Genomic DNA, 72,089 nt, shown 5'->3' with positions numbered 1-72,089 from the left:
CACAGCCAAGTGCAGGAGCCTCGATGAGTTGTTACGCTGTGGTACACGATCAAACAGGCGTCGCCAACGGTCACCTACTGACAACTGTTGTGTGGCGGAACGGTTCCCACCTTTTCCCGGACAGAGCATAGCGATTCTGGTGAAGGCGGAAGAAGAGCACATCATGAATACTTTAGCAGCTGGTGTTTGCAACCAGTTGTGTCAGTGCTTGATGCAGTTCACAGTATTGCCTATGAGGGATGAATTAGTTATATGAGTTAGCAAACTCCTCAGGGAAGTCGGTGATTGTCGTATGACAAATTGTGTCTCTTGATTACTGGCATGAAAGGTGTACGAGTGTTGTGAGCTACAGCAAATTACTTTATTAAATCACATATTTTGAGCGTAAGTGTTTGTTATATATGATTGACATTGCGTCAGTCGTTGGGGGCGATCTAAAGCTTATCGCTAGTAATTCTTTTTATTACTACTACCGATTTGGACAGATCTACGTTGTCATCAGATCTCAGAGCTACATAAACACACATTTCAAGTCAAAATGGCTTACACTCACATGATTTCATGTAACCACAGTGTACACAAGTGCAACATTAGAACATATCTTGTATTTGATGTACAGACTTCCTGCGACAGTGAAAGTCACAAAGTCATGTTGCGTCAAATTGTAACAAAAAGGTGGCGTTGAACCCCAATATTTCACAAATAAAGTTCCACACTGTTAAAAGATACATGTTGTGCTGGTGTCCCAGCATGCACTAATCACTTGGCAGGACAAGGGAGACTTAGCTTGTGAAATATTTACACAGAGCACCGCGTCGCTTTCGCATATGACTTAATTCAGTTCATTCTATGCGTTGCGAAGAATACAATTATGTAAACTTAATTGCATTTCAGGGAGAGATTCTGTATGGTCCACGCGTATGGCCTTCATTTGATTTGCATAAACGCTGACGGATAAAATAGCAACACCTAGAAATAGTTTATACATAAACGAAAGTTGGTAAGCGTGTTTTTACATTGGAAGGTGACGTCTGTTAAAATTTCACGCCAGCTGAATAAGAATGGCACTAGTAGCGCCACTATGAGAATCAAAATCAGATTTGCACTAAATATACGCTGTAACGGTCGTGAACGTTAGTTACCTTTGAGATTGGACGTAGTGAGCTGATGTTAGTCAAGAATGCCTTTAAGGAAACAAACACACCATCATCAATACCTCATCCATCGAGTTTGGAAAAGGTCGTGCAGTAGGACTACTGGAATGTGGATGATCCTTCTGCGATATTGCAAAAAAACTTGGCAAGAATGCAGCAACTACACATAATAATTGGGCAAAGTAGGGTTTCACGGCACGAATCAGAGCAGGAGAAACTCTTGCCATGTGAAGGTGGGCATTATGTAATCTGAGGATTCCTTAGGATGAAGGGCACCTTAACTGGACGTAGACTATTGTTGATATAACGCTGTGGTGCAAGGTGCCGCGCATGACAACCAAAGGCATCCTGCCATGAAATGAAATGGCACCCCAGACCATCACTCCTCGTTATTGGGCCGAATGGCGGGAATCTGTCAGGTTGGTATCCCATCGCTCTCTGGGGCGTCTCAAGGTACTTCGCTGGTCATCTGCGAATGCTTAATAATCTCTTTTGGACGATACGTGCTGTTCGCGCGTGTGGAAAACACAAAGATACTGTTGAAGCTAGATTGTAATTGTCGGCGAATTTTTAACAAGATACACAGACTGAAAATAGAACTTACTATAACCAGACTGATTTATTTTTCTTATCACTATGCGCCTCAAAGGATTGAGCCTGCACAAGCAGGTAGTTTTAAATGAACTGAAGAGATATGGGCCGTTTATAAGTGGGACGTTGGGTAGGTAACCCATGACACTGCCATTCGTTGGTCACAGGCTGCTCTTCTGGTCACGACCTTACAGATGTAGCTCATGATCGCACTGGACAAAGATTGAGAATGAAATCAGTTCTGTCTCCCTTTAAACCAACTGATACGTGATTCCTTAATCGTACCGTACTTACACTCCGTACCTTAAGTCCTATAAAAGCGGAAACGGAATGGAATCATGGTTGGTAGTCACACTTTATTATTAAGACAGTTTATTGACATTACGCCTTTAAAAAATTTGAGAATTACAAACTGTGGACGAGCTACTAGATAAAGCTTTGCAAATACACTTAGAAGCCCAACGTACTCAATATTCAAACAGTGCCTTACTAAGAAAACAGAATTACTGAGAAACTTCAGCAATTCAAACATCCATACAGGATTTCCCTGAAAATCCATATAATAAAACAATTACAAGTAAAGGGTGACTCAATGATACTTGAACACTACTGCCAAGCTAAGATACAATTACATAACATGATAGAACCACCAAAATATAAAAAAAACTACAGCAGAAACACTGATCTTTAGAAATAAAGTTCACATGCTCAGACTTGTTGATAAAAAAATTACTAGAAAAGGATGCACAAGGAACTCAGCAGATGCGATGCAGTTTAATGTTTAGCCAGTCGCCAGTCCCTAATGTTTGAGCAATCAAGTTCATTTACAAACAGGTTACATACAATATGTATTTATATATCCACCAGCTTCAATCGCCTTTAAGGAAGGATGATAAATACTAAACTTTGGAAGGTGATATGTGAACAACTCCCGGTAGTGGCCAGGTTCTTGAACAATGCCAGGTCTAGAACTCGGATGACATTTCACTCCCCGCCATGGAGCTGACACAATCAGAAGTGTCTGCCTGAATCACAAAGACATTCCAATAACTCTGAAACATAGAAACACTCGGCAGAACCTTTGACTCACTCACACATGGACAACTTCATTAATAGAGTGCACGCTTTAAAAACGGCAACATAAAATCGTTTGATTGCAAGAAACACAAATCACTAGTAAAACTTCTGAGATAACTTTGAAATAACGGCCAACATTTAACTAGGCCAACTGAATTCTTTCACACCGTCTTAAGGTTCGACTATGAAAGTCTCACCCTAATAATAAAGTTTAAATGGCTCTGAGTGTGTCGGTGAACAAACACGACTTACTTCATATCAGGTACACAGTACGAGGGAGCGTGTTCCACAGCTTCATCGCTTCCATTCAAATTTCGTTCCCAGCGAAGTCACAGACCTTGTATCTCCAAGCTACCCATATCGGCAGAACGCCCAACCAATTTCACACCATGGTCATCACGCTCGTTCGGCAACCGTTGACACTCGTCTCTCTGTGAATGTCACGAGATCTCGAGGGTTACCGGTCGAAGGCCCACCACCAACTCGCTTCACCGAGCGAGGTGGCGCAGTGGTTAGACACTGGAATCGCATTCGGGAGGATGACGGTTCAATCCCGCGTCTGGCCATCCTGATTTAGGTTTTCCGCGATTTCCCTAAATCACTCCAGGCAAATGCCAGGATGGTTCCTTCCACTTCCTTGCCTAATCCAATGAGACCGATGGCCTCGCTGTCTGGTCTCCTTCCCCAAACAACCCAACCAACTCGCTTCAGTCGCCAACCCGGAAAGCAAAGATAACTTAACTCAGCCACAATCGATCTCAACGATACGTGAACAAAATAACACTGTCGCCAGCTCGCCACGGCTCACCAACCACTGTCGCAAATTATCTCAACCATTTAGTGAAACGTCAGGAATTCTTGTGTTGTTTGGACGAAATGGACTTTCAATCCTTCCGTTCCAGTGCCACCTCGCTCATTATGAGTTAACCGCTTGGAAGAAAAAGAAATTGGCTATTGAACTCGGGAGAAACAATATCTGCACTGCCTGAACTGATTTGCAAAAAGCGACTGAAATAAAATCGGAATTAAAGAGACAGAATTAAAATCTGTTGCCACAATAATATCATTGTGCCACATGTATGACTTGCTTATCATTTTATTACAGACGCGGCATATGTTTCATTACTGTTACAGCATAGTTTGAAGAAATGGTGAAACTTCTAGTGCGTTAATGTCGAATGAGTGAAGTTCACATTCGATATTAGTACATAGCATACTATGAGAGTGCTTCTTGTGAAGTCCATTAAACACGGTACCAGCATAACAAAAATAGGGTAGAAAACACTTTTATTATTGATTAAGAAAGAAGGATTATTTACCTCTTGATCCAAAGTCAGTTTTCAGGAACGCCGCAGAAGTTATTTTACTGAAAGTTGTTCTTGAAATATTACTGTTTGAACCCTTCGCATATTTTTTTCTGAGGCTTCTTCTGCTTGCCGAGTACTGGGTCTCTGTGTTCCCTGAAGCGAAAGCACGGCAGGGCAGAAATTTAGCATATTCATAAGCGTCTTGCGGGAGGAGGTCATAAAAAGTGAAGAGTGCTAAGATTTACGGATTATTATAACAGCTCAGGGGAATATACCTCAAACTTCAGTCTAGCAGCTCCTTCAACATATATAAAAGAAAGCGGCTCCAGGATCTAGAAAGTAAAAGAAGAAAGAAGCAAACTGGGAGTTATTTAACGCAGTGCTGCGTTAGGAGAAACAAAGAAACCAGACAGATAACACCACTGACTTGAGCCCTGGGAAACTTCTGCGCCTTCTCCGGCGACGTCCATAACTCTGGCCGAGGGTCTGCGTCCATCCGTCTCTCCTGCGGCTGCTACTGCGGCTGAAACTGAAGCGCGACTTTGCAGAACGTCCAGGGCTTACAAATGGCTGACCTGTGACGTTACAAGGAAGGTTGGTATTCAGATGACCACATACTTTTTATACCGATATCCAGTTTTGTCCAATTACTGAGCATGTTCTGTTGTGTTGAAAAAATGACGTACGAAGTGTAATCATACACAGCTAATCATATTTAAACATAATATACAATATGAGGCAGGGTGTTTTGACAAGAGTATGTCTTATACATATCCTGTATTCCCCAAATGTTCTACGTGGCAAACAGATAGCGTGTCTCAAACTTTTTAGGTCAAATAGAAACAGGTGACAGTCGGTCTACAACCGTTTGTAATGAGACAGACTCAAGTGCACATTTATTGCGTTGTGGACACACACACAACATGCATCGCATACCAACAACGTAGCTCATAGTAATTGTTCAAAGCGACCACCTAGAGTCTCAATGCATGTATTGCATGTCTAGAGTGAGGACAAGTCCATCGCCGCCCGTGTCGGTAGCAACTAGGCACATCTCCCTGTCTACGTATGATTGGGCATTGTCTGAGATCACCTGATAGGACATTCTTTGTTGCATGATCCATGTTACCTGTTGTTCCTACGACATGTGTTGATACAGTTCTTGGGACTGTACCCTTTGTTGTCCACTAAACGAGGTGCTTTCAACACGACGTCGCACCAGCCGACTTCGACGTTCATATCCACTAGCTCCTGAACAACATGAGCCGCCGTCGTTGGATTGGAAGGGGACGTCCAGTCTCACGGCCAGCACGATCGTCAGACCCCTCACCTTTGGACTCTTTTCTCTGGGTTTGCGTCAAAATGTCGTGCATGAAACCCCAGGAGACATTATTGAAGATTTGTTTGTCAGGGTCCTAGCTGCCTGTCTCCTGGTACAACAGACACAATGGATCTCTCTGGGAGTACGGCAGAACTACATGTGCCGTTTCCTTGCACGCATTGAGACTGGCTCTTCTCACTTTGAATAATTACAGTGAGCCACGTTGTTGTTATGCGGTGTTCGCTGTGTAAGCCGATAACACAAATATGATTTTCCAACTATTGGTTCCCTGTCTCAATATAATCAATTCGGAATCCACTATCACCTGTAACAATTTGACCCGTAAGATATGAAGCATGCATTTCTAAAGATGGCGGGAAGAAAACCCCATGGCTGCGAATGTAGTTGCTGTTACCAAATGGCTTACTCGCACGTAGCAACTATTCAACTTCGTCACCGGACCCTAAATAACAACTGTGGCAAAATGGTGACACCACAGATCAAGAATTTACTGTGATTGACAGTAACTTTACATACTTATATATTTAGTAGGTGGTGACCCTCACTCTGTAGGTATATATAAAAATGTAATATTACTACACTGAACTACTGATAAAGTACTTCACTTATACATCCAGTGTCAGCTGTCTGACCATTATCAGGATCATGAGTATTCACAGCATCGTGTTAGGCGAAATATTAAATAGTTATCGTCAGGTGATGAAACCGTGAGTAATACGCTGTTATCATATCCTAATATAAATTACATCTTCAATACATAAAAAGGCAATGTACTCATTGATGTTCAGACTGTAATCGGTGTTAACTCTGAGAACAGATGATCGCAATTTCAACTGTACACCCCATAGCAACATAGCTTTTATAGACTGATGACGTAATTTACACTACCATTTAATAACAGTGTATTAGTCACGGCTTTACGACCTGACGATAACTATTTTATATTTCGCCTAACTAGGTGCTGTGAATATTTCCATGAACATCATGATAGTCAGGTGACTCAAACTAGTCGTATAAATACAATGAGGTCATGGGATACGTCTTTGCGCCTGGCGTAGTGCAGCTACTCGACGTGGTATGGACTCCAAAACTGTAATTCGCCGAGAGTTACACACCTAAAGCACTTTCTGCAGGCGATAAACAACAATGTGGGAGAATTTAGGAAGTCCTTTCAGAGTCTGGTTCAACTGGTTCAAATGAGCACTACGGGACTTAACTTCTGAGGTCATCAGTCCCTTGAACTTAGAACTAGTTAAACCTAGCTAACCTAAGGACATCACACACATCCATGCCCGAGGCAGGATTCGAACCTACGACCGTAGCGGTCGCGCGGTTCCAGACTGCAGCGCCTAGAACCGCTCGGCCACTCCGGCCAGCTCAGAGTCTGGAGATGGGAGATGACTATTTCCTTTCGGTATAAGAGTTCATGGACGAGAACACGTTCCATTGTTAATGAAAAGAAAACCATGACAACGTAAAATTAGTCAAATTAAAAGGAACACTGCAAACACATACCGTACAAATTCGCGAGAAAGACCCTTCAAAGATTTAAGTGTTTTACCTCATTTACGGAGAAAAAGTTACTGTTTTTTTGCGTGATGACAAGGCATCATGTAACTGGATGTATTGGAGAGAATGTCTAAAAATTTTACTTTTCAACAGCACTAAGTACCGTCGCACCGGAATATGCAAGTAAGAGAATTTCTTAACAAACTGCTGCCTGAAGGATGGATCAGCTGCAAGGGGCGTATGGATCTGCCACAGTGCCACTTAACTCCTAGCTCGCATCATCTCAAGGTACGTCTTATTTTTCCTTTTCTGCGATGTTTATGCAACACTCCGTCCACATGCCTCCCTTTCTAACAACTTTGCCGCGTAGCAACAGCAGTGGATGCTGTAACTCAGAAATGGTCGCTAAAGTACACTACCGGCGAAAAAGAACGCAGCATGTTCAACGACCGTATTCAGTGGCACCATGTAATAATAAGTGCTTACTGAGAGGTTGTAGTATCAGTTATTCATTTGTCACGGTCGTCGGCAGTGAGATGGCGCTCAAGAGGCTTGACGGTGTGCCCTCTGTTTCTTCACTGCAGACAGTTCCGTGCTAGGTTTAGAGACGAATAGTGAGTCCTGAATTCATTCCAGGGTACAACAATGACCCACCGACGAATACCTAATCCTGTTAAACAAGTGATGTTTCAACGGGGTCGTAGTGCATACTTGCAGGAAGGTAGATGGACGTGTCGACGGAATTCTGCACTTTTTGGACACAGTGTATCGGTGCTGTGTTGATGCTTTCGGGAGTGGTCTATGAAATGTTGCCACATCTATAGACCAGATTATAGACGTCCTCGTAGAGATAAAAGTCAAGATCGCCGCACTGTTCGAGTAGCTCAGGCCTACCAAAGATCATCCAGTCAACGTCTGTCACTAAGGATGACCAAGGACAATTGGGAGCCATACACTAACAGCAGGACTGTGTGACCTGAGTTTCTCCTGGCGTATACAACTTTGAAATAACTTCCGGTAGCACTTTCAGCGACCACCGATATTTCGACGGGAGAACACCCCGATATTTTCCAGGCAAACTGCAACGGACAGGAGATGTACATGCAAATTTAAAACCTCGGTTCTCGGACCTGCGAGTTTGTAGTCTCACTACCGATAGCTCTGACTTTGGTCATCTTTGGTGGCACTAGTATTCATTGTGTGTGTTATCTTTCCTGATTCAGTCCGAGTACCGAGGTTTTGAATTTGCATGTACGTCGCCTGCCCGTTGCAGTTTGCCTTGAAAATGGCCAGGTGTTCTCCGGCCGAAATATCGGCGTAGCTGAAAGTGTTACCTGGCTGAATTCCCGGAAGTTATTTGAAAACTGCAGGACTAGCATCAAAAGTTTCGGTGACCACCGATACCGTAACATCGCCAAGCACGGCAACCCCGACGTGAAAGTTGACTGAAGGGTGGAATAGCACTTTGTCGTCGTGAGTGATGCGAGCAGATTCTGACTGTATGTGAGTTATGGACGTACACTTGCACGGCGTAGACCTAGTAAGCGTTCTATTTCGAAGTAAATTTGCCCACGTGACACAGGTTCCACCCCATCCCCATGGTGTGGGGACTATCAATTTCAACTCATGGTACATTTGGTGTTCCTCCTCGGTAAATCAATCGGTGTCCGCTACACAGCACAGGTCGTTAGTTATTCCTGTGCTAATGGCATTTCCTAAACCTGAAGATGACGTGTTGTTTCAGCTGGACAATGCCGGTACACATATGTCTGACGCTACACAACGAGCTCTCCGTATGTACAAGTGCCCTGGCCAGAAACACATCAGATCTCTCGCCAATTTAATAAGTTTGCATGGTGAAGAGGAAACGTACTCGTCCTTCGCAGCCTGCAAGAGCTATTGCCAGATTGCAAGAAAGGTACTAGATGCTTGGGACAGTCTATGGCAGGATGTCATTCACCGCCTTTATGACCGTTTGCATGCAGGAAAACAGTCCTGTGTTGCCGCCACAGAGAGTTACACTGGGTATTGATGTAGCCGTTTTGGCGCCATTTACTGTGACTTGTGTGCTTCATTTAGTCTGAATCCGTTGTCATGTACACATATAATGATTAACTACCTTTCACATCACTTATTAGTAAAATGACATGGCCTTGTGAGTGCTGCTTTTTTTGTTTGTTTTTTCCGTCAATATATGTGACAAACATGAAGCACACATGCTCCTGAAGTTCGGATATCTACGGAACCACATTGGTACCTTTTTCCATACGTGCACGAGTGGTACTTGGTGCCATTCATGTGACTGGCCTGAAGATCATGTGACTGTAATGCAGGAACTGTTCTCGTAATAAAACAATATAATGGTTATAGGTATAGCATTATTATATTTCACATAACAGCAGCTGTCCCCGTCAGCTGAATCCAAGATGGACTGACGTTTGCGAAGCATATAAGGTGAGTGTCGCTGAAACAATAGGACGCAATTTGTAGGTTTGCGGGAAACAGCAGTGCTAGACAGAACGCAAAAGATGCCCTCCGTTAATTATGCTGCAGACAGGCAAGGTCAGAGCACAGTCTCGGTATTAAAACGGCACACACAACTCGTACCACAAGTCGGGGACCACAGCAACCCCGGCCGCTATCACTCTCCTGCTCCCCAGCGTATACTACAGTCACCCGCGGCTCCAACCACACCACTGCCCAGTCGAGCCGTAGCGGAAAACGGCAAGTCACTGCAGCATCACAACGCCATCTCTTGGCCATCACGCCAGCCGGACACGAAACTCAAGTCGCTACCGTACTACTTAAGTGGTGCTGAACAAGCCATTTTTGTCCGCGCCGCACGTCCTCTACGCCAGAGTCACAACCAGTGTCTCTGCGCCAGATTGCGATCACGGAGCAAAATTGATACGTACGCATCACCAGGCATTTGGCAAGTACTAATTCTTCCAGCAGTTTACCATGGAGTAAATCGCGATTTATCGCTCCCGATCCCTCGTTCCCAGTTATCCACATTCCAGTTCGATCACTCTTTACTCGATCTCCAGCGTCTCTTAGCATAGACTACCAAAAAGCTGTAGGTTATGAGTTGCTGCTTGACCATGTAACCCAGTTATTTTCAACTCCCTATGCATACTCATTGTGCTAGCTGGGCCACAGGTAACACTTTGAATTCACGGCTGATTGCTTCCGCTAATTTCATACTTTTTATAATTACTTCCATAATGCTCTAAGATCTCTGTCCGTCAGTATATGAGTTCTGCCTGGTCTTAGTTTAACTGCGATTATTCCTTCGCGTTTCCACCTCATAATCACTCGAGTTGGACGGCTTTAGAGGGACTAAAATGTCCCCGATAGATATGTTATCCAGCTTATGTCCAATGACTAGCCCACGTTCGTAGTCTATGTGCTCTCCTGGCCGAACTATTCTGTTGTTAATGCTGTTCTACCGACGACACAATACCCCCCGTCTCCTATTACAGTGGCAGGTCCAACTCTCGTGACATCGTGTCGTCAAGTGCACATACACAGTTACCGGCATACGTTTCGTCACGCAGTACATTCTCATTGATCTAGAGGTGTCTAGGTTGGAAAATGAAATATTTCCGCCTTCGGCCTAACTCTCATTTATCACGTTATGTTAGCATATTGAGCTGTTGTAATGTTTTTCCCAGTTTCCGGAAGTTACCAGAAGGATTAACACGCGTATACAAGATAATAACAAAATGTAAATGGGCAAGGCTGTCATAATATTTGACATAGACGTAGGTAAACTAGACGAATGAATTGGCGCAAGTAGTCAGTGTGAGTGATTAAATGTCAAGTTTGACGAAGGGTAAGATTAAACTGAATCGTCAAAGTACAGGGACCGGGCGATAAAACCTCCCTCATCATGGTAGGTTGTCACAGAAAAACTAAATATGATTGACAGAAAAATTATTTTTATTTACGGAAAATACATACTTTGCCATTTTCGATTATTTAGATTTAAAAATTATGTCTGTTAAATGACTTCCTCCATTGTTGAGCAGGCCGGTGTGGCCAAGCGGTTAAAGGCGCTACAGTCTGGAACCGCGTGACGTCTACGGTCGCAGGTTCGAATCCTGCCTCGGGCATGGGTGTGTGTGATGTCCTTAGGTTAGTTAGGTTTAAGTAGCTCTAAGTTCTAGGGGACTGATGACCATGGATGTTAAGTCCCATAGTGCTCAGAGCCATTTGAACCATTTTTTTCCATTGTTGACACACTGACAAAGTCTATCCCGATAGCTCTCAATACATCTTGGAATGACTGCCGCTCCTTTTGTAATGGCCTCTTGAAGTGCTTGCAGTGTTGTGGGATGATGTTTGTACACTAGTGACTTTGTCCCCAAAGGAAAAAATCAGAAGCCGGTAAATCAGGCGACTTTGAGGGCCACGCGATATCTCCTCGCAAAGACACAAGATAGCTAAGCATCAACTCGCACATTTCCATAAAACGCCGAGAGGTGTGGGCTGTTGCGCCGTCTTGCTGGAACCACACTTCATAATCTGCCGGCCGCGGTGGCCGTGCGGTTCTGGCGCTGCAGTCCGGAACCGCGGGACTGCTACGGTCGCAGGTTCGAATCCTGCCTCGGGCATGGGTGTGTGTGATGTCCTTAGGTTAGTTAGGTTTAAGTAGTTCTAAGTTCTAGGGGACTGATGACCATAGATGTTGAGTCCCATAGTGCTCCGAGCCATTCACATCTTAATCTTCATGATCTGCAATAAACTGATTTAACCTAGGTTCTCTAGCACATGGTTATAACGGTCTGTATTGACCGTTACCATGTGGTCATCGTCTTCGAAAAAGTACAATCCCCACACAAAAAAGTCAGCAACGGCGCACCAAATTGTCATATGAGGGCTGTGCAGAGCTGACGAATATCAAGAGTGTCTTTTGCAGCCCCGTAGCTGCAATTCTGTTTGTTTCGGGTTCCTCAAAAGTGGAAATGGGCCTCCTGCGAAGAAATAAACAAAGCTCCAGGTGGAGTGTTTTGAAGAATTTCCTCACACGCAGCTCAGTGAGTTTCAAAACCTCTTTCTGTTAATTCCTGGGTATCCATAATTCTGAAGGGGGCATACGAAGTTCTCTAGGAAGAATTCTTCTTACACTCCTACCAGATAATCCCAGAGACACTGCATGTTTAATTGTTGAACGCACTAGTGATTGTTGAACAGGCACTCTCACACGCGCCACGCTTTGCGGCGTTATTGTAGTCCGAGGCCGGCCGGTAGGTTTTCTTTTCAGTGCTGGATCAGTTTTCCTAAAGTTTGACACCCACTGTCGAATAGTTTTTCTATCCTGGACACGATCATGTCGGCCAAGTTCTAACCGTCTCCGAAACTCTAGTTGAGTACGAATCACAGGACCACTGTTAAGAATAACACAACAAACGCATGATGCTCACCAAGCCACGCCATGGCTCACACTGAAAATGGCACGTACACCGCTTTCAAACAAAACTCACTCCATATCAGTATCCTCACTACAACTCGCACGCAGGCTACGTCAAATGCGGGAGATTTGATTGCCAGACCCTGTACTTTTCGTAAAATTTTACTTATTAAAGGGTTCAGAATCTGGATTAATTTCGAAAGAGTAAGGTCTTGTAGACTGATTTCTGATCTAATAATCTGTAAACGGATACTGAGGAACCAAAGAACAGGAAACTACGCTTTCAACCAGAAGCAGAACAGTCAAACGAGTGCTGTGGACTGGCGTAATAAGAGAATGATAGTCGTTTGGAAGCTAAATCTGAGATATACAGCCATTTGAAATGTTGACACAGTTGTTTATTTCTCACCCAGAACATGTGAACGAGTGACAACGCATTAACACTTGGCTGTTAACTGCTGTAATTATTTTATTTTATTGGTGTCCAAGAGCCTATAAGCTCTATTTACCCGTATTAGCCGTTGCCGTTATTTACGCCTCTACCAAGGGATAAAATGTGTGACCCGAATAGCGGCTTAACGTCCACTAAATATTTTGATTTAGAGGCCTCTGCTAGTTATGATGGACGCCCTGCTGCCGCAGTCTGTTTTTATTCTTTTCGGTTGTCTAATCAGATTGACACGTCCCCAAATGCTGTACATCGCTTGAATGGATTTAGTTCATACAAACTCGATTACGTCAATAGGTTAGTTCGGTGTAAAGCCTGGGAGTTCAGCATTTGTGTATTTCAACAGCCGTGCATTGAATCCAGCGTTACCTTTTTACTAACTTACGGAAATTACAAGAAAGTATGAGAAATTAACACGGGTATTAAGAAACTTCGCTGATGAAATTGAAACATGATTCCACAGCAAATGCCGGCCACTGTGGCCGAGCGGTTCTAGGGGCTTCAGTAAGGAACCAGTCGGCTGCTACGGTCGCAGGTTCGAATCCTGGCTCGGGCATGGATGTGTGTGATGTCCTTAGGTTAGTTAGGTTTAAGTAGTTCTGAGTTCTAGGAGACTGATGACCTCAGATGTTAAGTCCCATAGTGCTTAGAGCCGTTTGAACCATCCACAGCAAAGGTATTCATTTACAAACTTCAAAATCGTAAGTTCTTATTCATTACGACTGATGCTGAAATTCGACGTGCCTACCCTTGACATTCGCCTAAAGTGATGTCGACGAGAAAAGTGAATGGGTTTAATCGGATGGGGGTTCGAAGCCCCCTCGTTCTGTAAACGACTCCGATGTATTGACTAGTGCATTATACTCTTCTTTCACGCATTTAGAATACCATGGTACTTTCAGCTATTCTTATACGTTACGAGCCAGCACAGTGTGCAAACTAGTGCATGGATTGCAGATTACTGTTATTGGGTATTGGTTAAGAACGTAATAATTGGTTGATTTGAGGGAGAAGACCAAACAGTGACGTCGTCGATCCCACCGGATTTTCGAAGGATGGGGAAGGAAGTCTGTAGTAACCTTCTAAAGGAACCATCCCGACAGTTGCCTCAAGCGATTTAGGGAAATCACGGAAGACCGAAATGCGGATGGACGGACGCGGGTTTGAACCGTCGTCCATACGAATGCGAGTCCAGTGTGCTAACCCCTGCGCCACCTCGCTCGGCCGTAATAATTGGATTAAAGTACCACAATAAAACAACGTTCACGGTACGACACGATTTTATTAGTTAGTTTGCGGTCCTTTGTGGTCGCCTAGTATCAAAACCCTTTGATGCAGTCTTTCACAACTATTTATTTATTAACATCACAGAGTGACGCAAGGCCTTGGTAACTATGGTGGCCCGTTTGCTACTAAACGCTAACACAAAGCTGAAAACCTGGCATCTTTGTCTTTTTCTACAGCTTCTCTCACAAGGGGAGGCCACGACGTTTGGAACGCGGATTTATTTCAAACTTCGTACACTCGTAGTGCTCCATTAGGTCAACACAATGTGTATGCAGTAGCGCGTACTTCTCAAGCGTTATTGAGAAAATCGCAAGATAATCTCGGTCGTCAAATATATACCTGTACGCGGCCGTTTTTGCCATGAAACGGCGGCGAACGAGTGAGTATCATTCAAGCCCCGTAATAGCTGGATCGAGTCCCGTTCGTCAGTTTTTTTTTCTAACACAGTCATTTTATTTACTATTTATATTACAGTTGATATAATGGGAAAAATACGTGTAATCGGATGAACTTTTATTAAATTTACAATGTTATTTGACAGTCTACAAATTTTTATTATCACAAATAATACAATTTCATAACTATCGACTAGTAAACGACTAAACGCATAAAGTGATACTGAAAATGTCTGCTTGTCCGTGTCTTCAAAATTGTTAGTATTTAATCGAAGAAACCGAGAAATTGCTCCTCATGAAGACGCTATTAAAATACAATCGATACTGCATGATCAATTATCCGCACTGATATTTGAGGAAATGCTACGCTATGCATGGTTTGCTTCCAAATTATCGGCTGAAAGAGAGGATTTTGAAAGTGTTAAGAAGGTTTGTTTTTCAACAGAAAACCTCAAGAGACCTTGCGTATGCGGCAACGGCATTTATTCAATGCAGCTGGTGCCGTTTAACTTTATGTTTTCCATGTTTTGACGAAAAATACCATCCTGCCATTGTAATAGTAATGTCGAAGCGACGAATAATTGTACATCTTTCGAAAGCCAGCTGTGCCGGTTAAAACTTGGATGTAACAAGTGGTTTCGGGCTCCATCCAGATATAAGGGATTTCTCAAATCACGGACAAGCATACATTTTCAGTATCACTTTAGGCGTTTGGTCGTTTGCTAGTCGATAGTTATGAATATTGTATTATTTGTGATAGTAAAAATTTGTAGACTGTCAAATAACATTGTAAATTTAATAAAAGTTCATCATATTACACGTATTTGTCCCATTATATCAATTGTAATATAAATAGTAAAGAAAATGACTGTGTTAGAAGTTTAAAAAAAAAAAACCAAAAAAAAAAACCTGACGAACGGGACTCGATCCAGCGATTACGGGGCTTGAACGCTACCTACTAGGCTGCCGCCGCTTCCTGGTAAAAACGCCCACGCACATGTATATATTTGACAACCCAAATTATCTTGCGATTTTCTCAATAACGCTTGAGAAGTACGTGCTACTGCTTACACATTTTGTTGTCCTAATGGAGTACTACGAGTGTACGTATTTTAAAGTAAATCCGCGTTCCAAACGTCGTGGTCTCCCCTTGTCAGTGCTGTATTTGTTTGACATCTCTTTATTTTCATAAATGATCAGACCGTAATAATAAGATGCGTAAAATAAAGAAATACGACGTATAACAAATTTTTGGAATAGGAAAACAAATTTTATTGTGTTATTAAGGAGAAAATAATACATGATATAAAGGATAAATAGAAAAGAGGTCCCTTTACCTGTTTCTTTCTATCGGGAGGGTCATGATATACTCTTAGGGCCTTCCTCACGTCCTTAAATCTTCTGCTCTACTGTGATAACTGCTATATTTATGTGTATTTTTAGACTACAAAAGTGTTCAAATGTGTGTGAAATCTTATGGGACTTAACTGCTAAGGTCATCAGTCCCTAAGCTTACACACTACTTAACCTAAATTATCCTAAGGACAAACACACACACCCACGCATGAGGGAGGACTCGAACCTCCACCGGGACAAGCCGCACAGTCCATGACTGCAGCGCCTCAGACCGCTCGGCTAATCCCGCGCGGCTTTAGACTACATCTACGTGGTTTGTTTGTGAGGTATGGCCCTGTTATTTGTTACGGCTGTTACTTCCTCCATTTGCCCGCGCCATAAGCGGGAAATGAACCTCAGAAGAGTGACCTCGAGTCTCACCTCTCTGAGGAGCACTTGTTATCTGTGTTCTGATTTAGTGTTTGTGTACCTAAGTATTATTACATTTTCACGACTGCACGTTACCTACTAGGAGTGCTTATCGCAGCCGTGGCTGGTCGATGAGCTGCGTCATAGCGTGCAGAAGCCGAGATACGGCACCAACGAGAGCCGCGCCGTACACGTGGACACTGCTTGCGTAAACATGGAACTTGAGACGAAAAATACCATCCCCTCTGGATCCTCTATTTCTATGCAATAAAATTTACTTCATGTTTTTTAATATTTAATGATGTTATGACGACAAGTGCTTCATTTAAAGATTCACATCAGATCGATATTTCATAGTGAAATACACCATGCAAACTTAACTAAATAGACTTGCTATTTAGCTTTTAATGATATATGATCTTAGGTACTATTTTATTTTGTAATATCTTAATGTCATATTTTATGCTATTTTTATTTCTATAAATATCTTTTACATTGTGACTCCTATTAAAAGCTCCGGAAAGCCCTATATTTCCCATGTTAAAATAGCGCTTATGAATTACATGTTTTCCCAGAAAGCATGTGAGCTTGGCAGTTCAAATGTTTACAGGTTATTTATTGGAATATTGCTTACCACTTAACACACGGATTTTTAAAAATTTGAATTCAGTTGTTAGAGATTAATTTTTTCTATTGTAATGAAAATTCACTACTTTTTGTACCTTTTTGTTTTAATTCAATAAGATACAAGTTTTCGGAGAAAGGCTGTGTTGAGTTACGCAGAAAAGGCTGTGTAACATTTCCTGAAAATTTTGAGCAAATTGGTTTGGTATATCCTGATAAAACATGTAATATGTATGAAACAATAAAACTTTTGGGAATCGAGCGACAGAGTTTGCATTACTTTTTTAGTGCATTCCAGGCTGGATTATCTTCATCTTCTGCAAACTCCTCCTCCAGCTTCCCCTTTGTACTCCTCCTGTTCATTCTGGCTTGTATGTCTAGGCTATTTACAGCTCTGTCAGCAGCCGGAAGACGTTCCTTGTCTTAAGCAAGCATCATTCGTACCATGTTGAAACCTATCTTCATTCCCATATTTCCTAATACATTGCACCTTATATGGTTGCAATCATTGAAAGTTGCAACAGCATCATACATGTCAAAGTGAATTGTTTCTGTTCCAACAAACACAGACTCGGGGTTTCTTGACCATATAACACTATTTGCACTTTCATTGGGGTTTTGAGTTTTTACATGAACACACGTTTTCAACAGTTCAGTAGTTAAGTCTTTGAAAATAGGGTTTATTACCGCATCAGGCAGACTATGATGTGAGTGTACACTTCACCAATTGGCAATCCCTTGTTGTACTTACACCACAGGTCTTCTCCTTTGGAACACAAGTAATGACGGGGAATTTCATCAGCTGAAAATCTATGGAGAAAACAGCCCAAGCAGCCTTCTTCATTCTGTGTGTTGTTTGCCTAATAGCCATTCCATAACAATTCTGTATTTTATCAATTACACTGTAAGATAACCTTCCCTTTCCATCGAACCCTTTACCGTCACTGAGTTTTCGTTCCTTATACGAAGCTTCCAGTCGCCGAAGTCTTGATAGTATTCGTTTCTGTACGTGTCCATTACACTCAAATCTCTTCACTACAACATTATCACCATACGGCTTCAGGTGTTGAATATGCTTGACACTTTTGAAATCAGCCTCACCAAGGTAATTCACATATCACGTTTTATCACACACAACAAAATGTTGAAATATACTAGCAACACCAGTCACTTCCATTCCTCAACTACTGCCACTACAGTTAGCTGTGCAGCTATTTTCGTGTGTACTTTTTTTAGTGGGCACCTTCAATATCTACACCTACAACTGTTTCACAAGGTAGTCATGTGTGAACACTTACTACACTTCAGTTCCATTTCACTGCAAGTCCTACATGATTTTTTATAGTGTGTTCCAGACCGATTTTACTACACTGAACACATCTCACACAGTTTGCAAAAATTCCGTTGAGAACTGACATATCAAATATTTCATTTACATCCGGTTTACCCTTAAAACATTCATACTTTTCACTAACAGAATCAAGCTTCCCCTGCGAAATACTTTCCTTCTCAGTTTCATTGCAATGGGCAGCTGTACTAGCAGGAATAGATTCACACATTTTTTTATCGTCTTTATTGTTTATGGTAATAACACCCACCTTTGGCTTTCCTACATTTCTCCTTTGCTTAAAAGCTTTCAGAGGATTTATAGTCACTTTACGTTTACCCATGATTACTCTTCAATAAAACAGAAACATCAGTGAACAAAATTCACTATGAATATTTTCAGGATTAGAGGAGAATAAATAAGCATGAAACACACGAACATCAAGCGAGCGATATATGTCGAGCTATCACAGGTTATGCACAACACTTATTTTATAACACTTGTTTTCTCTCACATCACTAAAATGTACATGATGAGCATGTAGATTCATGAGTACAACATTTGACAGCTGTTCAACAGCGTCACAGTGAGTCTTGCCCATGCACAACGTATTTCAAAAATATTTTAAAAGTAGTTATATTCTTCTGACCTGAATAAATTACACATCAATCAAAATGGGAAAGTCAGTAAAATTTAAAAATAGAAAAAAGTAAGAATTGAACTTTTCATGATTTTGAACCTTTCTCGAGCCCTTTAAGATGTAAAAAGTGAATCTTTATACCTAAGGGGCACTATTATCACTGCTGGCCGCTATTTGCATGTACTTAAAGCTGAAAATTGTGCTTTACTTTTAGTGTTTGACATGCCTAATTTGGAAACACATTTTACTTCTAAAGTGTACTGTTGGCTGATCCAACCGACAGTATGTCGAGAAGGTGCGTTACTGATATTTTTCCTTGGTACTACGTTAAATGAAAAGAAACGCACTTAAGATAATACTTGTTTATCTGGAAAGCAAAAGAAACAGTCATCAGTGTTTCTAGAATTTCACACTGGTTTTAAATGTACCATGTTCTCGTATTTCCTAGTGGATTAATCCTGTATGCCTTTTTACGGGAAATGCTTGAACCCACTGAGCTATCCAGATGCGATTCGAAATCTATCTTCTCAAACTTACGACTGCTAGCACTCCTGGAAGAAAGGATATTCCAGAGAAGTGGCTTAGCCACAGTCTAAGGTATTGCTGCAAGAGTGTATTTCTGTTATACACAGCATTGTGTGTGCTGGTGTGAAAACAATGTACCGGACTGGGGTTCGATTCGAGATTTTGCGTTTTGCAGCAAATGATATCTAGGCACGACTCACGACCATCCCTTAGGACCTGACTTCCTCCAATACCTCATCCATACATTCAACTGCAGATTCATTCTGAGAACTGGCCCCTGTGCTGTTCCACTATATGCGTTTTACCCGGTGTGCCTATTCCGCAAGGCAATCTGAATAGCTGTGAAGTTTGGAAATCTGGATACGAATTATAGAAGAGACAGTTGCTCAGTCAGTAATAACTCACCAAATGCAAGGGATCCAGACTCCAATAATCTGCTAGGAAGTTTCAGACATCATTGTTGCTTACAGACCAACAATGCTGATATGTTACCAACTCATATTTTAAAAAAGAGAAAAAAACTATCTACCGCACATCTCTAGCATACACACATCTGGTTGATACGGACTTCTGGTTGATACGGACTTCTGGTTGATACGGACTTCTGGTTGATACGGCCTTGTGGTTGATACGGCCTTGTGGTTGATACGGCCTTGTGGTTGATACGGCCTTGTGGTTGATACGGCCTTCTGGTTGATACGTTGAATGTCACTCTCTACTTGTAAATCATTTCTGAGCCAAATGGTAACAATATTTTTCGTTGTAACCGATTAGAACGTATATGTAGACTAGCCGCCATTACTTTTATCCGTGGCATCACCATCTATATTCATTTAACTGAAATGAGTTTACAAGAAGATGACAATACATGTGCCACTTAAAAATATAGGTAGCTTTTCCTAAAATATTTGAAAGCATCACAACAGTCTACTGATGCATGGCATTTTTTTATATGGAAACGTAGTTACTGGTATCAAAATCTTCCTTTGGTAACGTTTAGTGAAGTAATTAATATTTTTATTTAGTTCTATTAATTATTAGTGATAATTAAAGTTTAAAATTTTATTTTCATTCAGTGGCCAGTATCAAGGTATTTCAGCGTTATAGTGCCGTACGACAAGAATGCTGATAAGAGATGTGACAAAATTGAGACAATATGACAGACGCAAATGTACACACTCTGTGTGTGATTGGTCAGTTTAATGGATCTGCTAAGTTTGTAATGGCATTATGAATAGTGCATGCAACTGTCTTCTAAGACATTTTGGTACAGGATGTTGCAAGTACAGTTACGGAGTTTTCAGGATTATTTCTTACACACAGTAGAAATTTCATTTTATTTATTTTATACATTTATATTATGAGTCAAAATCATTACAGTCAATGTAATTATCTTTGTTGATCGCAATTTAATTTTTTTTTAGTATATACCTTAACGTGTTTCGGCCACATCATCAGAATAACATTCAAAACTCGATACACTCCACCTCATCAATTTTACAGAAGGCAACTAAAAGTACACATGTTAGAGAAATGAGAAATCTTTACTCACGGAAAAAGAGAATCGCAGCTCATGGCTGATGAGAGAAATGACTTCAGATTAAACCGGTACGTTGCCATCTTTCACGACTTAGTATTGTAGCAAAGCGGCGAGTGGGGTGAACTGGAACGAGGATGGTACTCGCCTGCCGTCAATCGTGTGTGTGTGTGTGTGTGTGTGTGTGTGTGTGTGTGTGTGTGTGTGTGCGTGCGTGTGTGTGTCGGGACCGCGGGCCATGGCAGGTATGACAACGTTTGCCGTGTCAACATGTTAAACTCAACAGCCGCGAGATGACCGCGAGGTAAATGTCGATTGCTCTTTATGTTATATTAACACCCTGACTATATATGCTATCAATGAAGTCAATATGTTTTATATCCTCACAAAAAGAAAGCGAGGCTGTGATGCAGCTACATTAAACACTGCCTTGCATTATTTTAAAACCAAGCATTAAATTGTTTTTAATAGACAGTTGCCCAATTTCTTTTTATAGATTACTTTTTATGAAATGGCTGTATGCTATTTCTTATAAAAGGACTGTGTGTTCAATTTCTGGATGTTACCGTGAATTTTAGTGTAATGGTTCCAGTTCATTATTTCCCTAATTATTTTCTGTAATGGTTGTAGGCTTAATTTGTAGAAGCTATTTTGAATTTTAGTAGGGGTAGTCAAATTGCGATTAATGCTGGACGCCACTCTAACAGCCACATTTTGTTACTTAAGTTAGTCTGCCTCACTAATCGGCGATAGTCATAGAACAAGTGTACATTTGAATTAAAGAGATAAGGCATTTCGTGTTTTTAAATGTGGTGTGTCTTCATTTTGTTACTGTATTTCTGGCTGAAGTATTATTTCTCATTTGTTGTGTTTGTTTTACTTATTCTGACGGTGGCTGTGACCAAAACGGATAAAGGTGTACATTTTCGAATAAATGAAATGTAAGTAGCGATCAAACTGGACAATTATGTTGACTGTAACGTCGAGCCCAGCGTTCGATAACATTACTACGTTCTCTGGTTTAGGTCTTGAGGAAGAATGGGCTGCTATTTCTGCAGACATTCAGATAGCTCGTTGTTAATGTCCTCATAAGAGTTCAGGTTGTCACAAGAATGAAAGGTGCACACAACTCACGTTAATGACCACTAACACTGGTCCACGATGGAATTTTACAGAAGCCAAAGTAGGTTTTTTCTATAGATTTCGATATGCTGAACACTAATAACAAAATTACAGTTTTCTCCTAGGTCAGGATTATAAATAAGTTGAAACTTTAGGCTCCGCATAAATTTCGCCCCTAATCAATAGGATATACACATTTCTCCTAGGTCAGGATTATAAACAAGTTGAAACTTTAGGCTCCGCATAAATTTCTCCCTTAATCAATAGGATATACACATTGAGCTTATCTGTCTATTCGCGCCGTGTTAGCCTTCCTCTTATACCCTTTGTGATCTTCTCTGTTCCGAGTCGTGGAAACGGCTTACACAAATACCAAAAATGCTGCTTCGTCCCCGTGCATATTCTTAACCAGTGCGTAGTGAGTCCCAACTTAATGTGCATTGGTGAGAAAATAGTTTTTTACGATTCACTAGAGGCTCTGCTGCAATATTTTGTGAACCAGGCACCAGAGCTGTTCGTGGAGTGTGTAGTGTTTTTCTCTTGCGCGAGTGTCCTATTCACACAGGCAATAGCACTAGTTAGTGCAATCCTCTTTCAAACCCAACAGCATCGCAATGTTGAAACCTCCACGTACCAGCCATTCATGATTATTGTAACTGACACAGTTTACATTGTATTTCGCTATAGTACAACCTTCTTCAGCTAAGGTACCATATCCGACGGGGATGGATGGACTTTCAGTCCTATTGTGTAACAGTACTTCTTTCAGGCTTGTTTTTGAGCCACCTAAAAGGAGCCCCCATTTGTCTGGCTTGTGTGAGATGTTGAGATCTTGCAACAAACCGTTAGTGTCACTGCAGAAGGTAATATCGCATTCAGTACTGAAATGAAGCTCAAGTTATATCTCATGCTCCCGAAAACCAGAAACACGCTCTGTTTCAGCGAGGTGAGTCCACTGCTGCAGTCGTGAAGCATAGAGCTCGGATTTATGCTTTGTAAGATGAAAATCCCTCATCAGATCACTGAATTAACTGTGTGTGAGTTTGCCTTGTTCTCCAAATGACGGTGGTGGTTTTTCAGCAGTATTTGTCGGTTCAGCATCATCGTCATCAGGCTTGATTGCGGCACACATCGGAGAACATGAACAGGCAGTTCTTCTCAATGAGTCAGAGAGTAAATGACAGAATGCCAGGGTATTTAATATCTCTCTTTCTCTTGGTATTGACTTCTGTCCTCAAGGGAGGTGCCATACAACCATAACAGCCCAATGCACGTTTTGCGGGTACACGGTAATATGAACACAATTCTCCAATTTCTTCATCTATCATTTGATCACTACACGGTTACTGCCAACTGCCATGACACTCGTTCCAGTAACAAGTGAACTAACACAGTACAACCGCACAAATCCGTGACAAATGACAGTTACAGTCGCCTATGGTTTCTACATTCTATAATGCTCACGTGACTGGATGTTGTGCACATTAATTATGATGTAAAGCAGTGATGCCAAGTAGTACTGGAAGAGTCCATCTAACTCACTCACAGCAGAGGAACTCTTGTCGTAATTCCTTTGCGTGTAGCTGTTACACTGAACCGAGAGAGAAACTGGCATAGGCATGCGCATTCAAATACAGAGATATTTGAACGGGCAGAATACGGCGCTGCGGTCGGCGACACCGATATAAGATAACAAGTGTCTGGCGCTATTGTTAGATCTGTTACTGCTGGCCGGGCGGAGTGGCCGAGAGGTTCTAGGCGCTACAGTCTCGAACCGCGCGACCTCTACTGTCTCAGGTTCGAATCCTGCCTTGGGCAGGGGATGTGTGTGATGTCCTTAGGTTAGTTAGGTTTAAGTAGTTCTAAGTTCTAGGGGACTGATGACCTCGGAAGTTAAGTCCCAGTGCTCAGAGAAATCTGAACCATTTTTTGTTAGTGCTGCTACAACGGCGCGTTTTAAGCGAGTTTGAGAGTGGTGTTATAATCGGCACACGAGCAATATGACACAGTATCTCCGAGGCAGCGATGACGAGGGGATTTTCCTGTAAAACCATTTCAGAAGGAATTCGGAAAATCATCAAATCTCCGAAATCACTGGGACCGGAAAAATATCCTCCAAGAACGACGTCTGGAAAGACGTTCAATGTGACAGAAGTACAACCCTTCCGCAAATTGCTGAAGATTTCAATGCAGCCTGTGAAGAGTTCAACGGAACATTATCGACAGGCGCTTTTGTAGCCGAAGGTCCACTCGTGTACCCTTGATGACTGCACGACACAAAGCTTTAGCCTCGCCTCGGCCCGTCAGCACCGTCATGGGACTGTAGATGACTGGAAACATGTTGCCTGGTCGAACGAGTTTCGTTTCAAATTCTGCCGAGCGGATGGACGTTGACGGGTACGGATACAACGTCATGAATCCATATTGGACCCTGCAAGTCAACAGCTGGTGGAGGCTCTGTAATGGCGTGGGACGTGTGCAGTTGGAGTGATATGGGACCCCTGATACGTCTAGATACGACTGTGGCCAGTGACACGTACGTAAGCATCCTGATCACCTGCATGTATTCATGTCCATTGTGCATTCCGACGGACTTTCTCCAGCAAGACAATGCGACGCCCCACACGTCCATAATTGATATAGAGTGGCTCCAGGAGCACTCTTCTCAGTTCAGACACTTTCGCTGGCCACCAAACTCCCCAGAGCAAATATGGGATGCCCTGCAACGTGCTGTTCAGAAGATATGTCCATCCCATCGTACTCTTACTGATTTATGGGCAGCCCTTCAGGATTCGTGGTGCCAATTCCCTCGTGCACTATTTCAGACATTAGTCGAGTATGTGCCACGCCGTGTTGCGGCACTTCTGCGTGCTCACGGGGGCGCTACACTATGTTAAGCAGGCTGTGACGTCGGTGGCATTTGTTACGTCACATACAAAAGAAGTTACATATATATTTTATATATTTTAATTTTTAATTTATCAGCATGGTTCTATCTCTCAGGGATATTTTCTTATCACTTTTACTTACGTGCATAAGTAAATATGAAACGGGTTCTTGAAGGGCCTCAGTTACTGATGTACCAACTTTATATTTTGAGCGTGATGACTAAAATATAGTTGCTGTTAATGAATTGAATGTAATTTTATTAATTTCTATTTAGTGATTGCAAAGCAAAGCTCGAGAGAATTTCGATTGTTGCCGTGGAGCGGCCAAGATAAAACTTACTGAACTCATGGAATCTGCATAATTTTAAAACATGAACTTTAACGTAAATTAATTATCTGTTGCTATTTAATAAGGTTCTTACAACGAAATCTCTCGCATTTACATTTACTGTTAACACTTTTAAAAATAAATTAATACTTCGGCGCGTAATGACCGACCAGAGGCTGCATTGGAAGATGAGCCTCTCGCAGCGCAAATTACTTAGAAAGTGCTTATTAAAAATAATTAGTCACTGCGAGTATTTGAGGTGACAACTATTAAAAAGAAATTATTTTGTGATAATAATAACAATTTTATTTTAGCAGAAATACGAATAACTTACATAAAATATGTGTAGCTGCTCAATGGCTGCCTTCCGTATAGGGAAACAAAACAGTGTTGTCTCATAAAATACGTCGTTCCTCCTCGGCTGTACAATCGCGTCTCTTTCGATCCTTTTTTATTTTCACAGACATTAAATAAAGACACTACTCTTAAATTATCGCTGCATACAGTTGTTTCAAAAACATTAACTGTATCTTTTATACTAATTATATTCATCACATAACTAATGAGGAGGTATTGAATAGAATCGGGGAGAAGAGGAGCTTGTGGCACAACTTGACTAGAAGAAGGGATCGGTTGGTAGGACATGTTCTGAGACATCGAGGGATCACCAATTTAGTACTGGAGGGCAGCGTGGAGGGTAAAAATCGTAGAGGGAGACCAAGAGATGAATACACTAAGCAGATTCAGAAGGATGTAGGCTGCAGTAGGTACTGGGAGATGAAGGAGCTTGCACAGGATAGTGTAGCACGGAGAGCTGCATCAAACCAGTCTCAGGACTGAAGACCACAACAACAACAACAACAACAACAGTCATAAAATACTTTAACTGCGGTTTACAACCGATAAAAATGTCAATATTTATGTGACGTACCGTCACAAGGCGTACCAGTTTCCTTGGCTGTTCCGTGTATAATGTCCTGCAACAATGATTGTGAAACGTAAACACATAGTTATCTTGTACCTCTGGGCTGGCAGACAATTTTATCTTTTATATTAGTGTTCAGCGCATGTAAATCTATATGATACAACTTATTTCAACTCTGTAAAAAATAAAAAGTGAAAATTTGTTAACCAGTGGAACATGCGTTCGGATGGCTTTGATCAAATAGTTTACACAGCGAGAAAATCAGTAGACCTGGTAGTGGACCTTGGGGACCTACAAGAAGCAACGGTTTCCTGTTTAAGAAATTTGGCTGTTTCGTTTCCGCGGTTAACGATCGAAGTCAACTGTATGACAAAACTTGCTGGAATCGGGTCTGATAAAATACGAGTGGGGACCCAAAAGAAACCGGACTCCAAGGGCGCTGCCACTCGTAGACGTTGTGCAGAGTTCTCACGCTAGATGGTGTTTGTAGAGACCTTCATGAAACAGCTGTGCAGACGGCGTCAGTGTAGAGCTGAACGTGCAAGTGTGGTATTGTGTTTCTCTGACTGTTGGCGGGTTACCTCTGCGAAGTCGTTATGGCAACTTTAAAAGAACAAAGAGTGTGTGTGAAATTTTGTTTCCTGCTTTAAAAAACTGCAACGAAGATACACCAAATGGTTCAGGGAGCTTTCCAGGAGGACGCTATGAGCCGCACACAGGTTTTCGGGTGGTTTTGGCGCTTTAAACGTGGTGAGATGTGTGTTGAAGACCAAGCTCGTTCTGGACGCCCTTCAACATCGCGAAATGAGGGGAACATTGGAAAGGTCCGCCAAAAGATCAACGAGGATCGTCGTCAAACGATCGACCAAATTTCAGCATAGACAGTAATCAGTTGTTACCTGACGATAGAGAGGAAGATGACTCGGAAGAACAGCAGAGAGTAAGACGAGAGAACCAACGGGTCTATGAAAACAACCGTGTGGTCTACCCCTTCTCCGAAGAAGAGGTAAGCTCCCAAATAAACGGTCTCAAAAAGGTAAGGCTCCCGGCCCAGACGGCATTATTGCGGAAGTAATACAGTACCTCGCGCCCCAGCTGGTGGCACCTCTCACTCAGCTATACAACGAATGTCTACGGCTTCAGACATTCTCCTCAATATGGAAGAAGGCGAATGTAGTCATAATTAAAAAAGGCCCAGACAAAGACCCTAAAGAAGCCAAGTCATACAGACCTATATGTCTATTGGACTTGTTGGGCAAGCTCTTTGAGAGGTTGCTGGCAGACAGGCTGGCTGCACACCGGGTCCTGTGCAGGATGAGTGACAGACAATTCGGTTTTCGGACAGGGCGGTCGGCGTCTGACGCAATCGCCCTGGCCGCAGATGTCTGTGACTCCGCCCCGCACAAGTACATAGTTGGCATCATAGTGGCGCCTTTGACAACCTGTGGTGGCCTTCGCTCTTCTCCTGCTTGCGGGAGAAAGAATGCCCAGGGCCGCTATATGGCTGTCTGACGAGCTATTGTGAAGACAGGGAGGCTTGGCTATCGGCCCCTAGTGGCAGTCAGGAAGAAAATCACCAAAGGGTGTCCTCAGGGATCCGTCCTGGGGCCACTCTTTTGGGACATAAATATGGAACCACTCTTAGAAGTACTAAAGAGCAGTGAAGATGTGCTAGAGGTCATAGCCTACGCAGATGACCTCCTCCTGCTGGTCGGCGGCCATAGCCGCGAAGATTTGGAGCCAAAAGTAGAAAGAGCTATCACAAAACTGACCACATGGTGTCATAAAACAAAGATGTCTATAGCATCCAATAAGTCAACCTACTTGCTGCTTAAGGGTCAACTCATAAGAAACCCTACCGTTAGAATAAATGGCCTACCAATCCTCAGGTGCCGAGGAGCTCGGTATCTTGGTGTCATCATCGACGAGAGGTGGAACTACGCATCACATATAGACACAGTAACACTACGATCACTCACAGTACTACACAACTTAATTGGAATAGGGCACAAAAGATTTCACCTCCCATCTGATCTTATTAAATTGTATCACAATAGCATCCTCACATCGATAGTAGGCTACGGATCAGCGGTCTGGGCACACAGGCTCACGAGGGTCATGCCTGCCGTGGCCGTAAGAAGAGTGCAGCGAAATATACTCCTACGGTCAGTAGGCGCATACAGAACAACTCCAGGAGGGGCACTTTCAGTACTGATGGGATTATGTCCATTGGACATAAAAATTAGGAAACAGGTCACCTGGTACTGGATCAAGAAAAATAGAAGGGAGAAAATAGAAGAAATTATGGGGGTATATGTAGGGGATAAATCAAGCATCAAAAGAAGGGGAATGGAATTGTGGCAGGAACTCTGGGATAGTGATGAAACTGGCCGAAAAACGCACGAGCTGTTTCCAAGCATAAAGGAACGCGTTGAACTTACCCACATCAAACCGTCAAAGGGACTGCTGCACTTTCTTACTGGGCACGGACCCTACCCGACATATCTCTGTCGGTTTGGGAAAAGGGCAACATCAGCATGTGACTGTGGAGCAGTGCATGGAACTCCAGACCATGTGGTGTATGAGTGTCCCCTCCTCGACGATGTTGCACACCAACTTAGGGAACAATTGCCGAACAACGACACGTACCACCTGCTCCGGCATGAAAACACCTTCAACGTTCTGAATCAACTAACAAATGTAATATCGAGTAAAGTCCTCAAAGAATATTTACGTAACAATAATTAAATAAACACCAGATTTGTCACGTACACCCCCCTGTTCCGCCGGGACGTGGAACAGGGCAGTCGCTTCACGACTGGAATCCGCCAGGTCTTCGGAATAGGTTGGGGAGTAGTACATTACCACCGGATTTGACTATGCACCGAATATGACATTAGATTAAGGTTAGTTATAAGATCAAATTAGGATAATAGAAATAGCATAGAGCTGCAGCGACTACGTCACCGGCCAGCCCAGTGCCAGGGGCACTCCCACTGGGATTAGCTCAGTGGGAATGGCCAAAAAATTAGGTTTGTATTGTATTCTGGCACACTTGTAACGCGGCAGGTAGAGTAGTTATAATAATTAACCATCTGCAAGTAGCATACTAACATAGAAGCCAAACTCAAGGTAACACTAGACAAATAATAACATAGCAAAACATAGTAGCAAAACACTCCCCCCCCCATAATGGTGATGGATTGTAGTAAAACCTGTAGTGTTAAACACAATAATAGCTGCAGATAGAAACTTAGAAATAGTTAAAAATAGGACCTACTAATGTATTAGGTAGTAGGTTACCTTGTATCACAATAATGATGAAAAAAAAAATCAGTTGGAGCTCGTGCCAGCGGATTTTGAGTGAGGATTTGCACATGAGACGTGTTGCTGCTAAATTTGTTCCGCGTCTTCTCACACAGGAGCAAAAATCCATCCGCATGAATGTGTGTCAGGACCTGAAAACAGAGACTGCACGTGATCCACACATCTTGAACAAAGTCATTACAGAGGATGAGAGTTGGTGTTACGGGTATGACCCAGAAACCAAGCAAGCGTCAAGCCAGTGGAGGACTCCCAACTCTCCCAGGCCAAAAAAAGCAAGGCAAGTGGGGTCAAATGTGAAGACGACGATCATTGTCTTTTTTGATGTTCGTGGAATTGTGCATCGGGAATTCGTACCCCCTGGCCAGACTGTTAACCAGCAGTTTTACTTGGATGTTTTAAGGCGTCTGCGAGAGGATGTGAGGAGGAAACGCCCGGAAGTTTGGCGATCAGGTGACGCTCCAGTACACACGGCCTTACGAGTGACCCACTATTTGGCATCTCAGAGGTGGTCTGTCGTTCCCCACGCTCCGTATTCGCCGGACCTAGCCCCGTGCGACTATTTCCTATTTCCTCGAATGAAAAAAACGCTAAAAGTGGAGGCGGTAAAAACAGCTTCGCAAAGGGGACTGGACAATATCAAACTTGAAGAGTTCCAAACATGCTTCTAACAGTGGGAAAAAGAGACTTGACAAGTGCATCGCATGTAATGGAGAGTATTTTGAAGGTGACTGAAGTAATCTTGTAAAAAGGTTCATCAATAAATTTTTTATGACAGCAATCCGGTTTCTTTTGGGTCCCCCCTCGTAGTCGTCATTTCATGGTGAATTTGATGTCATCAGAAGGTTTTATTAACGCAGTTGTTAGTGAAGCTAACTGCCAGACGTGGCGTCACCAGCTGGCGGCCGCTACGGCGGTGCCGCTTCGCTGTCCGTGGCTCGCCGCCGCCGCCGCCGGCAGCCGCCATTAGTCGGCACTTGTGCCGGTTAGGCGCTACGCCGGGGGGCGCTGAGAGGCGCTCGGCCGTGCTCGCCGATCGGCCTATCGCCGGCCCAGGGCGAGAGCGTGGGATCAGACAAGGGCCCGACTCAGCAGCCTCTCCACAGCTGCTGACGCTGCGCGACCCGCCGCGCCGCGCCTTCCGTATCGCCGAAATGAGGGCCGGGGCAGCTTCCCGGCGGCAAGAATATAATCTGGCTCTTCCCGGAAGCAACTGTATGAATCTCGCGTGCCGTCGAAGGCTCTCATCTCTTAACACAACTGCCGATGAAACATGAAAAAGGAACGGAATTCGCGTAATTAAGCCACACCGAAGACCCGAAGAAACTTGTTCCTGCACTTCACTTAGGATCCACTTGTGTAACGAATAAATGCACGAAACCCTTCGTGGCCAAATTTACCTTTATTTTAATTGTAATTAACGTGGAAGCCATAAAAACACCAAACATGGAGGCAAAATGTTCGCATCCAAAGGCTACTTAAAAAAGGAATAAAATCACTTAAATTTGTTTCCACAAGAGGAGAATACAACGTCCCAATTCGGACCTCGATAACACTTACATTTTACTGACATTAAATATAACAAGATAAATAATCCTACATGGCACGAGAACAGATGAATAACACTATCAATCTCTACAGATGAGAATACGACCCGCTATCGACAGGGGATCTCAAGCTGATTCCGTATTTCTAGATTTCCGGAAAGCTTTTGACACCGTTCCTCACAAGCGACTTCTAATCAAGCTGCGGGCCTATGGGGTATCGTCTCAGTTGTGCGACTGGATTCGTGATTTCCTGTCAGGAAGGTCGCAGTTCGTAGTAATAGACGGCAAATCATCGACTAAAACTGAAGTGATATCAGGTGTTCCCCAGGGAAGCGTCCTGGGACCTCTGCTGTTCCTGATCTATATAAATGACCTGGATGACAATAATGAGCAGTTCTCTTAGGTTGTTCGCAGATGATCCTGTAATTTACCGTCTAGTAAGGTCATCCGAAGACCAGTACCAGTTGCAAAGCGATTTAGAAAAGATTGCTGTGTGGTGTGGCAGGTGGCAGTTGACGGTAAATAACGAAAAGTGTGAGGTGATCCACATGAGTTCCAAAAGATATCCGTTGGAATTCGAATACTCGATAAATAGTAGAATTCTCAAGGCTGTCAATTCAACTAAGTACCTGGGTGTTAAAATTACGAACAACTTCAGTTGGAAAGACCACATAGATAATATTGTGGGGAAGGCGAGCCAAAGGTGGCGTTTCATTGGCAGGACACTTAGAAGATGCAACAAGTTCACTAAAGAGACAGCTTACACTACACTCGTTCGTCCTCTGTTAGAATATTGCTGCGCGATTTGGGATCCTTACCAGGTGGGATTGACGGAGGACATCGAAAGGGTACAAAAAAGGGCAGCTCGTTTTGTATTATCACGTAATAGGGGAGAGAGTGTGGCAGATATGATACGCGAGTTGGGATGGAAGTCATTAAAACATAGAACTTTTTCGTCGGGGCGAGATCTATTTACGAAATTTCTGACTCCAGCTTTCTCTTCAGAATGCGAAAATATTTTGTTGAGCCCAACCTACATAGGTAGAAATGATCATCAAAATAAAATAAGAGAAATCAGAGCTCGAACAGAAAAGTTTAGGTGTTAGATTTTCCTGCGCGCTGTTCGGGAGTGGAACGGTAGAGAGATGGTATGATTGTGGTTCGATGAACCCTCTGCCAAGCACTTAAATGTGAATTGCAGAGTAGTCATGTAGATGTAGATGTAGATGTAGATGTAGATGTAGATGTAGATATCCACGAAGGTTCGCGCCCTGGCAAGGGAGATACTTAAATTCAACATATAAGGTGATTACAGTAAGCCCTAATTCCACTCGACATACTTAGTAACGATATAAGCGAGACAAATGTACTGAAGGAGGATAGCCGGATGTGCCCCTGGGCATGGATGTGTGTGACGTCCTTATGTTAGTTAGGTTTAAGTAGTTCTAAGTTCTAGGGGACTGATGACCTTAGATGTTAAGTCCCATAGTGCTCAGAGCCATCTGAACCATTTTAACCGGATGTGCCGTAGCAAAAAGGGCCACTATCAACCCCGTCAGGACGCGACCCCCGTGAACACGTCAGTTTCAGCTACCTGAAACATACACAGAGTCATTTGTAGCTTCTCAAAAACAATTAACGTTAAAAGGCACAACGCGTAACACACTAATAAAATATAAACGACTACTTCACAGAACTAGCTCCTCTTTAGACAAAGCAAACAGCAGAATATTAATAACACGTAAAATACTTCTAATCTATAAGAAACTAAGGTACCACGTAATAGAATATGGTCTTGAGCTCATAGAATACTCAGTTTGACTTGCCCGTTTATAGGTCTTACAACTCAACAGTATCAGCTTAAGCAAACCCGCGAATACAAAACTCGACATATGACAGGAATACTGATTGAAGCCACTGACAATGCTAGGCTGCCACACAGAGGAGACAATAGTAATTTACAGCGGCACACAACGGACCTTTCATCTCCAGTTTAGTATAATCAAACTAAACAATTTTATGTATCATAATTAGTTACAGTACCATGACAACCTCCGAATAACACTTATTACCCAAAGTAGGTGCTGGTATCGAAAGGCACCTTTAGTATTACAGAGTTCGAGTGTATTCACTTATTGGAAGGGTTTCAACTTTACATCCATTTACACATAGCTCTCTGTTTACACACTTTTCAGCAACTAAAGAAGGCCATATAAATGCACGTATAACTGACACAGATTTAAGTAAAATAAAACAGTACCTTAATACGGCGCAAATGGCTTCATTTGCTTTACATGTGGGATATTTTCACTATTCAGTAAGTCCGAAATATATTCAACAACGCGTGAGAAAAAGACGTCGCCGTGGTATCAGCTATTTACTTCACATAATTTCCTGCACAGACACAAGGCAGACGAAGCGTTTTCACATGCAACAGCGGAGAGCATCACACATTTCCTCCGTCACGCCATAGACACATCTCAATTCTAATGGCCAGTAACAAGAACCTGTACATGCCCTCGCAGCAGAAAAGCCCCAAAACACAACAGTGCACCACCACGATACCAAACCCATCAAGTCACTGCCGGGATCTCTCGCTGACCCCGCCCATAGCGTACAGGCGTCGTACCACAGGCCTCACGTTAAACGTCAACAAGCAACCTCTGACCCTACGAATATCCACTATGCTGTCTCTTTTCTCTCCCCGTTAACCACCCAACCACCGGCCTGTACGCGGAAGGCAATGATGGTGACCGTATAATCGCTGGCGGCGATGCCATTGTAAGTGCGAGAACACTGGCGCCAGCCGCGCCGTGGCTCATCTGGTACAATATCGTGTAGGGACCTCGCGAGCACGTAGAAGTGCCGCAACACGACGTGGCATGGACTCGACTAATGTCTGCAGTAACGCTACAAGGAACTGACACCACGTGTCCTGCAGAGCTCTCCGTATATCCGTAAGACTACGGTGGAGATTCCTTCTGAACAGCACGTTCCAAGCAATCCCAGACATGCTCAATAATGTTCATGTCTGGGGAGTTTGGTGGCCAGCGGAAGTGTTTAAACTCAGAAGAGTTTTTCTGAGGGCTCTTTGTAGCAATTCTGGTTGTGCGGGGCAACGCATTGTCGGCCCAAGTCAGTCGGAATGCCCAGTGGACATGAATAGATGCACCTGATCAGACAGGATGCTTACCTACATGTCAACTGTCAGAGTCGTATCTAGACGTATTAGGACTCCCATATCACTCCAATCGCACACGCCACTCACCATTACAGAGCAGCCAGAACAGTTCCCTACTGACATGCAGGGTCCATGGATTCATGAGGTTATCTCCACACCCGTACACGTCCATCCACTCGATACAATTTAAATCGAAATTCGTCGGCAAAGGAAAAAAGTTTGCAGTCAGCAAAAGTCCAAAATCGGTGTTGACGATCCAAGGCGAGGCGTAGAGCTTTGTGTCTTGCAGTCATCAAGGGTTCACGAGTGGGCCTTTGGCTTCGAAAGACCATATCGCTGATGATTCATTGAATAGTTCCCTCGCTGAAACTTGTTCATGCCCCAGCATTGAAATCTGCAGCAATTTGGGGAAAGGTTGCATTTCTGTCACGAATCTCTTTGTCGTCGTTGGTCCCGTTTTTCAGAATCTTTTTCCGGCCGCAGCGATGTCGGAGAATTTGATGTTTCATCGGATTCCTGATATTCACAGTAGACTCGTGAAATGTTCGTACGGGAAAACCCACACTTCAGCTGTGTCTCATCGCTCGTGCGTCGACTATAGCCCCACGTTCAAACTGATTTTAAATCTTGATAACCCGCCATTGTAGCATAATTAACCGATCTAACAACCGCGCCAGGCACTTGTTATCTTATACGGGCGTTACCGACCGCAGCGCCGTATTCTTTCAGTTTACATATATCTCTATTTGAATACGCATGCCTATACCAGTTTCTTTGGCGCTTCAGTGTATAAGATTAGTCATCAGTCATCGGAAACGTCAACATCTACAACTATTGAAAGACATTCTGTAGGTGATATTGAGCTGCACTTGGAGTAACGATGTTAATCCTTAACGTTCTAGTTGTTCTCTCACAGACCTCTAGTGTCTATTGTTCCTCTGTAGCCACTCGACAGTAGAGGACAGCGAAAAATTATTCGGAGTGATGAATCACGCTACACCCAGTGGAAGTGTTTGGGTTTGGCGAACACTTGGAGAACGTCACTCGCCTTTACGTGTAGTGTCAAGAACGGGATTCGCAGGAGGTGTGGCTGTGCTTTTCGTGTTAAGGTGTGGTCCACTCACTGCAGTTAACAAAACGTGAAATGCAGGAGGACAAGAAAACAATTTAAATCATAGTGTACGGCATGTACAGGTGAACGACGGTATCACCCTTACAATGCACCTATGACAAAACAGCATACATCACGCAATGGTTCGTTGACAGTAGTATTCCTGATGTGGATTTGCCTGCCCAGTACCCCGACTGAAGCCAATGTAACAACTTTGTGATGAGTTAGAAGATCGATCCCATTCCAGATACACACATCAAAAACGTTTTCCATCACCTTGGTTCATTGGTTCCGAGAGATCCGGAACCTGTACAGAAAAGTGGAATATAGATCAACATAAACATCGTACCCGTCCTTTATATTGCTCATGAAAACCACACATAGCTTGTTGTAACACTATAAAGCGAGAACTTCAGATGTTGTGTTCCAGACTGATGTACACACCGTTACCTCTAATACCCAGTAACACGTCTTCTTGCGTTGATGCATGCCTGTATTCATCACGGCATACTATCCACAAGTTCATCAAGTCACTGGTGGCCCGATTGTCTCACTCCTCAACTGCGATTCGGCGTAGATCCCTCAGAATGGTTGGTGGGTCACGTCGTCCATCAACAGTCCTTTTCAATCTATCCCAGGCATGTTCGACAGGGTTCGTGTCTGGAGAATACGCTGGCCACTCTAGTCGAGCGATATCGTTGTCCTGGAGGGAGTCATTCACAAGATGTGCACGATGCGGGCGCGAATTGTCGTTCATGAAGACGAATGCCTCGCCAATATGCTGCTGATATGGTTGCAGTATCGGTCGGACGATGGCATTCACGAATCGTACAGCCGTTACGGCGCCTTCCATGACCATCAGTGGCATACGTCGGCTTCACATAATGACACCCCAAAACAGCAGGGAACCTCCACCTTCCTGCACTCGCTGGACAGTGTGTCTATGTTGTTGGGCCCATCTGAACCGCGCTGTATGGTGTCGTGGTCACGAAGATGGACCTCACCATGGACGTCACGAGTGAAGTTGGGCATCATGCAGCCTATTGCGCACTATTTGAGGCTTAACACGGCGTCCTGTGCCTGCACGAAATGGGTTATTGAACAAGTCGGCGTTGCTGTTCAGAGTTCCTCCTAGCCATAATCCGTAGGTAGCGGTCATCCACTGCAGTAGTAGCCCTTGAGCGGTCTGAGCGAAGCATGTCATCGACAGTTCCTATCTCTCTGTATTTCCTCCATGTCCGAACAACATCGCTTTGGTTCACGCCGAGGCGCCTGGACACTTCCCTTGTTGAGAGCCCTACGTGGCACAAAGTAACAATGCGGACGCGATCGAACCGCGGTATTGAATGTCAAGGCATGGTTGAACTACAGACAACAGGAGTTGTGTACCTCCTTCCTGAGGGAGTGACTGCTATTGATGTCGTACCCCCTCCGTCTAATAAGCGCTGCTCATGCATCTTTGTTTACAGTTTTGGGTGGGTTTAGTGACGTTTCTGAAGAGTAAAAAGGACTGTGTCTGTGATAAAATATCGACAGTCAACGTCTATCTTCAGGAGTTCTGGGAACCGGGGTGATGCAAAACTTTCTTTGATGTGTGTAGTAACGTCCAACGTCACTCCTTTCTCTGTTTTCGGTTCTTGAGGAAGACATTCAGACATATTATTGAACGTTTTCCCAGCAGAGTTCAAGCTGTCATATAGGCGAAGGGTGGACGTATCCCATATTAATGTCCACTAACAGGTATCCGGATACATTATCATGTAGTGTCCGTCCATATTAACTCCCCTCGCAAGACACACAGGGTTCAAGAAGGGATATAACTTTCCATAGTAAAAAGAAAGAACAAAGCAGTAGGTCCGACCAAAGAGTATATTAGTCATTAGTCTACTGACTTTTCTTATGCGGCCTACCACGAATTCCTCTCCCGTGCCAACCTCTTCATCTCTGAGTTGCACTTGCCAGTCTCTGTCTTTCCCTGTAGTTTTCACCCTCTGTAGGTCTCTCTAGTGCTATGCATGTTGTTTCCTGATTTCTTAAAATTATCCTATATATGTGTTTGGAATGTGCAGTTCGGGCTGGAGGGTGTTTTGTGATGTCTTGCGAGGGAATTTCATACTATGGATTGGCCTCAGTCTTTCAGGTTACGGTGTGAATGCACCCCGATATTTATTCCGGAGTTCTCTGTGACCGAGTGTTGCCTTTTCTTTTGTATGTGCGTGATCAGTATATTGTGAACATTCTAGTCTTCAAAAATGGAAGCAGCCGTGTTCACAAGGACGTACACGTACTTTTTTTGTTTGGCTAACACTCTGGCAGGTTATATCACCCATCTGCCGCGCTAAATCAAACGACTTTGGCCCCATAGAAAATGTCTGTGGCTATCTCATACATCACGATAGACGTAGCGACCAACAGATCCGCATTTTGGTAAATCATCAGTTCAGCTGCATATGGCATAACCAAAGAACTTGTGGACTCACTTTTCATCGTCGGAAGAGACAGACGTGAAAGCTAGTAGTGTATCACACGGGTGTTAGTGAGACTTATCCTGGGGGTGAGCACTCCATGACAACCGCCACAAATAATTTATTTTAATACTAATTTGTTTTTTACGAACAAATAAGAGCTACAGAGCTCATGAGTTGTTGCTTGCTTAATGTTGTCAGTGGATTCTTTTCGAACTTTGCTTGGAATAATGTTTCATGACAGTGTGTCTCGTCATGGTCTATTGAACCATCTTGTCTTCCCATGTTTCCTGTAAGACTTTCTGGGTTTCATTATGACGAAGATCAAAAGTAAATAGAAATGGACTGGATATGAGAAGGAGTGAAACACAGATGCGTTGCTATGCTGCAACCAAATCTACAGTTTCTCTGCCACCTACAACTGATTACTGACTAAAAGGGTGCACCACTGTACAATGAGTTAATTGCACAGAAACTTTAACTTTTTCTAGGAGAGCCCTCGCACCTTACCAGTTTCTTGCTCAGTTCGCGCTATTCAGATGTGCGCAATCTAGGACAGTTTTACGTTCGTTCACGTCACGGCCTTTGCGAGTTCGTTCCTCGCAAGTTGCAGCGGAGACGCCTCTAGGCGACGCGCAGACTCTGCCGCAGGCCTCTTCAAAATTTCAAAAGCTGCCTCGCCTTTACTCGCTGTCCTTGCCGCCATTCAGTTTCCTCCCAGTCTTGTGTTAATACTCCTGGCAGTAGTTAGAAGGTGTCGAGTTATTAATTACGTTCCTAGCGGCTGCGAGTGACTTCGCCGGGAAGTGCGAATGCGCCTAGTTTGCAGCGTTTAATATTAATTCCTGAAGAGGGGGCGAGGAGGGGACACGCGCTTTGTGTAGGTCCACGGCTCGCTCCCTTGCTCCTGAGTCACTCCCTCATTTCGTCACCATTAAGCGAGAGGGAAATAGGTCACGCGTCACACTTCCGCCAACTGCCAGTAACGGCCAGTCCCAATTTTATCTGTCGGTTTTCTGAGGTTATTTACCTTTTCACTCGTTATACGCTATGTTCCATTCCTTTTCATTGCGTAATAATTCGTGCAGCTCTGAACAGCGCTCTGAGCTATCTTCAAAAATTATATTGTACGTGAAAATTACTGTTATTTTCCAGATTTTTCGGTACTTATGTAGCAGCATTTTCGGGCTCATCAGTAACCACGTCACCATACTACCTGGCATTTCACTGATGTTAATTTTCTGTAACTGGCTTTTTCGTACATCACGTTTTACTTGTTGCAAGACGTCATGCTCTCTATGAAACACACTTGACTAAAATGTTTTATTTGTCAGTGACGGTCAGTTTCGACCACATGGTCAAAACTAAAATGCCAATCACATTGCAGTATGTAACAACTGATTACTACTTTTATGCTCGCAATAGGTGTGTGCAGAGTAATCTGTTCTTATAACTGTGAACATTTATGTTAAACTTTCTTGTATGTCGGAAAGCGGTGTTAAGTATTGTTTTATATTGGTTGTGTCCCTGATAGGCGGCAGGGCGTAGGCTCTCTGCTGTGAGCGTATGCAGTGTGTTTTGCCTATAAACCAGTCATCTCTTCAGCGCGGAGGGGGTTGGGCCGAGAAAAATTTAAGTTGTGTCTCGCATTTATGCTTGTTCTTTGGTTTGAAAATCATTCCATGAAATTATTGGGATAGGTAGCTTGTTTAGTAGTCCCTTCCTGAATGGTAAAATTTCGCCGTTTCAACGCTGGCGAACAACACTCAAGGACTTCTAACGTGTCTGGGAAGCATCAGCGTAATTTTTTTTTTTTTTCTAATAAGAAGTTCTTCATATAGAGCTGATGTTTCGGAGACATAGTGAGTCTCACTTTCATCTACGATAATGATGTAGGCTGAAGCAATGAACTAAAATTTGTACCAGTACCTGGATTCGGCCTTGGGTCTCTTGCTTACTACGCAGATGTGCTACCCATTGCACCACATTGACACAATGGTTAGTGCAGCTGCATGGACTGATAATTGGATGAGACATGAATTTGTATTTGTATCATGGAGAGAGACTTACTGGGATCGACAGTGCAGCTGACAGTAATGCCATTGTGACGCGATGGATAGCATCTCTGCCTAGTAAGTAGGAAACCCAGATTCATATCCTAGCGCTGACACTAATTTCAATTCATTGCTTCATCCCACATCTTTATCGTACTGCTACCCTTTTGATGTAAAGACTTCGAAACATGCTGCATTAACATGCCAACATAAGATTGTCACAGAATTCAACACACACCTAAATATCTTGCAACTACTATTCGTGATATACAATATTCGTATTAGATCAGTCCAACACAGTGATACACAATGTGTCCTATTGACATTCACATTGTATAACTTATGACTACCCTTTCCCTACAAGAGAGAACTCCGTCACGTTTTGTACTTCTGGGGTGGCTCACCATATTGTTCCTCCACTATAGTTGGAAAAAAAAAGTTCGAATGTATGTGAATTCCAAAGAGACCAAACTGCTTAGGTCATCGGTCCCTAGACTTACACACTACTTAAACTAACGCTAAGGAACAAGACACACACCCATGAGCGAGGTAGGACTCGAAACACAGTTGCAGACTGCAGCGAAAGCATATTCTTATCCTCTAATGTATAACACAGCAATCACAATGCTTCTATCTCTAACACAAAATGGTGCGACAGTGGAGTCAGGGAGGGCTTCTGATACAGACTGAAATGTCTGCCTATGTGATATGTTTTTAAATCACTAACATAATGCCGTTTGACAACAATTCTTGTAACTGACCCTTACAAACACTTCAGATGCTGTGGCAAATAATAAGTCTGCAGAAAACAGAAATTCTGGCCTTCCGCACTAAGGCATAATCCATGGAGCACATTCAAACTATCTATTTTACTAAACGTCGGAAAACATCGCTATGTACCACACACTTTGCCTTTTTACCAGCTTCCACGGTCTGATATGCAGTATTTCGTGTAATTACAGACCGAACGTAACAATTTAAAATGTTTTCGCTGTTCCATAAATGTAGCCTCTTACTTTGAAGGTCAAGTATTGAAGTTACGAAGGCGTACTAAAAGATGGTGCGTCCGTATTTTTTATGCGGATACTCTCGGAGATTCTTAAATAAACCAATCTTTGTTAACATTCTACATCCTAATCTTCATGTCAACATATTTATTTTTCAACATTGTCGCCCTGGCGCCGTACGCATATCTCGCAACAAGAAGCCAGTTTGTTGACACCGTCTATGTAGAATGTTTGACCGTTTTGACGGAGCCATAACCTCACTTCCGCTTGCACCGCTTCGCCACCATGAAAGTGAAGTCTGCGAACGTGTTCTTCAAGTTTTGCAAAATTGGGTGTAGAAAATCGGATGTGACCAAGTCGGGAGTTTATGGAGGATGATCGATGACAGCAAACACAAGGCGTCGGATTGTTGCAAACGTCACATCACTCATATGTCCTCTGGCATTTTATGCTGAAGGAGAGGATGCTCCATGTGTAGACTAACTCATACAATTTGAAATTCGATTACAGCACGCTCTATCTCACGCACCAACATAGTTACGTCACAACGCACTGCTGCACACTACAGTTCTAGGAGCAAATAGCTGCAGATATGAAGACCTGAAGAATAAGGATGCAGAATGTTAATAACAATTCTTTTATTCAAAAAGGTTTATCTGTTTCCACATAAAAAATTCGGAGACATTTCTTTTCGGCACACCCTCGTAGATAATCTTTTGAAGCAATGTAATTCAAGGCCCTCGAATTAGCCAGATTATATTCACCCAGTATTTGAGAGTGACAGCACCTAGCGACTTACAGCGGATGTTACATACAATTTCAAACCATTTCAAAATGTTTTCGCGCTGACACCCGAAACAAAATAATGTAAGGAAAAAATTTATTGCGTACTACATTTTCGCTTTTCAGGGAATAAAACTTCAACATCAGACACGACATTCTAATTTATTCCTTCATTACTAACAACGTTATTCGCAATAAATTTTTCAGAAAGTTTGCACATGTGCTACTGAACGTATCTGTAAAATTATGTCATAGTACAACACAAACTTCAGGAAATATCAGCATCTAGAGAGGGGGCGCACATTACCGAGACGATAACCATCCACTTGTTAATAAGGCCAGCATTTAGCGAATTCCCACAAACCAGCTCCCTCTAGCACCATGGAAGTTATTCTCTGATTTGTCAACTGATGTCGTACCAATCTGCCCCTTCTTCTTGTCGGTGTTTTCCATATACTCCTTTCCTCGCCATTTCTCCGGAGTACCTCATCATTCCTTACCTTATCAGTCGACCTAATTTTCCACATTCGTCTGTAGCACCACATGTCAGTTGCTTCAATTATCTTGTTTTCTGGTTTTCCCAAAGGCCATGTTTCACTACCAATCTATGCTGTGCTGCAAGTGTACATTTTCAAAAATTGTTGTTGTTGTGGTCTTTAGTCCTGAGACTGGTTTGATGCAGCTCTCCATGCTACACTATCCTGTGCAAGCTTCTTCATCTCCCAGTACCTACTACAGCCTACATCCTTCTGAATCTGCTTAGTGTATTCATCTCTTGGTCTCCCTCTACGATTTTTACCCTCCACACTGCCCTCCAATACTACATTGGTGATCCCTTGATGCCTCGGAACATGTCCTGCCAACCGATCCCTTCTTCTAGTCAAGTTGTGCCACAAACTCCTCTTCTCCCTAATTCTACTCAATACCTCCTCATTAGTCAAAAATTAATCCTTAAATTAAGGCGTATGTTTGATGCTAGTAGACTTACCTTAGCCAGGAAGCCCTCTTTACCAGTGCTAGTTTGCTTTTTAAGTCCTCCTTGCTACTAGGTAACAGAATTCCTTAAGTTCATTTATTTTGTGATCCCAATTACGTTGTTAAATATCTCACTATCCTCATTTCTTTCGTCTTTCTTCGATTTACTCTTCATCCATACTCTGTACTCATTAGAATGTTTATGCCATTCAACAGACCCTGTTATCACCGTCACTCAGGGTAGCAATGTCATGAGCCAGTCTTATCACTGATAATATTTCACCTCAAATTTTAATTCTTCTTTTGAACTTTTCTTTCATTTCCGTCATTGCTTCTTCCATGCATAGATTCAACCGTAGACGGAAGACTACAGCCCTTTCTTCCACCCTTCTTAATCCGAGCACTTCGTACTTGGTCTTCCACTCTTATTGTTCTTTCTTGGCTCTTGTACACATTGTGTGTTACCCGTCTTTTCTTATAGTTTACCCCTCTTTTCCTCACAACTTCGAACATGTTCTACCATTTTACATTGTCAGGCGCTTTTTCAGGTCGACAAATCCTATGAATGTGTCTCAGTTTTTCTACAGTGCCGTTTCCTTTATCAAGCACCACGTCAAAGCTGCCTCACTGGTGCCTTTAGCTTTCTCCCGACATTAATAAAACCAACATAATTAGGGCTTTGCGTTTTCAACCATAAGATAATTACATTCTAGACGTCAAATACTTACCTCATCAACCGATTTCGATGTAAATTAGACGTTTCAAGCAGTTTTGTGCAGTTGAGTTTGATTCTATAAAGAATCGATAGGTGCTGTGAGGCGGGGATAGGAGGATGGGGTGTTGCTGCTACGTGCTGCATTGTGCTTATACATAATATCAAAACACATACACTTAGTGTCTACGAATCACCATCAAGTTTTTATTCATTTTTATTTACCATATTTTAAGATTTCGTCCCTTTCGGCATGTGTTGATCAGTGGCAAGAGTGTCTGAGTAAGAGCTGTTATTTGTCAATGCACAATACCCTCAATCTGTGATCTAAAAACGGTTCGCGACGCTTTTGTGAGCACGATCTCACCATTGCATATGAAGATTACCATTGATGCTCGAAACCGATCAGCTGTTATCAGAATACAAGCGTTTGTGCCTGTCAATAAAATTATTAAAAATACGCCTTTTTCCTACACCTATCAAAATGGTTCAAATGGCTCTGAGCACTATGGAACTTAACTGCCGAGGTCATCAGTGCCCTAGAACTTAGAACTACTTAAACCTAACTAACTTAAGGACATCACACAGCAATGCCCGAGGCAAGATTCGAACCTGCGATTGTAGCCTATACCTATCACTCTCGGCTTTTAATTTGCCCCCAGGACATTTCACCTCTCATCTCCTTCCCCCTTCTCTGACATCATACCCCTTGTAACGATTCGTTACAGGAATTACATCCAGTGTTTCAGAATACATTCCTGACACCCAACACTGTCTGAATATGAGTCTCACAGCAGATATAAGCGCGGAGCACTCTTCGTAACTGCCGCTTGTACACTGTAGTATGGTTGACACTTAATACGTAAACACAGTATTTCAAGGTCATAAATATGGCTGTGATTCAGAAACTGTATAAATTTGAAGAGGTTGAAAAAAAATCAAGCAACCAGTTACAAATCAAAGGTTTAGTTAACCTTTGACCTTGGTTTCGATGTTTATAAAAAATTTATTCAGAAGGGTGGGCCCACTTCGTATGAAGAAGATACTTCTATAAACATCGAAACGTAGGTCAAGGGCTAAATAAACCTTTGGTTTGCAACTGGTTGGCTGATTTCTTTCAACCTTACCAGGTCAGTATTTTAATCACTGTATTGTCATTCCAGTGGTGTTAGTAGAAAATATATCGCATAAACGTAAATCAGAAACTATTCAGAGGAAAGGGACAAAATGGACACTTCAGTAAAAACGTAGGCCATGTCGAATTTTCCCATTTTTGAGTGATGCATTGCCCCTTGTAGCTGAAGTAATGATATGTCAGGGAAAAACGAATCACACCCTCTGTTAACAATTTCTGCACTGTTAATAAGCTGTTTTATGTCCAGTGAAAGTTGAAGTGGTGGACGGTCATTTGGATCGTCTCCCTAGCAGTGATTATGGAGATTATTAAAACGGGTAAAAAGTTAGTGTCTTCCATAATAGTTTATTCCAGATGACAGAAGATAACGGCGTTGGTTCAGCATATCACATCTTATTTATGGAATTGCGACTCATTAAGGAATTGTCGTGTATACAGGGTGTTTATGAAAATTTTCATATGGCCTTTCGTGTTCCAAATACTACACTTGCGTAATATGTGAAACATTTGGAATTGGTAACTTGATTTGAAATAAACACACCAGTGAGCTATGTATAAGGAAGACAGGAGAGACTAAAAAGAAAAGCAGATGGAGTTACTGAGGAAGGAGGCGAGGGATGCGTTTCTGATGATGAGGAGGAAATTTGATAACGAAGGAAATGCTCCGACTTCGTAAGTTTTTGGCTTCGTTGTCCACTTAACGTATCTGCTTCCAAAATTCTTTATGCTCAGCAGTGAGTCTGAGGATTTTTTCTGCCGAAACTGCGACTGAATGTCAAATATCGTTTTACCTATAATGCTATAACTTTAACTATATTTTTACAAATATAATTAAACGATGTTTTCATGCTTATTTACAATAAAGAAAGAAAATTACATTCGGTAAATGCATTTTTCTTGAAAGTCAGAATATGGATATAACTCGTTGTTGTATTCAATCGTGCAAGTAGCACAATACTTAAAAATTACGAGCGCCAAAAATGTATACAAAAATATTAAGAACTTCATAATTATTTTATGACTCGACGGAAGTCTCCTATAAACGTCCTTTAAGTCAAGTGTGAATACATGAGTTACGAACCACTCGAAAGACTAAAATTGCGAGTAGCAGAGAATGAGATATCTGCTGCATCACTGAATACATCGAGGTTTTGGGTTTCACTGAAGCATTTTCTTATTCTTAAGTTGCACCTCCATGGCACGAGTCATATCTACAAGGAGAGAAGCAGTTAAAATCATAGGTCCTATTACAATAGCGGAAGATCTTGGTTGAAATACATCTTTCTCTATGTGAAAGGGTCTGTTATGGTTTCCGCTGCGCCGGTTAAAGGGCCGTTCATATGTTCTGTTGCGCTAAGAAAGTTCACTTATTACCTCATACTCCACTTACTGTAGCCAGATCGCGATGGTATTGATTCATGGGTCAAATTTCAGGGCACTGATACTGTACCCGTAAGGTACTGTGCACTCAGGTCAAATTGTAACAGGTGGTAGCAGCAATCCTACCTGACACACTTAGCAACACTCACTGTGAAGTTGGTGATCTTGTTAAATGAAGTGGCTCAACTTGCTATCCCGCTGAATGCTATATCGTTACTGTTGAAGTAGAAGGTGATGAGTCGCTGGGAAGAATAATACCTGTAAGCAGTGAACGAGAAGTTATAGTAGCTAACAACGAAATAAGCGGCCGTGGTGTTCCCCCTTCCGGCCGGTGAGGCCTTCTCTCCCGCCTCCGGAAGACAGACTACAGCCCAATGACGCATGACTTCCTTCTGCGGCAGGGGACCCTCCAATGTGTGGCGCTTGTGGCGTACAGATTACCGTGCAGCCCTGGTTAAGTGAATGTATCTTACAGTGAGACAACAGACCAGAGATTTCTTTACCAGCTGATCTTCCTTTTAAGAGACTAAGAGTTGAATGTGTTACGACTTCCAAGATTTCGTAGATGCTCGATTTTCTTCCTAAGCTACACTGAAGCGCCACAGAAACTGGTATAGCCATGCGTATTTAAATACAGAGATACGTAAACAGGCGGAATACGGCGCCGCGGTTGGCAAAGCCTATATAAGACAAGTGTCGGGCGCAGTCATCAAAGCAGTTGCTGAAGTTATAATGGCAGGTTATCAAGATTTAAGTGAGTTTCAACGTGGTGTTATAGTCGGCGCACGAGCGATGGAACACAGCGTCTCCGACGTAGCGATGACCTTGGGATTTTCCCGTTCGACCTTTTCTCAAGTGTAATGAGAATAACAGGAATCCGCTAAAACATCAAATCACCGACATTGCTCCGGTCAGAAAAGATCAAGAACATAAAATACGATTGACAGACGTGCAAGCCTTCCGCAAATTGCTGCAGATTTCAATGCTGGGTCATTAATAAGGGTCAGGGTGCGAACCATTCAACGGAACATCATCGATATGGGCTTACGGAGCCGAAGGCTCACTCGTGTACCCTTGATGACTGCACAACATAAAGCTTTACGCCTCGCGTGGACCCGTCAACACCGACATTGGACTGTTGGTGGCTGCAAACTTGGTGCCTGGTCGGAAGAGTTTCGTTTCAAATTGTACCAAAAGGATGGACGTATACCGGTGTGGAAACAATCTCGTGTATCTAAGGACCCTGCCTGTCGGCAAGGGACTGTTCAAGTTGGTGGAGGCTCTGTAATGCTGTTGGGCGTGTGCAGTTAGAGTGACTTTTGATCTCTTCTGCATCTACATATGACTCTGACAGGTGACACCGTCTTATCGCCTGCATCCATTCATTTCCATTGTGCATTCCGACGCACCTGGACAATTCCAGCAGGACAACGCAACATGAAACACTGCTAGGATTGCTACGGAGAGGCGCCAGGAACTCTTTTCTGAGTTTAAACACTTCCGCTGGCCACCAAACTCTCCAGACATGAACATTATTGAGCACATCTGGGATGCCTTGCAGTGTGCTGCTCAGAACAGATCTCCACCCCCTCTTAGGGATTTATCGACAGCCCAGCAGTATTCATGGTGTCAGTTCTCTGCAACACTGCTTCAGACGTTAGCTGAGTTCATACCACGTCGTGGTGGATGTACGCACTTCCGTGTGCTGGCGGGAGGCCTACACAATACTAGGCAGGTGTACCACTTTTTTGGCTCTTCAATGTATAAACGACGCGGAGAGCTCATTAAGGGAACAACACATATTGTTCTCAATAAGTTTCAGTTGAAAAAAATGCAGAATTTGTTGTGGGACGTCGTGGAATATTACCACTTCAGCCCATACAGCATCATGAAATTCCGTTAAGTGGCCGCGCTGTACATATCTTTCGAAATGGCGTCTGCAACGAAGCTGCGCTCCAAGCAGAAAACGGTCGTTGGGTTTCTTTTGGCGGAAAGCAAGGGCGTAGCAGAAATTTATAAGCGCTTGCGGAATTTCAACGGAGGTCTTTCAGTGAACAAAAACACGGTGAGTCGTGGTGCAAGACTTCTGACATTATTGTAACAAGGTCGCACAGGCCTGTCGGATCTCCCGCGTGGCGGGCTGCCGCACGTAGTTGTGACTCTTACAGTGATGGAACGTATAGACGATCTCATTCGAGGTGATCGAGGCATCACAGACATCTCGCTGCACAATTTGACGTATCTGATGGTAGTGCTGACAAACATGTCCACCAGTTGGGGTACTCAAGGGTGTATGCCCGCTGGGTTCCTTGGCGCGTAACGAAAGAACAGAAAGAGCAAAGACGGCCTGTCAGTCATCATCACATGCCATGAAACATGGGTTCGGCACTCCGAATGGGAAACAAAGTGGCCATCCATGGAGTAAAAATGTAAATGTCGTGTGACTTCGGCCTCCATTCGGGTAGATGCAAGTCTTTCGATTTGATGCCACTTCGGCGACTTGCGCGTCGATGCGGATGAGATGAGGATGATTAGGACAACACATCACCCAGTCCCTGAGCGGAGCATCGAACCCGGGCCCTTAGGATTGACATTCTGTCGCGCTGACCACTCAGCTACTGGGGGCGGACATACATCCAGTGATATCTCCGAAGAAAAAGTTCAAAGCCGCCAACTCAGCCGGTGAAGTTATGGCGAGGGTCTTTTGAGACTCTGAAGGTGTTATTCTTTTCGAAGACCTCCCCCAAGGCGTAACGCTCAACTCTGAACTGTGCTACCATCAAGGAACTGAAGAAACCTCAACATGTTCGTCGCACAAAAATGCAAACACAGTCCTTCTCCATGACAACGTGAAACGTCCCCTTAGAAAAATTAAACATGACTGTGCTTAAACTAACACACAATACTTTTTCAGCACAACGCAATCTGACTTTCAATAATCCCTACAAAAGAATGGCCATGACTATCATTAACCTACACCTTTCACAAATCACTTACCTCAAAAAAATCTTCGATACTCGAACTACTGCAATACAGAGAGCGCCACTACTGTCAGCTAAATAAAAGATTCAAACTACAGAAGTCACTAACTACTGATAGGCATAGTTAGCAAATGAAAGGTTTTAATAGAGAACAAAGAATGTATTTACCTTAATAGTCATAATATATATAGCAGTTCATGACATCCATTCTTACAAAAGTAATGTTTCTGATGGACACACGTCCAGATCATCCGCTGTCAAAAATCCGCCATCTCGCTTCCCCACATCCACCACTACTGGCGGCTCACCTCCAACTGCGCAACGCTACGCGCTGTTAACATCCAGCTGCCCAACACTACAATAGCCAACAACAATGCAAACCAGCCACAGACTCCACACAGCACGGCCAGTGATTTTCATACAGAGCGCTACGTGGCGTTACCAATAAAAAAACCTAAACAGCCTACTTACATAGCCCCCATGCTCCCCACAAAAAATTTTACAAATTGTTTTGGGCAGTGGCCAATAATGATTTGATAAAATTTTTCATAATTACAATAACAAAGATAGCAAATGAACACACTTATTGATACAATGTTGTTCAAAAGCTAAAATTTTCTCACAGTCCATAAAGACAGTACTGATCATTCATCACAGTAAAATTGCAGTGGTTTTTTTTTCCCCCAAAGTCTGAGCAGTAAAAGAGAATGCACACGGAAGTAGTGGAATTCCATGCAGTCTTGAAGAAGTAGTGTTTTCCTTCCAACGGAAAGACAATGCTGACTCTTGACATGCAGACAGGTAATGGGCCACAACAGAGCAAACCCACAGCAGAGTCAGTCGAAGTTTTGAACAATATTGGTAGGTAGGTCATCACAGAGCAGACCCACTGTAGTCCTGGTACAGAATATGGTATTGGTGGGCCACCAGAGGTGCAGACCCACTGCAGTCCCTGTAGAGATGGCCAGCAGCCATCTGTTGTGACTGTGTGGGTGCACAATCACCATTGAAGAGTCTTGCGGATAATATAGCAAGTCCATAAACCACCACTTGTGCACTCACAAAGTTTTTTTTTAATTGTCCTTAGAACCAGCAATGCTGTTAACCAGTCCCTCACTGAATTATTAACACACATCCCAACACTAACAGTCCTCTTCCTTTCACATCTTGTGCGTATACTATGACCAACAGAAATATGTGCAGTGAAATGAATGCTTACAAGTTACTTAATTTGATGAACTGGTGTCAATTACAATTTTATAACATGAGAATACAATAACAAAGGTACAAAATACATCATTAAAGAACATAACAATACAGATAACATTTGTAGTAATACGAGCTTTACAAAAGAATCGGAATAACATATACATCAGTGTTACAGATAAATAATGTCTAAACATCTTTACAAAGTATATAACATAGTATTAGAAAAATTCTACAACATAACTCACGTGAGCTAAACACATAAAGACAGGAAAAACACAAATACACATAGCATAATAACACAGAAGTACAGGACAGGGTTAGTTTTCAGTGTGACATTTGGTACTGCAGTCCAACCCAAAACTTCATTCTGTAGATCTTTTTGTTTCCACCAAAAAAAAAATCCTATCCAAGCACGCTTTTTGTATTCTGTTCACATCCTCTTTCAAAAATAGTTTTTCTCCACTGTACACAACTTTTTTGGCCAAACTATTTTCTTATAGCTTCTCAATGCATTTCTTCCAACTCATCACAACTCGTTATCTTATATAGCCTACCCCATCTTAAGCTAACTTAAATCTACTGAGCTCAGATGCTAAACTAAGGGACGACGCAATGCAGCAGCACAAAACAATTAACACAAACAGCAATGACAAAAAAATGGAAATTGGCAAACAAGCAGAAGTATATATAAATTAGCAATGCAGTTGCAATATTACAACTAATATAAGGCAATGTGCAGCAACAAGAAAAATAAATCAGTAGTAAAACTGGCTTAAGAGAGTAATACAAAGTGAAATTCAGTAACACTATGCCTTCAAACAGCAGCAGCAAAGGCAATAACTTATATCTAAACATGACAAAGCTCAAGCAGAAAAAATAGTACACTAAAGACAACAATTCAGATAAGGGAAATGTCTATTCACAGCTTAATATCTATGTCATTAAAGTGGTGCACCACAAGAAGTTATTCTACCAAAAATAAAATTACCAAGTAGTTGAAAAGAAAATTCCGTATGCAATTCCTGTGAAGGGAAATGTCTTTTTGTGCTCCTTCGTTTTTTGAAGTAGATCATAAAGTTATTATTTACTGGATCTGTAGGCATAAAATATTTATATTAGTACATCTATAAAATTTTATTTTAACCAATGCTGCAGCGGAGCTAGATACTATATATTACACAAAATGAGCAATCTCCCAGCTACAAAGACAATAGATATAAAATGTTTCTCATCATTTCATTAGGCATTTCAGTAAATATCATAAATTACGAGCTCCACAGTGTAATCATATATTTTCAAGTTTGGGCGTGTCGTATTTGCGATGCTTTCTACAAAAAAATGTCAATAGTGAGGACAATGGCCTCCTTTTTTCTCCACCTGTGCCTCTGAAAGGCACACACTAATGGCTTTTTTCCAGGCGACTGTCAAGCAGATGGGTGCCCATGACGCATTACGTGAAGGTGGTCACTTAACTTTCTTACCGAAATATTTACGACACCAGTTTGCACTACAGTGACAGTCTCATATAAAATTTCACAGGTCGAGAATTTGCTTTACAAATGTGTAGAAACAAAATCCTTTAAATATAATAGTACCCAAAAAATTTTCGTCGGCGTTGTGATACATTAACGCATTTACACACATTTCATAACTCTTTAAAGTACGATTCTTGGTTTCCATCATCCTTTTTCACAAGTCAGAGTCCCTAACTGCTACTCCTTATTCCTTACCTTATTACACATATACATATTCATCAACATGTCTTCAATATTTTGTTATAATAAATACATAACATAATCAGATTTCTCATATAGCATCATCTCATTGATCATAAACATACCTCAACAGCTTGTTGCATATTTTTGCAGAATCTGGAATTACAGTTAACTTGGAAAAGTCCAAATTCGGTGGGACAAAGGTGAAGTTTTTGGGACATATTATTTCTTCTGAAGGCATTCAGCCGGATCCTGAAAAGTTAGAAGCAATCAGGGCCATTCTTTTGTAGCGATTATTGAAAGTCAGATTGCGTTGTGCTAAAAAAATATTGTAATTTTTCTAAGGAGACGTTTCATATTGCGAGCCTACCAGGATTTCGCATTGGGCGACACCCAATGCGAAATCCAGGCAGGGTCGTCATATGAAACGTCTCCTGAGAAAAATTATACATGACTGTGCTTAAACTGACATACAATATTTTTTTAGCACAACGCAATCTGACTTTCAATAATCCCTACAAAAGATTGGCCATGACTAACATTAACCTATACCTTTCACAAATCACTTACCTCACAAAAATCTCCGTTACTCGAACTACTGCAATAAAGAGAGCGCCACTACTGCCAGCTAAATAAAAGATTCAAACTACGGAAGGCACTAACTACTGATAGGCATAGTTAGCAAATGAAAGAATTTAATAGAGAACAAACAATGTACTTACCTTAATAGTCATAATATCTATAGCAGTTCATGACATCCATTCTTACAAATGTAATGTTTCTGATGGACACACGTCCAGATCATCCGCTCTCAAAAATCCGCCATCTCGCTTCCCCACATCCACCATTGCTGGCGGCTCACCTCCAACTGCGCAACGCTACGCACTGTTAACATCCAGCTGACCAACACTACAATAGCCAACAACAATGCAAACTCGACATCACGCAAACCACATGAAACAGAGAATTACCAGGATCAGGGAAACGATATGTAAGGATATCCTTTCGGCAACATACATTTATTTTCTTTAAAGGAACACCAGATCTCCTTGATGACAAACAGCTAGCTGGCAGTAGGTTGTGTTCCAGAAATGAACAGCATAGAGAGACAGAAGTGATGAATTTTTCTGCAGGACCTAATCATAATTTTGCAGGACAGTGCTCAAGCACGTACAGTGCAAGCTGTTACTGATTTGTTTGACTGATGGGGCTGTTAATTGCTGTTCCACCTACTGCACTCCCCTGACTTAAGCCCTTGTGAGATCAACTCGATTTCTAAACTGGTGGAAACGCTTCACGGCATTCGCTTCAGATGTGCTACCGTGAAGCACATATGGCACTGCTAAAAGTATCCTACGACATCGCCGGCAACGGGTTATACACAATGCAGGTGACTACTTTGAAGGTCAATAAAACTTTGAAACACATATCTATTTTGTATGATCTGTAAATAAATAGTTGACGCTATTAAAGATCCAACCCTCGTAATAATAATAATAATACACTATCACATGCAGTTTATACCAGTATACCAGTATATGTTACATACTGATCAGAGTCTCAGTTTCATGTATTAATGTCATCTGATAACTGCCATTATATATAATTCTAAACTATTTCGTGTACCCTACAGACAGCATACGTAGATATAACTAACTTACAAACATTTTAGACTCAATATTAAACTTTTACATTGTATCTGGAATTTAACTCATTGTACATGTATGGGAATTGTATGGTTTTAGACTGCAAGAGAAGTCACGTTTTGTGTTTACATTACAATAGTCACACTGGCTACAGTTAACGTGTCTGTTTTCAGAGGTCTGCACTGCAAGTTTAATGTTTCGTAATTATTTCAGTTCCCACTGAATGTGACATATTTACATTCCAGTTAACTAACTTGCCTGAACAGATTTGATGGTGCCGGCCGAAGTGGCCGTGCGGTTCTAGGCGCTGCAGTCTGGAACCGCGAGACCGCTATGGTCGCAGGTTCTAATCCTGCCTCGGGCATGGATGTGTGTGATGCCCTTGGGTTAGTTAGGTTTAACTAGTCCTAAGTTCTAGGGGACTAATGAACTCAGAGGTTGAGTCCCATAGTGCTCAGAGCCATTTGAACCAAGATTTGATGGTAGTTGTGATGTTCGGAGTCGTTGTTAATGTTTTTCTTATTGTTTCCCGTCTACCATCACAGACTTATTTTTGAGATGCTCACACCTCAGGCTGGTTACAGTGGGCTGTTAACAGTACATCCCTGGACTCCTCTGCCATAGCTTAGTTCAGACGTCCCGCCTACAGATTTTCTAAATGCTCTGAAACTTAATACACAGAAGATTCCACGCCAAAGAATAGTTCGAAGTTCATTACACCTCTCATAGAAAACATGGAAGGATCCTGGAATTACTTCAATTAGGTATTTTGCAAACACACACTGGTAGAAATAGAAATAATGAAAACCCTTATTATTATGTATGTCTGTCTGATTGATGGGGTGCAAATTTGTTGAACACTTTGCACCATGTCTGTACTACGCCCTCACAAATAATAAAGACGCAATTTCTCCCTGGTACGAAACTCATTAAGATAAACAGTTCGTTCATTTGCTATCATCCACGTACGCTTCTCTCTTCACTGATGAACAGGAAAACTTTTAACTTCACTATCCGTTACCTTCACCGCCTTCTGGATATGCGTCCGCAGTCTTTCAATAAGTTTTACTAACGCAGTGTCTCTACTTACAGTTCATCGCCCCTTAATAACAAGACGCCATTACTGTCTGCGACAACACATGTCGATAGTCGACAGTTTCTCAAATTAGCATCAGTTTAACCTCTTCTCGTTGTAATATTTCCTTCCGCGCTCTTCTCGACCCGACTTTGTCTCAAAAGTGCTCTGCAATATTTCTTCCTTCCCCTTGCATTAACCGTTCCTCCACTAAAGTACCACCATCAACCTCACATCATTTTTCTACTATCACATATCTTCTTCTCTTACCTGGAGTATTAAACACGGATATTAGCTTTGACCTAAGGGACACAGCTTTTAATTATATTTATCACAAAATTTACATTGTATGTCTTCAGCGCACTAACGTTACACAAATGTAAAATAAAAGGAGTACATTTACGAATAAACTTCCATACATTCGGATAAATCCATTAATATTTTTAAGTTTGTATCAACGAAAGTCGTTAAATGCCTATGGAGTAAGCTTACATTGGAAACAGAGATAATTAGCAAAACAGCTTGTGCTTTTCCTTTTGTTGTTTCATAGCCTAAGCAGAAACCATGCTTAATGACTACTGCCTGTTCGTGGCGAAACTCATTCGATTAGCCAAGAGCGAATGAAGTTCTATTAAGACGCCTCCTTATATAAAATCCACTGATCCCTGACGCACGGTTGCCTACTCCGGCGAGAAAGAAAAGTGTGTTCCTTGAAACGTAAGGACATCACAATGCCACCCGACAGCATTTCCTCCTTCACCCGCTGTTAGGTGGACAGCATGATAGCTTGTTCTCATGGATATCAATTAACACTTCCGATACCACTGTCAAATTAACAAACAGAAGTTGCGTAAGACACTCCTTGTTTTCTGACGGCAGGTGCAGATGTGGAAGAAAAACGTTGTGTTTGGTCACTTTTGTAAGGAGCTGGAGGGGGGATGGTGGTTGGTAATCACTCTTCCAACGCCATCACCCGAATTCAAAATAAAGCGTAGTATAGGTCTAACACAAACCACGAGGTGTCCTCTCCTTAGCACAGTGGGTGCATTTCGACAATGTCTGTTGGCAAATTTCGGCTAATACACCATTATCAAGTGTTAGTTGATGTCCATCAGAACAAGCAATCACGCTGTCCACCTAACAGCGGGCGAAGGCGGAAATGGTATCGTTTCGGAAATGTGTGGCATCGTGATGTCCGTACGCTTCAAAGAGCACATTTTTCTCTCTCGCCGGAGTAGGTATTCGCGCGTCAGGGACCAGCGGCGTACATATAAGGAGGCATCCTAATAGAACTTCATTCAGTCTTGGCTAATCGAATTAGCCTCGCCACGGACAGGCAATAGCCATTGAGCGTGGTTTCTACTTAGGCTGTGAAATAACAAAAGGAAAAGCACTTAGTGTTTTGTTTTGTACGGACCATAAGAAAAGAAAGGGAACTGTAAGTAAGGTGTACACAGACTACTAAAAAGAATGAAATAAATTGTAGCGACCATGACCAATACTAAAGTGCTCTACAAGACTTAAGGATGAGATAAATAAAGTAACCCGTCGTAGTAACAACTCTGTGGGAATTAATGGAATTGTGAGAGAATGTTGCCAGATGTCTCCCGGTCATGGAGACGTCACATGAAGTGGGACCAGCGCATGACTGTAGCTCCCAATCAGGCTGGCTCCGCCACATGAGGCAGTTGGAGGAATAGGAAAAGACAGTGTCGGAATTAGCGAGCATGTATGGTGCACTCCGGTGGTGGTGTTCTTCACAACATGGTCCAGAGAGAATAGCTGCATGACTTCACAAGGCGAAGAATCATCAAAAAACTACGAAGAGGACAAAACATGACAAGTGTATGAAAGCAGTTTGGTATTTCTCACAGCATTGCTTCGCTTTCATGGGAAGCGTTCCCAACCACCGTCACTCCTGCCTAATGGAGAGGAGGAGATCGGCCACGGTCAACTACGGCTGCAGATGTAAGAAATGCAACCTCACAGTTGCACGGAGATTGCATGGAGGTAGTCTCCTTGCCCGACGACCAGAACATTGTGTTCTGTTGACATCTGCATCAGCGTTTGTGACGTTGACAAGGGTGCACGGCCTGGACCAAAGAGGACAGCGGTCGCATCCTCTACCTGGATGAGTAAAGATTCAGCCTGGGTAGTGATTCCGGACGTAACTTCATATGGCGATAGGCGGCGAATAAGTAATTCATTGTCGAATATGATCGCTTTGGTGGTCCAGGAGTTTTGGTGTAGGGAGGGTCAACGAGTATTGCGTCGGCGTACTGACCTTCCAATCTGCAATGACCTGCCCGTCCCCCAACTTAAATTCCATCGGGCCCGAGTGGGATGTGAACAGGAGGGGTTGACATATTACAGCACGTTCACGTGCATGAACTACAGTCCAGCTGTTGTCAATCGCACTGCTGGCGGAATGTGACGTCCTACCACAAGATGTCAAAAATGATTCAAATGGCTCTGAGCGCTATGGGACTTAACTTCGGAGGTCATTAGTCCCCTAGAACTTAGAACTACTTAAACCTAACTAACCTAAGGACATCACACACATCCATGCCCGAGGCAGGGTCCAAACCTTCAACCGTAGCGGTCGCGCGGTTCCGGACTAAAGCACCTAGAACCGCTCGGCCACAACGGCTGGCTCCGCAAGTTATCCTTACCAACCTAGTGACCATCGTGGGAACACGTTGCCGAGCACACAGTGCCGTCCGTTGCTCACCCTATTAAGAGCTTCGTCGCACCATCTGTAATGCCCATCGTGGATGGGGCTGAATTAGTAATTATTGTTTTTCAATAAAAGTGTCATTTCAGTTCACCTCATTGCGTATTTCTTTCAATTATCTTCTGTGCTGTGTTACATGGTAGCTGTTCGTTTTATGTATGTCCCAATTTTCACCGAGCTATTTTACTTGTCAGTGACAAGTCCTTGAGTTCTAGCACTACAGTTTACATTGGTTAGACGGGCCACTGTGTCGACTTAATATTTCAGGTTGTGTATGTTTTTACAGCCAAGACTGTCTCCAGGGTGCATTTGCCGAAGAACCGCCCTTCTGTTCAGAATATAGAGAACAATTTATGATTTGCACCAAAGTATCATTTTCTCAGTTTATTTCTGATATTAGAGGTTTACACAAACATGAAGAAGAAGCCTAAGAGAAGTTTATGTGAATAGAGTGAATTACTAAAGCGTATTTTTTGCTGTACAACAATGTACAACTGTCGCTTTCCTAATCTGATTACTGTCTACAGGCATAGAGTGTTCACTTTCACACTTTTCCCTACTCGTGAAGGACATGGTAAGCACTCCACTGCCTGCTGACTGTTTCACTAAGTTTATTCTCTGCTACTGGTTCTTTTCTCATACAGAGCAGGATTGTTTTTGTTTTACGTAGAATATCTTCTCGGCGCTTAAAATTTCTATACATTGTATCGTTATTTTTTTAGCTATCATGATTAAATTCTTTTAAACGTGGCCCTGCAAGCTGTTGGTGCAGCTATGACACCTAGCGGCTGTTGTCCAGTGCGCTACTCTCCTGCCGTCTTGATTTCACCGCAGTTACATCTCAACAATCATACCAGTTGGCAACTTGCATATGAAGTCTGAACATGCTGGACGTCATACGGTGCTTATTACTTCTGAACGTGCTATAAGTATTCCGCAATTGATTTCAAATGACCGTCTCCGTAATTGTTTTTATTCCTTGCGCTATTTTTACATACAGATTTTCAGGTATGTTAATCTGGCCTTTGTTTAATACCCGTCTCGTTTGACATCACCGTGTGGTATAGTGTTACCCTATATCGTTTACACTACACATGTATTTGTATTTATATTGTTCTATCATAAAACAGCTCTGAAGATGGTGATAAAAGAACAAACGGTAAAAAATTTGATGTATGTTTGCCGATAACTACTCGAATTGAACAAAATTAAATAAAACATACGAAGAAAATTCCGCAGGTTACATTTAAATGTTCCTAAAAGTTTTTCGTGTATTCTGGAATGACTTAAATTAGATGCTTCATACTTCTCCTAAGTGCTTCGTTGAACTAATAGAAAGTATCGCTTAGTCAGTTAAAATATGACCAAGACAGTGAATTATTAATTTCATTTGAGAGTCGGGACATCAGTCTACTCCAAATTGCCTCATTCTCTTAATACGTGTAATATGTCTATGCTCTTCACGGATATGCTACTGGATATGATCGTCTTCACTACACGATGTTTCAGCGATCGATTTGGCCGTCATCTTCAGGTGCGATCGCTAGTACACAATCACGCCGGAACTGAATGAACATCAGAAAAGACGGCTCCTTTATACCCCTCGTCTGGTCCATGCGGCTAGAAGTGGAAGAGCTGCCCTAGCGAAGTGAAGAATTGCAGCGCCGCCGCGGTACAAACTGGCGAAAGTGATAAATCGGAAATTAGAATGTAGCGGGTCGAAAAACCAGACCGTTTTTACTTCATATCCGATAAAATATGGTTCCATATCTTGCTTAAAGGAAAACCTTTATCTCTATTACTAATGTCAACAGATGATCGTATTTTGATGGACTCCTTGAGTACACAATCCCAGTAACGAGAAGACGGTGAACCGTGCGTGATTCGTGTTCCCTCCATCATGTATTTTACACCCTGTTTTTAATGTACTTCCACCTCATTACGTTAATTTAAATTACTGTCACTGAGTTGCTGCTTTGCCTGACCGTGAGTGGCTTTAGCAGCGCGTGTTGTTGATATGTCCCCTCTCGTAGTATCTTTGCTCGACTGTTATGACTTCCTTGTCGTTGTCTGTCGTAAGCGAGTTCGGTTTGGGAGTTCGGGTCGCGAGTTCGGGCTGCCAGTCAGTTGGAACGCGTCTGGAGCGCAGTCCGGACCTGCCAGTCGAGAGTTGCAGAGTGGCACTAGTGCAGTCGGGTTGAAGCAGCAGTGAGGTCTGCGTCGACATGGCTCGCCCGACCATTGCCGCCACGCATCACTTGAACCGGGCCACGGTCTTCGTTGATCGTCGGTCGGTCGTCGTACCGGACGACACATCTTGGCCCGCCGATCGTTCATGAGTGGGCTGTGAGTGTTTTTCGACTCCCGATTAGTCTTCGTGTGTGTATTTCGTGTTGGGTATCGTTCAGGTCTTCGTGCAAGTGTTTGTCAGGCTGTGTGTGTAGTCGGCGGTTTCGGACTACACACACGGTCGGTTTCTGCGGACCAGGGAAGTTATATTCGCGCAGTGCAGTTGGCTGGGTCCGCTAGCGGTCCCTGCGCAGTGTCGGATTGTGTGTGGAGCTGTCCGATCGCTACGAGCTTCGTGGTTCATCGACCCAGGACGTCAAAGTTGAGTAGTGGTTTCATCTACCCAAGCCGCGTCCATTCATGTTGTGGTGGTTCGTTTCGGTGGTTCGCTGTTGGGGAGGTTTTCCTGTGAGCAACACTGAGTGTTTCTATTGCTTAAATTAAGCCGCCACGCGGTACAGTTAACTATATTGGTTGACTACAATTCGAGTGCGCCAGCTAAATTTTCCGCCTTATGGCCGTTTGTGTTCTGGTTACCTGCTCTGGCCACTGACGTAAATTCAGGCATTTTTCGTTTTGGGTGAAGTTATCTGTATTACCGAATTTCAAATTCAAGTGTACCAGCGGAACTGTCTGCCTTGTGGCCGTTAGTGTTCCGGTTACCTGCCCTGGCCACTAACGTAATTTCAGGAAGCGTCCTTCCCTCACCTGTTGTCGCTGTCCAACATGGTGTGTAGTTTTGACAGCTAATACATACTTCATTGTGGATTATTACGTTCGTAACCTTTTGTGTTTGAGTTCTCGTGAACTGATTGATGGCAAGCAAGTCGTCTCACCTAAGTAAACTCTCGCGGTTCTAGGCGCGCAGTCCGGAACCGTGCGACTGCTACGGTCGCAGATTCGAATCCTGCCTCGGGCATGGATGTGTGTGATGTCCATAGGTTAGTTAGGTTTAAGTAGTTCTAAGTTCTAGGGGACTAATGACCACAGCAGTTGAGTCCCATAGTGCTCAGAGCCATTTGAACCATTTTGAACCTAAGTAAACGAGGGCAGACCGACCTCCCTGGAGGCTTCTCAGTGCCGTTGTCTTTATTGTCTTTCCAACCTGTGTTTATTTGTTTTTAGCTACTTAAAAATTTAAGGCTTGTGGTTACATTTTTTAAAAATTTTGGAAAATTAGTTGTGGGCTTCCAGCCTTGCAACCTTATTCTTAAAATTATCTTTCAAGCTTAAACATTGCGGCCTTCTGCTTTTAAAGGATTATGGTAATATGTTTTAAAATTTTGAAACTTAATTGTGGCCCTCAGCCATTTGTATGGTACCTTCCATATGTTTGTTCTATATACTTTACCTTGAGGCTTTCCACCTAGCTGTGACATATGTTTTTTTTTTAATTATTTTATTTGCTATTTTAACTTGATTTGTATCATGTTAATTTTTAAGATTTCTTGTTTGGAGGCCTTGAGCGGTGAAATAGTTGAATTTGGTAAAGGTTCGGCTATCTGCCGCTTTGGTTGTAAATGTGTTATTAAATTACAATAAATTACAATTAGAAGATGAAACTGATCCCAACCTTATTTGGCCTTTTCCACAATCCTAGTTACCTCTTCTGCCCAGCGGGTTTAGCGGCGTCTCAGCCGGAGCAATGATTTGCGTGTCTTTAAACGACATGTTATGCCCTTCATTGAGACAATGTTCGGCGACGGCAGATTTTTCAGGCTGGAACAAACGAATGTAACGCTCATGTTCCACACATCGGTCATGAACAGTGCGAATAGTCTGTCCAATATAGGTCTTTTCACAAAGGCAGCGAATTTTATATACAGGCTTTCTCAATCCGTAATCACGTTTAACAGATCCATACAGGACTCTAGTCTTGGCCAAAGGCAAAAGAACACTTTCAATATCATATTTCTTGAGAAATCTAGAAATTTTTGAAGAAATACTTGTAGCAAAGGGTAGAAAAGCAAGTGATTTACTAGTATCTGGTGCTTTTTTGATGGTCCAAAGAAACACGTTTGGGATCAGTTACATGGTCGAATTTGCTCGAGACGCTAGCGTCCTACATCATTAACATCTCTGGATTTGGATATTGAGGAAGGATAAACTGCAATTCGTCTACGGACATTCATCCGGTATAAAAGCGAAGGCTGGAGACACTAAATATTAATAAACAAAAATATGTGTCCGGATACTTTTGATCAAATAGAGTATCCGCCTGTCAACGTCGTCTCACTCTGTGCTCTCGGAGGAGTTTATTACATGGCAAAGTAACAAGCTCTAAATTATCGTGATCAACGTACCGACTGATTGTATGCAATATACGGGGTGTATCATAATTAATGGCGTAAACGCCTACAGTTGAAAATACATGATACTAGAAGCAAAAAAGTCTCAGTAAACATAGGGTTGAAATTGCACACCTTAAGATCTACGAGCTATTTTTCATCTTCGATACTATGAAACAAATCTCTTCTACTGCAAGCTCTCTGCTTTCCATATTTTGGGAAGTAGCAGTATGGACGAAAACAAGAAAAAAAAGTCCAGTAAACGTGTGCTCTAAAATGCATACCTTAAAAGTTACGAACACTTGTTCATTAGAAGAGTTATGTTTCAAAGTAGCGAAGATGAAAAAGTGCTCATAGCTCTTAACGTATAGAATTTATAGCACATGTTTACTGGACATTTTTTTCTTGTTTTGGTCCACACTGCCACTTCCCAAAATATGGAAAGTAAAGAGCTTTTTTGCTTCTAGTACCGTGTACTTTCAACAGTATGCTTTTACTCCATTAATTATGATACACTCTGTATAAAGATCAGTTTCTCTTCAAGCCTCAATTTTCACTCTGTCACAAACATCTCTCGAGTATCACAAACTGCGACATAGTCGCGAATTGAACAGTGGCCCGTGTACATAATAGATTTCCTATACTTTACGTGTATGGTCACAAATTTTTTGTCGTCATATACCGGTTTCGGTGTATAATGACCATCTTCAGATCTATTTTATAAAAACATGTCCTAATGTACTGGAGGAAGAGGAGGAGGGCATTAGTGTTGAACGTTCCGTCGACGACGAGGTCATTAGAGATGGAGCACAAGCTCGGATTAGGGAAGGATAGCGAAGGAAATCGGCCTTGCCCTTTCGAAGGAACCATCCCAGCATTTGCCTGAAGTGATTTAGGTAAATCACGGAATACCTACATCAGGATGGCCGGACGCGGGTTTGACAGTTGTCCTCCGGAATGCGAGTCCGTATATTGAAGGCATAGTGACATAGTCAAATGATAAACACAAAATCAGCGCCATCATCGACATATGTATATAAATAGTGGTATACAGAAGAGTCATCTTGTCAGCTTTACTATTCTACAAATTAAACTCAGTTTGCCATTATGCTCCAGTATATTAGGACATGTTTTTATAAAACAGATCTGAAGATAGTCATTATAGACCTAAACCGGTAGTCTGATGACAAAAAATAAAGTAAAGGAAATTTAAACTCTCGAATATACTCCTTCTCATAGTCTTCGTTACGTTATAATTAAAATCACAATATTTTCTAAGTGATTTTTAAAAAAGCAGAGGCTCTTTTCTGCCTTCTCCATACGTAACTCTTCATCGTTGGTGACAAATACCGCCAATTAAGGAGCATTAAAATAGAACGTTGCCTTCCTGTCTTATAGTTAAAATACCTATGAATGATGGTACGACGACTGTTACCTCGAGTTTGTCCACCTGCTAACACAAAACCATCTACCAGTCAACCTACAGCTGTCGCATTTCTTATGGATACAGGTCTTCAAAGTCAAAAGACGAGATATAATGGATTTTCGTCAAACTGCTACTGCATAGTGTCCCCTCATTGGCATTCGCACCTCCATAGCGTCTCATAACCTTTTTACGTACATCCAAACATTCTTTCGTAGGCACCTAGTCGAAACCACATCGGCCCTCTTCTTCTATTTAAAGACGGTTAAGGCCATGGTTCCATCATGCCTATAAACCTTCGTCAAAAAGTTTATTAACATTTGCTGCAGACATTTTAGGCCCATGAGGCACTGCCGAATTGCAGTTAAGTACAGATGCACATCAACAACATTTCTACACTGATAACGTTTACATTTTAACGTTCTTATACATACGCCAACGTAGAGGTTCCGTGTTCGATTCCCGGTGACCGTCTTAGATATCTTTCTGATAGAAATTTTAGGATGGGGCCTTACTCCATAATGGAAACCAGAAGACATTTATTTTTTATTTAAAAGAAACGTCATTACACTTGCATGACTGAAATTGTGGTCTCTGTAACATCGTAAACCATATGAATTAGAAACAGGTTGACAAATGACAGGTCTTAATTTATTCATTTGTTAACGTGTTCATAATACGTAAGCCTAACAACGTTACAGACTTCTTCTTGACACCAATGTCCGTCGATACTGTTGGTACACACGAACACCGAAACATAATCAACATAGAAATGTCGTTGAGACGCGCCTATATGAAATTAATACTTCGCAGTAGTTCAAAAACCAAAAGAGGCCTATAGTGGATGTTAAACTTTTCAGTTTGGACAACCCGTCTTGCCACTTCGGATAATGGTTTTAACCTTAATGGGTTTCTTACGGTTGTGCATTCCAACGAGAAGAGAGAAAGAAAAATATGTCTACTAGTTCCCTTCGATAGCACCAGGTCTAAGTGACGTCTCCTACCCCCCCCCCCCCCTTACTGTATTTTTTCGTCTCTAATGACATCATCTGCAAGTGTTTAAACCGTAAATTAATACTTCAGTTCTTGCAGGCCATGTAACATATCGTTAATCACGCGTTGGAAGACAGCTAGTGCTAACAAGGTTTCCCAGTAGATCATATTGAAGGCGCTATAGTTGTCGCCAACAACGTTGCCTTGTTGCCTTCGCGGAATCTGGCTCCCCTCTACTACCTGCCTTTTCTCAGAACGGGGCGCTTGTGGGTGGGGGATGTGGGGGCGGGGGACGGTTCGCTAGCGACGCAACGTCTGACGGGAGACATGCTTTTACATCGCACAGTCTGATGTATCCGCCAATGCTCAAGGACTAGGCGCGACAGGAAGAAAGAAGGGGCTCTAGACAGAAGAGATACGTTCGGAATTGTGCAGAGAAAGGCGCTATGGTCACGCTGGAGGAACGAAGCCTCCTTTCAGTAGGGAAACATGGGGATCCTGGCACATTTATCACTTTCGTTTATGTACGAAGATCGTTCAATAAGAAATGCAACTTTTTTTTTCTCGGTCAATTTTCTGTTGACAAAATGCCTAATTTTTTGCGGGATTTATGGATTATTCTCAACTTCCGATAAGTGGTGATGCTATACGTAGTATCCAAAATGGAGTTTGTGACGTAAGTGCGTTCCAAGCCGAGAACTGTCACTGAGTTTCTTGACGCAGAAATTCAGAGTATGTAATACTTCTGGCTTGGTCAGCCATCATATTAAGCTGCAAGAAGCGGTTCCCAGAGCAGTGGGGATGCAAGAAGTATATAGACGATGAAATGTGGTTTGAGGTACCTGCGACAGATGTTAGATTCGGTACCATTCCCGTGAGAAAGACCGTCTCCATAACGCTACGGCTCTGTGATTGGCTGCTGTCTTCGGACCAAGGGCGCCAAAACATTAAAGTATAGTTATTATTATTAGTTAAACTACTCATGGGAATGACTTACTTTTTAATATACATATCTCTCAACAGCTGACTATCAGTCAGTCATTTTAGAATTATTAAAAACAATTTAAATCAAAAACAAAAGGCTGACGAAATTGCAGACGAAACACTTCGGAAGCGTTCGGGTCAGCCTTTTCTGGTATGGCGCACGAAGTGTTTCGGGCTGTTCGACACTCTGGATAAGGCAGTCGAGAAAAACAGACATGTTATCTGACGTAGGATGTGTTTCCAATTTTTATTTAAGTTCCTGTTCGTCACTCTGGATTAGGCAGTCGAGAAGAACAGACATGTTATCTGGCGCAGGATGTGTTTGCCAGTATTCAGTATTAAATTATTGCCGGCCGAAGTGGCCGTGCGGTTCTAGGCGCTGCAGTCTGGAACCGCGAGACCGCTACGGTCTCAGGTTCGAATCCTGCCTCGGGCATGGATGTGTGTGATGTCGTTAGGTCAGTTAGGTTTAACTAGTTCTAAGTTCTATGGGACTAATGACCTCAGAAGTTGAGTCCCGTAGTGCTCAGAGCCATTTGAACCATTAAATTATTCACTGCGGTAGTCATGAGGCACAGACACGTGACACAAATAGTGTAAAGATACATTTCCGTAAACATTGTGTTTCATCATGTACTTTGCTGTATCATAAGGTGTTGTATTAAGATCATGTAGTCTTCTCGTGTGGCTATATTAAAATACGCCAGTGGCATCCCAAAGAAGTGATACATTATTTCAGAACAGAATCTCGATAAAAGTCAGTTTCAGCCTCAAGATACAGAACCTACGAGTTGCGTGCTATTTTCTGCGCTGGGGACATAAACTTGAAGACAGCAGGTTAGTGAACTATAACGGAACCTTCGTATTCCACACAGTGCAGTGGAAACAACTAGGCGCTTCACGTGTACTGCATGCACAGAACAAATGTGCTCAGTGACACGTCATCTGCAGTAATGCAGAGGAGATAAAGCAGGATGATCGTTATTAACACCAACAATCAATTCATTCTTCCTTTCTTGCCGTAAGTATCGCGGTGGCATGACAGTGAACAAAAGCACGGTGAGTCACTGGGCGAAGCCTGTAATCTTCGCAACGAGGTCACACAAACCTGTCTGAGATCCTACATGTCGAATGGCCGCACACAGCTGTGACTCCTGCAATGTCGTAGCATGCGGCCATCCTCATTCGAGTTCATCATCGGATCGCTTTACACGTCGCTGCACAACTGGACGTCTTTGTTCGTAATGCTGACACACTCGTCCACCAGTTGGTTTACTCAAACTTGTATGCCCGCTGGGTTCCTCATCGCCTAATAGAAGACCAAAAAGAGCAACGAAGGTCCATATCCGTGGAATTTTAGGTTGGAAAAATTCGGAGCTGTACATGGATGATGCGGAGGTTACTGATGCAGCAAGACGTTGGCTCCGACACACAGGCCCTCACGGTAAGGTGGCCTATGACCTTCGCATTGAACGGAGATTCTGTTGAAGAACAGTTTTCTGTAGCCTAAATGGTGCGGCATAGTATGATTTACTGGAATCTTTAATAAAGCCAACCTGCTTTCAGAAAAAAAAGTGTTACATCACTTATTGAAAGCCCTTCGTATAAGTTCCCAGGTATGTAGAAGTACTAAGGATGAACGGGTATGTGTACGCTCGAGATCATGGACTGTGGGAAAACCAGGAAAAGATGGCCTCGAGCAGTTTGAAATGTAGTATCAAAGAAAGGGGTTGAAACTTCCTGGCAGATTAAAACTGTGTGCCCGACCGAGACTCGAACTCGGGACCTTTGCCTTTCGCGGGCAAGTGCTCTACCATCTGAGCTACCGAAGCACGACTCACGCCCGGTACTCACAGCTTTACTTCTGCCAGTATCTCGTCTCCTGCCTTCCAAACTTTACAGAAGCTCTCCTGCGAAGTTTGGAAGGCAAGAGACGAGATACTGGCAGAAGTAAAGCTGTGAGTACCGAGCGTGAGTCGTGCTTCGGTAGCTCAGATGGTAGAGCACTTGCCCGTGAAAGGCAAAGGTCCCGAGTTCGAGTCTCGGTCGGGCACACAGTTTTAATCTGCCAGGAAGTTTCATATCAGCGCACACTCCGCTGCAGAGTGAAAATCTCATTCTGGAAAGGGGTTGAAAGTTAGTATTGCTCAGAAACGAGGATCTGCGCCGAAGGAAAGAAACCTGTAGAAACTATCGACAAGAAGAAACATCTCCTACGTATTTCATCCTTCCGTAAAATCGGTTATTTCATCGTAGACGGAAGTGGCGAAGGTTTTAGTCTGATACTTGATTAACATTGAAAGAGATGTAAACGACTGTCAATCTCTAGCATCCAAGATAATGAAACTTCTAAACGAAGAAGAAAAGGATGTGTCAAATTTAGATCTTCTAAATAGAGTGGATGGATGTCTGTTGAAATCTTTGGTCAGGAGAAGAGACAGAATGATTAGGAAGTAACAAAAATAAACAGAAGTATTTTGGGAATTGCCAAAACAGAATTTTAGGAAGTTCAAGAGAACTTGAAAGGCTTTGAAAAGCGAGAAGCTCCTTGAACGGTCAATCGAAATACGGAACTTTTTGAATATTTACCACAAGAAGCTCCAATAGCCTTTTTTAATAGGATCAAGGAGGGTTGGAAGTTATTGAGGTAGAAGTCTCTCAAATATGGTATACAAAATATATACGATGAAAATAGTAGACGGAATTACAAAAATCCTAGAAAGCATGTTACTCGAAGGAAAAAAGCTTCGTGAAAAAGTAGGTCATGCTCAGATAACATTCTCTCTGTTAGTAATAAGGGGCGTTCTAAAAGTTCCGTTCGAAGGCCTACAGTCCGAAATCGATACGCCAATCGGGCAGAGTCGTCTTAGGCGTTGAGGCGACTATCTCACTGATGTGTGATGTTGAAGATGCCCGTTTGGTAAAACACTGTGTTCTGCGGAGTGAAGATCTCCGTAAGTGCCTCTGCACATCCTGGACCGACAGGAATCATCGACCCTTCAAGACCTTTTCTTAAGAGACTTAAGGCGTGACAATCGCATGGGGAGAAATCAGGGCTATAGGGCGGGTGCTCGAATGTTTCCCACGCCCAGTTGGCGTAACTTCTTCTTTACGGTGTTTGCTATCCGACGACGCACGTTATCATGAAGCGTCGGCACCCAGTACCCAGCACGGAACTTGAGGAAACAACGGTAGTTTGCGAAAGAATTGCTGGGTCCATACAAAATTTTCTTTCTCCTATGGATGTCTATCGGTGTTTGTCCTTCGACAGACAAGAAAAGAATAACATTGGTGCTGTCTGAGCGCATTTGCTAGTAATGTCGCCATACTTCCCACCTCCGCATCTAGCGTAATAACGCCATAAAGATACAAAAGCCACGCTGATTCCTTGCCTACGTATCGGTTTCTACATATCGCCATCGCAGTCGCGGTATGTTGCATACAAGCTTCGCCATCGTAAGCATAGATCGTCTGAACGATTATTTTACCGAAATGATGTGGAACGAGCACAGTTCAGTACATACATATTTGGTTAGCGTCAACACTGATACACACATTATTTTTGTTCTACTCGTGCAACTACAGTTAAGTACAAGGATGATCGATGACGGTGAACCCAAGGGGTCGGATTGTTGCAGATGTCGCAGCGCTAATGTGTGTTGCTGCATTGTCATGATGAAAGAGGTGACACTCCATATGTGGACTAACTGCTGGATTTCATGCTTTCTTTTTTTCCTTTTTCTTAGGATATCTCAGCTCCTTGTAGTGTTTACGGTGCTGCCTTCAGGCCCGATTAAAAATGCACCTCACCTTGAATATCCCTGAGCCTACTTTTTTTGCCTTTAGCGATCCTTTGTGGCAGAACTTCATCGACGCTCTCTTGTTTTCCAGGTCAAAATGCTAAACCCAGCTTTCATCACCTGTAACAATATTCTTAAGAAACGTATCACCCTCACTCTCAAAACACAAACGTAATTGTCGACAGATGTCCAGTCTCGAGTGAGCACTACAGACACCCACCTTGCACACGATTTTCTGTACCACAGTTCTGCTACGATGGCGTGTACACACTCTCGTGATATGCTTACAACCAGACTCTACTGGCAGACAGTGCAGATATGTATATGAACTACTGTATATAAAATAGGAAAGCAACATAATTTAAGCATATCGACAAGTAAAACTTTGTGCGTGGCATTCTAAGACATAAACTTTCCTTTCTTGTTTGAAGTCTACATACTTCTGACTGGTTCGATGTATCCCTACCAGTTTCTCTCCTGTACTAAGCTCTTCATATCTTCTCAATCACTTGTTGGATGAACTCTGATCTCTGACTACGACGCCAGTTTTTACCCTCTACAGCTCCCTCTAGAACCACAGTTGCCCGCTGACGTCTTAACATACGTGCAGTCAGCTTGTCTCTTCTTCTTGTCAGTGTTTTCCATGTGTGACTTTCTCCTACGATTCTGCGAGGACTCTCCTCGTTCCCAATCCTTTCAGGCACCCTAATTTTCAAAATTTTTCTGTAGAAAAACTTCTCAAACGCTTCGATTCTCCTCTAATTCGGTTTCCCCAGTGTCCAACAATCACTGTCGTACAATGCTGTGCTCCGCACGTACATGCTCAGAAGTTTATTCCTGAAATTGAGACCTACATTTGTTACCAGGAGACTTCTTTTGATCAGGATCACCATTTTTACTAGTGCTAGCTTCCTTCTAATGTCCTGCTTTCTTTGTCTGACATGTATTATTTTGCTTTCGAAGTAGTGCAGTTCCTTATCATCGCCTACTTCGGGGCCACCAAATTTGATGTTAAGTTTCTCGTTATTCCCATTTCCGATAATTTTATAAATTTTGTCTTTCACTGATGTACTCTTCATCCATATTCGGCACTCATTGGACAGTTCGTTTCACTCAACAGATCGTTTAATAACTCTTTGTAGGGAAGCAGCCTACTCACGCTGTAGTAAATTCACATCAGTTTCCATTGTGTGCCAGCCAGTCTGCTGTAACTAGCTCTGACGTCATAAATGTTGCGCAATACCTTAAAAATCAAGCAAATGACCTAAAACTTTTCTAGCATGTCAGCAATGATACTAAATTAATGTGTGTCAAATATCAGTTCGATAACTTCAGCCATTTTCGAAATTTGGACGTTTTTCTGAAAAAATCATTGGCACAACAGAAAAGAGCTAGAGACTTCAAAATTTATATTTAGATTCATCTTTCATAATGATTTAATAAAAATAGTACTTTGGATTTCACAAATTAAGATTTTAGTGGAAATTCATGATTTTCTGGTTTTCATCTCAAAACTGAAGGAAGCAAGATAGATTAAGTAGGCTAATAAATAAGGCTAGGATGTTTAGATTTAAATAGGTTGGAGGTCCGCTATGACTATGAAGATGTGTAAAGTTTCTTTTGAATACCTATAAAATTATAGCGATAGCGGATCTCAAAAGGGCCAGTTCAGAGCTCATCTACTGCGTGCAGTGTAATTTAATTAATTCTCTCGCCCGAAATATTTAACTTAGCCACGTCAAAACTTTATTATCAATACTTACCTGCGTGCTGAATGCACGTTTAAATTAAGAGCTTCATCGGCCATCAGCAAAAGAAGCTATAAATTATTATGTAACTTGAAGTGGTGCGTTACTAGCCCAGCGGCTAGTCGAGAGAGCCGATTTGATCAGGCGTTCCCTCAGCCGTCCGCACCGCGGCTTTATATATAAGAACGCTGCGCGAGGAAGCAAGGCCCCAGTTCTCTCCAGACGCTGAATGACACGCCATCTGTGTCGGGAGTCGCGTCACATCAGTGTCACTGCTACAAACAGCCTCGGGTGCCGTATTAAGTTACTAGAGATACGCGGAACCATGAAAACATTCCAAGTGAAGTGTTAATTCTGGAATGATTTTCATTATCTAGCTTCAGTTTGCGTATTGTCGTATTTTCACGTGCCGTCGCGGGACAGACATTCTACCAATTATTTAGCGTGGCGTTTGATGAAATATTCTCATCAAATTATGGCGAACATTCTTTTTAACATTTAATTCGGACATTTATAGTTGCATCAGCGCATTAGACTCTGAACTGCTCTGTTAGTTAGGTTGTAGGGATACTTGTGTTTTTTATCAGTGAATTTCAGAATATACTCAACTATTTTGGAAAACCGTTTTTAATTAGAAATCCCGGACAATCTCCTAATTCCTCAGAGCTATAAGCTGCAGCAATAATGATATTCTCAAATAAAGTGGGCACTAGGATCTCTAATTACTGGCTCCACGTTTTGTTAAATCACTTTCTGGGTGCTAAAAAGTAAATAGAGAGCCAGTGTTGAGAACGGCGAAAGACAGCATTAACAACATTCTAAAAGCCAGAAACTGATTCTACATGCAATTCATATACAGCAAATTAGATTTGATTTATTATTACAAACTTATCCGCCGCCCCACATCTTCACTTTCACTGAGGTAGCAATGTCATCAGGGATTCTTACTATCGATATTCTTTAACTCTGAATTTTAATCCCAATTTTGAACCTTCATTTCTTTCATTTCTGTCACTGCTTCTTCGATGTATAGATTAAACATTAGGACAGAAATACAGAATCCCTGTCTTACACCGTTTTTAATCTTAGCACTTCGTTCCTGGTTTTCCAGTCTTACTGTTCCCTCTTAGTTGTTGCACTTAATTTGTATAACCCGTCTTTCCCTATACCTTACTCCTATTTTTCTCAGAGCTTCGAACATCTTGAACCAGTTTACATTGTCGAAAGCTTTTTCTAGAGGACAAATCCAGTGAACGTGTCTTGACTTTCCTTCAGGTTTGCTTCTGCTATCAAGCCAGAACTGCCACTCTAGTGGCTTTACCTTTGC

The sequence above is a fragment of the Schistocerca americana genome, chromosome 4, assembly GCF_021461395.2.
Source record: "Schistocerca americana isolate TAMUIC-IGC-003095 chromosome 4, iqSchAmer2.1, whole genome shotgun sequence".
NCBI classification, from domain to species: domain Eukaryota; kingdom Metazoa; phylum Arthropoda; class Insecta; order Orthoptera; family Acrididae; genus Schistocerca; species Schistocerca americana.
Note: the sequence above shows the minus strand (reverse complement) of the source record.